Here is a 60,948-nt window from a genome sequence, read left to right as displayed (position 1 = left end):
TCTACAGTTCTAAATTGCCTACAAATTAGTTCTGTGTAGAATGCATCTAGACAGATCGTGACCACATTTGTTCTCAGAATAATAGATAAATATCCACAGATGTTAAGACATAACAGAGAAGGAGGAAAAAAATAAAAAAATAAATAAACAGCTCAAGGAAAATACATAAAGGACAGGAGGCATTTTTGGGACGGACTAAAAATTTTAAAAATCGGAAATGTTGAATCATATAGGCAATAGGTGTTTTTTCAATGAGAAATGCATATATTTGCTCAACTCAACAATGAGAAGGATACACACACAGAATCATTTGTTTTATCGTTTATCTCATTAGAGATACAGATGTTGGTGTTAGTCATAGCGATAGATACATTTCTCTACAGCTCAGTGTGTGTAACATATAAACGGAATAAATCAGAGATGTCTTCTTTAAGATACAAACGGGTTGTAAGTCATTTAATGGTATTCATTCTGTAAAGACTTTCCGATAGATTACATTACACATCGTGCGTATGTATATAGACCTTTGCCAAAAGACAAATCTAACCAAGAGCTTGATACAAACAAAGACAGATTTAATCTTAGCACCGTTTCCAACAGCACGGTTTAACACACACCATTGCTTCAAAAAACCTCAAATGGTTTCTTTCAACCCTAACTATCTCCAAACATTGAACTTGCCAAGGGTAAAAGCCTACTGATAACATACAGGTTTTATTCATAGTCCTTAAGTCAGTTCACAAATCTCTCCCATTGCTGGTTAAACAATGTCATTTTACATCAAAGGACTTTTTAATCTTTTCATTTTAAAAACACATTAACTTTAAAAAACGGGCCAGTGATGAATTAAATCTGAGGTTAAATGTTATTTGCTTTGTAGAAATGTAAACAGCCTTCCTGAGATCATGTTGCTGGATATGAGCAATCACATCCTGTCTCAATAGAGATGGGAACAGGATACGGAGCAGGCATCCCAAATAGTACCCCATTGCCTATACAGTGCACTACTTTTGACTAAGGCTCTGGTTAAAAGTAGTACACTATAGGAACAAGAGTGCCATTCGGGACCAAGAGACACGGCTTGAACTAAATACAATGCAGAATCAACTAGGTTTCAGTTTTACTGCTGAACAAATTCTAGACACTTTAAAATGTCACAGATAGTTTAAAAGGAGCTTGTAGTGGTGGAATGATCACAGTCTCAGCCTCAGCTCTGTTCAATACATTTCTACACTCACACACCTCAACTACAAACCGGATATTTGACTAATCACAATATTACACTTGAAATGACCCATAGGTTGACCCATGGAAAATCAAATATATAATTTACACAAAAGAAATATACAAGCCAGCCAAAACAAAAATCAGCTAATTCTGGAATGCCATATCAGATAAGAAGAATCATTGTGAGAGACAGTCGGCGGTAAAAATACGCTTTCTTCAAACCAAGCAGTCGTTAGCCAGCCGCAACGCCTGTCGTTACAGTGAGGCTACATCATCTGTGTATTTCTAATGCACGTCAGTAGTATTAGCACTGAAAACATGTTGCCGGTTATAAAAACACGCGTACATAGTTCCTCTGGAACAGGGTTGGGGGTCAATCCCTTCACAAATCAAGTCAATTCACTAGGTAAAAACTCATCGTTTTCTGAATTTCCATTAAAAAAATTCCACACTGAAGTTTGACTTCCTGAAATGGCTGACTGTAAATGGAATTTAGAAGAACCGCTGTAGAACTTAGAGCTGCAACCCACAAAGATACTACATTAGAAACATCTTCCCCAAAACAAGGCAGATTGAAATACTATAGGGAATTTGCAATAAATAAACAAAGGGGTAACACTTCCTGTATTAAACCTATTTTGTGCATTATAATGCATTATACATAGCTCATAAGGCATTATGGATGCACCTATAATAGCTTACAAAAGGGTATCCATAGGAAGTGTTTTCCGAATAAGGACATATCTGTACATCAGACAAGCATGGTTAGTATGCAGCATCGTCATACATACAGATAGACAGTGTGGTTACATTACACCCAGCGTGTCATTGTTCAGGAAGAAGACATCAGCGCTGGATTGTTTAATAATAAACTCAGCACTTCGGTTCAGATATACAGTTCGATATTCACATGACATGTCTCTTCAGTAACGGTCAGTTTCCCGGACACAGATGAAGGCAAGAATCTCCATTGAAATATATATATATATATTTTCTTTTATTCCAGGAAACCGATCCTAAAGAAACACACAACACGACCTGCCTCTTATTCATCCTATAGCAGTATTAGAGAATCTCCAGTTATGGCTCTGTTAAAGACTCTAGAGCTGTTCAAAATGTTTAAGACATATGAGTTCAAGTTATTCCAGCACAGGTGTAAAGAACACTAAATATTAAAGGCTGAAAAAGATGATTCACAACATGTCAGCTCTACAAAGGGATTCCCCCTACTATTCTAAATATCACAACGGATCTGGTTTGGAACAGGGTCGTGTTCATTAGGCACAAAATGGAACAAAACTAACTGAAACTGGGAGGGACTACCAGGGCTTGTCCAATAAGAAATTGCTTGTTTTGGCTGAGATGTGCCCTAATGAACATGAGCCAGGTGTGATAGGTAGATTAGAGAGAGAGCTAGGACTACTCATGGAAAGCAGCTCTGTGATTGGTGACTAGCTACGATGTTAAGTCAAAGAAGATTTCACATGTTAATTTACAGTATAAACAGTAGATAATGTACAATACATAGATTTGGTTAGAGAAAGGACCCAGTGACAATATTCAAGTATAAAACACAGATTAAAGTGGAAAGGTTTAAGTTAAATTAAATAAAAAAAATAAGGTTGACACTTGATGTACCCCATGTGATATGAAGGCCTATATTTAGGTGGGGAGGGGTATTTTACCCATATCAGTGCTCTACTAATGTAAGGAATGATAGATATTGATAGATATTATATTATTAATTTACTTTGTCTGTTACATAACTCCTGCCAGTAACCAACCATTGGTATAACCAAACAAGTGGTACTGTATATTTTAATATTAAAACGTTCCAGGTTTCAGACCCCTTGATTACTCCCTCCTATCTTAAAAGCTGGAAATACCTTTAGGAAACGCAGCAGGCAGCCTAGTGGTTTAAAGTGTTGGGTCTGTAAGCTAAAGGTTCGAATCCCAGAGCCGAATCAGTGAAGAAGCTGTGAATGTGCCGTTGAGCAAGATGCTCTGAGTGGCTCTGGAAAAGTCTGCTAAATTACTACAATGTCAATGTAATCTTGTTATTATTGCATTGGAAGACCCCATAATGCACACAGACATATTTAAGACTCAACGTTAAGGTACAAACTCAAAAAAAATTAAGTCACAATAAGTTAAGATGCATTAAGAAAACCCTACGGACACATGAGACCATGGTGACTTTTAAGACCTGGTGAAGTTTCACTTAGGTACAGATCTAGGATCAGCTTTCCATCCCCCAATCCTAACATTAACTATTAGTGTGGAAAAATACTAAACTGACAGAAGATCAGCATCTAGAGGCAACTTGACCCTACATCAGTGTAGGCGTTTCAGTTAGTTACATGACAGAAGGCTTGACGTGGCTGGGTTCCTGGAGCAGACTCTCCTCAGAAGACCATGAACCCAGGGAGGAGGGGAGATGATGTCTCTGGTGTCTAGAATACTTCAGCTGTAATACATCTCCTACCTCACTGATGGCCTCCAACGCCTGGGGAAGACAGGAGAGAAGATGTAACAACAAGTGGAATGATGAAAAGCTACTCAACATCAACAACAGTATGAGAGAGAGCTGGATGGATTCTATTTGGTCTCAGAAGCAGGATCCTCTACTGTGGAGAAATGAGAAGCTATACAAAATCAAGATCAACAGCAGCATGTTGAGCATTAGAACCAGGAGTACTTCCTGCTGATCCAGGAGATTGAGATGGGGGGGGTGTGTTTCTTACAGCATGGTGAGGGTTGCTGAACCCTGAAATTCACCTGATTAAATTGTTAAGTGAAGAGAAATGGGGGCCATTTGCATAAGGCTGAACAAAGAATACACAACCCGAGCTAAAACTACACCACTTACCTCAGGAGACTTTATCTGTCCTGTAATACCATCGGTCCGCAACCCACCTGGAAACAATCTCTCTCTACTTTCTTTTTTCCATACCTTCTCTGAACTTAGTAAAGAGAGAAAAAAATGTCTTCATACATTTCAACAAGTGAAGCGGACTATTAAAAACAACGTTGACCCACTCATCAAAAAGATGGACTGTTCTTGGACAGACAACACTCCTAAATAGAAGTGTCTGAGCTCTTGGACAGACAACACTCCTAAATAGAAGTGTCTGAGCTCTTGGACAGACAACACTCCTAAATAGAAGTGTCTGAGCTCTTGGACAGACAACACTCCTAAATAGAAGTGCCTGAGCTCTTGGACAGACAACACTCCTAAATAGAAGTGCCTGAGCTCTTGGACAGACAACACTCCTAAATAGAAGTGCCTGAGCTCTTGGACAGACAACACTCCTAAATAGAAGTGCCTGAGCTCGCTGCTCCACCATAGTAATGGCCTGTGTTGTCGTCCTTCCAAGTCACCCACACCTGGGTTCAAATAATAGCTGTTCTCCCAAAACATGTGGTACATATGACTGAAGCTGCCTGGGTGTACCAGACGGGTGGAGTTGGTAATTATGGGACGATTGTTGGTTCCATTGCGCCAGGTAAGCTCTATTGAGGCCAGTTGAAGTATTTGAAAGAAACATATATTCTGAACCCTCTCTAATAAATCACATATTTCCTGTCCTCCACACCTGCAGCACATCAGACAGGAAAGTCAGAAGCCAGGCTTGACTAACTCACTACTGGGAAAGTGTCAGTCAGTCAGTCCCACTGCTTTGAAGAGATGTGGATGGATTCTTTCAGCCATTAAAACGATGATGCTGTTGTCTCAAGGCAGAAATAGTCTTCACCGTACATTCTAACCATTGATATACAACTTACCAACCATAAACATTCCCATCAATTGAACTGGACCCAATTCTAGGACCACAGATACTTGAGGTGCATCTCAATACTCAAATGCAGTTTCTTCTCCTTCCATCCTATACTAACATCACAGAGAGTTGAATAGAATATAACTAGTGATGAACACAAACCCTATTGAGTGAGACAGACAGACAAAAGAACCAGCAAGATGCAGATAGAGATGACGCCATGGGGAGGGGGAGGATTCCTTTGACTCTAGTCCGTGATTGGTTGACTCACCGTGTCTAATATATCTCTGGTGTGGGCAGCAGACACACAGAACCTGGCCCTGGACTCGATGATGGGCGTGGCCGGAAAGCCAACCACCACCGTCCCAATGTTCCTCTTCAACATCTCCCTACCGAACGCCCTGAGAGAGAACCAATCAGAGAGTGGGGTTAGAGACCATGTGACCAATGTGTGAACAATCTGCTTATTCTGTGACTGACTGAGGAATGCTATGTTGATCGTGTCAGAGAAAAGTGAACAGAAACAATCATGTTCACAGTGGTTATTTACTCTAAAACTGTGTTGACCAAGACGTTACGCGGCGGACTGATAAAACCAACCCTATCTTGGCGTTTTGTTTGTGTTCTGGTAAACATCTCTAACAGGCTGTTACCAGACCTACCCTATCTTGGCATTTTGTTTGTGTTCTGGTAAAAATCTCTAACAGGCTGTTACCAGACCTACCCTATCTTGGCGGGCATGTAGAGCATCATGGGTACGACAGGAGAGTCATCGTTGCCATAGATGATGAAGCCCATCTCTCTGAGTTTCCTCCTGAAGTACGTAGTGTTCTCTGACAGCTGCCTCAGACGAACCTCACCTGGAAACACAATGAAACCATTCTCTATTTAATCCTTTATCCCGTAAACCCATTAGTAAACCTGTTAAACCATTAATAATTACAACCATTAACCAGTAATACAATTAAACAGGTAAACCACACCCCTTTAAAAGGACTGTTGCTCACACCCTCTATTCCAGACCCTCCCTTGTCGCCTGATGGGTTTTAGTTTGCTCCTACTCCATTGTCAATCCCATGAGGGGCTGGCAAGAGAGCAGAAAGAGGCTGGCTGGCACGCGACCTCTCTTAGGCCGTAGACCCTAGTTCCTGCCTGTTCACTAGGCCTGGGTACAGGCTTAGACCCTAGTTCCTGCCTGTTCACTAGGCCTGGGTACAGGCTTAGACCCTAGTTCCTGGCTGTTCACTAGGCCTGGGTACAGGCTTAGACCCTAGTTCCTGCCTGTTCACTAGGCCCGGGTAGTGGGTAAAGGCTTAGACCCTAGTTCCTGCCTGTTCACTAGGCCTGGGTACAGGCTTAGACCCTAGTTCCTGCCTGTTCACTAGGCCTGTGTCATGGGTACAGGCTTAGACCCTAGTTCCTGCCTGTTCACTAGGCCTGGGTCGTGGGTAAAAGCTTAGACCCTAGTTCCTGCCTGTTCACTAGGCCCGGGTAGTGGGTACAGGCTTAGACCCTAGTTCCTGCCTGTTCACTAGGCCCGGGTAGTGGGTACAGGATAGACCCTAGTTCCTGCCCGTTCACTAGACCCGGGTAGTGGGTACAGGCTTAGACCCTAGTTCCTGCCTGTTCAAGAGGCCGGGGTCGTGGGTACAGGCTTAGACCCTAGTTCCTGCCTGTTCACTAGGCCCGGGTAGTGGGTACAGGCTTAGACCCTAGTTCCTGCCTGTTCACTAGGCCTGGGTCGTGGGGACAGGTGTTGCTGTGACTTCAGCGACATGAGAAAGAGCTCCAGACCAGCATCTGACATTTCATTTTGAGAGACAGAAACAAACAGCTTTAAAGATATCCAAGACACAACAAGTCTGATATTCAATTCACACAGACATTATTTTCTTGAGCCCAGGAATTCAAAACCACTCTGCGAGAACTGAAGAGCGATGAAAAAAAAGGGGGGGGGATATTCTCAGGAGGGATGGCTTTCCACTTGTTTCACATTCCTTTTAAATTGATGTCCTGACTGTTCCCCGTCCCATCCAGATATGAAATATGCATTTTAGTTGTCTGTCCTATGCAGACATTTGATTTGAGCTACAAACCAGAGAAAGTCATTCTGGTTGTGTAATGGAGAGTATGATGGGTAACCTTGGCTGAGATCTGAAGACTCGTGTTAGTTCCCCGAGATGTGAAACCCAGTCAGTCATTCTGGCACTCAACACTATGGCCAAAACATTCAGCCTCACTACCCCTCCTAGCCTCACTACCCCTCCTAGCCTCACTACCCCTCCTAGCCTCACTACCCCTCCTAGCCTCACTACCCCTCCTAGCCTCACTACCCCTCCTAGCCTCACTACCCCTCCTAGCGACCTAGCCTCACTACCCCTCCTAGCGACCTAGCCTCACTACCCCTCCTAGCGACCTAGCCTCACTACCCCTCCTAGCGACCTAGCCTCACTACCCCTCCTAGCGACCTAGCCTCACTACCCCTCCTAGCAACCTAGCCTCACTACCTCTCCTAGCGACCTAGCCTCACTACCCCTCCTAGCCTCACTACCCCTCCTAGCCTCACTACCCCTCCTAGCCTCACTACCCCTCCTAGCGACCTAGCCTCACTACCCCTCCTAGCGACCTAGCCTCACTACCCCTCCTAGCGACCTAGCCTCACTACCCCTCCTAGCGACCTAGCCTCACTACCCCTCCTAGCGACCTAGCCTCACTACCCCTCCTAGCGACCTAGCCTCACTACCCCTCCTAGCGACCTAGCCTCACTACCCCTCCTAGCGACCTAGCCTCACTACCCCTCCTAGCGACCTAGCCTCACTACCTCTCCTAGCGACCTAGCCTCACTACCCCTCCTAGCGACCTAGCCTCACTACCCCTCCTAGCGACCTAGCCTCACTACCCCTCCTAGCGACCTAGCCATGGCAGTAACTTCAAAGGCTTGAATTTCAAACACATGAGGCTTTGAACAATAGAACTGCCAACGTTCCTCTTTCCTGAGAAAACTATCACCGTGGGATCAGCCATTTCCATGTCTTTGTGCCAGTCAGAGACTGGTCTGGACCATTGAGATAGTGGTGCAGAGATATCAGTTCTGTACTTTGTCCCTATCCACTGATACAGGATCAGATATGTTTTCATCCTCCAGTGGTTACTGTTAAGGTTGACTATAGGGTAATCTGATCTGAGATCTGTGGTTATTTGCAACTATCTAGGTAGGAACAGGAGGAACCTCCCTGTCAGAATAACATAATCCTGGAGTGACCCGGACCCTCGCTGGGTTTAGGCTGTGTGTGTGTGTGTGTGTGTGTGTGTGTGTGTGTCGAGCATAGTGAACTCCTGAGAGAACTCTAATCCACAGTGGCATGTCGCTTTGTACACAGCTGGAAGCCACACACACACACTGGAGCTCAGACAGACAGACATCTGAAAGCCATGAAGCCCATACTACCAGTTCACAGGCTTCAAATCACTCAGAGCCCTGAGGGAAGCAGGGGACCAACTGGATGTTTTAACCCAGCCTGGTGCTACCGGGAGGGGGATAGATACACTCTGGATGGGCTGAGCTGGTTCCAGATGTTTGCTGTACAGTGTGTGTAGGAGTGACCGTCAACTCCACTGCACCTGATGACAGCACTCAGGTTGAAGAGAGGAGATTGTGTTCTACAGATGGACCAGACAGGAGACCCAACTTTCACTCGTTTTTAAGTACAGTTCAACCAGGACTCAACAGCTATTGGATTTTATATTCGTGTGAAGTTTTAGTTTGGAAGAATCCACACACAGCTAATTGTATTTTAAGTGCATATTTTTGAATCAATGTAAACTGTTTTTCCTTCAGTTTTTCTGTGAGCAAGAATCAATGAATTTAGTCAGAAGTCAGTAATGCTTTCCAGGTCTGTACTTCCACCTTGTGGTTACTGGTGGTAATGACACTGTGCGGTACCAGGCACCGCCTAACGCAAGTGAAAACCTTTTGTATTGCCGTCATCATCAACCCTTTGGACCAGATTCAACTCCTGATGATTAAGTATTGATGATGGAATCAGGTTTTTCAGGTTTTACAGGGTCAGTGCCAATACCGTAGTTAATGTTCAGGAGTAGTTGAGGTTGATACAGTGCATTCGGAAAGTATTCAGACCCCTTGACTTTTTCCACATTTTGTTACGTTACAGCCTTGTTGTAAAATTGATTAAATTGCCCCCCTCCCCCATCAATCTACACACAATACCCCATAATGACAAAGCAAAAACAGATTGACATTTTTGCTAATTTATTATAAATAAAAAATTTAAATATCACATTTACAAGGGTATTCAGACTATTTACTCAGTACTTTGTTGAAGCACTATTGGCAGCGATTACAGCCTTGAGTCTTCCGGAGCACAGCTGTATTTGGGGAGTTTCTCCCATTCTTCTCTGTAGATCCTCTCAAGCTCTATCAGGTTGGATGGGGAGCGTCGCTGCACAGCTAGATTTCAGGTCTCTCCAGAGATGTTAGATCGGGTTCAAGTCTGGAATCTGGCTGGGCCACTCAAGGACATTGAGACTTGTCCCGAAGCCACTCCTGCATTGCCTTGCTGTGTGCTTAGGGTTGTTGTCCTGTTGGAAGGTGAACCTTCGCCCCAGTCTGAGGTCCTGAGCACTCTGGAGCAGGTTTTCATCAAGGATCTCTGTACTTTTCTCTGTTCATCTTTCCCTCGATCCTCGATCCTGACTGGTCTCCCAATCCCTGCCACTGAAAAATATCCCCACAGCAAGATGCTGCCACCACCATGCTTCACCGTAGGGATGGTGCCAGGTTTCCTCCAGTCGTGACGCTTGGCATTCAGTCCAAAGAGTTTAATCTTGGTTTCATCAGACCAGAGAATCTTGTTTCTTATAGTCTGAGAGTCTTTAGATCACAATTGGCAAACGGCAAGGGGGTGTCATGTGCCTTTTAGTGAAGAGTGGCTTCCCTCTGGCCATTCAACCATAAAGGCCTGATTGGTGCAGTGCTGCAGAGATGGTTGTCCTTCTGGAAGGTTCTCCCATCTCCACAGAGGAACTCTGGAGCTCTGTTAGAGTGACCACTGGGTTCTTGGTCACCTCCCAGACCAAGGCCCTTCTCCCGATTGCTCAGTTAGGCCGGGCAGCCAGCTCTAGGAAGAGCCTTGGTTGTTCATAAATTCTTCCATTTAAGAATGATGGAGGCCACTGTGTTCTTGGGGACCTTCAATGCTGCAGACATTTTTTGGTACCCTTCCGCAGAACTGTGCCTCAACACAATCATGGCTTGGATTTACTCTGACATGCGCTGTCAACTGTGGGACCTTATATAGACAGGTGTGTGCGGTGCCGTCTTTCGGATGGGACGTTAAACGGGTGTCCTGACTCTCTGAGGTCATTAAAGATCCCATGGCACTTATCGTAAGAGTAGGGGTGTTAACCCCGGTGTCCTGGCTAAATTCCCAATCTGGCCCTCAAACCATCATGGTCACCTAATAATCCCCAGTTTACAATTGGCTCATTCATCCCCCTCCTCTCCCCTGTAACTATTCCCCAGGTCGTTGCTGCAAATGAGAACGTGTTCTCAGTCAACTTACCTGGTAAAATAACGGTAAATAAATAAATAAAAATAAATTTTCAAATCATGGCCAATTAATTGAACTTACCACAGTTGGACTCCAATCAAGTTGTAGAAACGTCTCAAGGATGATCAATGGAAACAGGATTCACCTGAGCTCAATTGAGTTTCATAGCAAAGGGTCTGAATACTTGTGTAAATAAGGTATTTCTGTTGATTTTTAATAAACTGTTTTCGCTTTGTCATTTCAGGGGATTGTGTGTTGATTGATGAGGATATATATTTAATCCATTTTAGAATAAGGCTGTAATGTAACAAAATGTGGAAAAAGTCAAGGGGTCTGAATACTTTCCGAATGCACTGCATGTACAGTATACTGAACCAAAATATAAAGGCAACATTTTCAAATATTTTGCTGATTTAGAGATCATTTAAGGAAATCAGTGAATTGAAATACATTAATTTGGCCCTAATCTATGGATTTCACATGACTGGGCAGGGGCGCAGCCATGGGTGAGCCTGGGAGGGCATAGGCCCACCCACTTGGGAGCCATGCCCACCCACTGTGGAGCCAGGCCCAGCCAATCAGAATGAGTTTTTCCCCACAAAAGGGTTTTATTTCAGACAGAAATACTCCTCAGCACCCCTCCCTGACGATGCCTCAGGTGAAGAAGCCGGATGTTGAGGTCCTGGGCTGGCGTGATTACACGTGGTCTGCGGCTGTGAGGTCGGTTGTACGTACTGACAGATTCTCCAAAAATGAAGTTGGAGGAGGCTTATGGTGGAGAAATGAACATCAAATATCTGGAAACAGCTCTGGTGGACATTCCTGCAGTCAGCATGACAATTGCAAACTCCCTCAAAACATGAGACATCTGTGACATGTTGTTGTGTGACTAAACAGCACATTTTATAGTGGCCTTTTATTGTCCCCAGCACAAGGTGCACCTGTGTAATGATCATGCTGTTTAATCAGCTTCTTGATATGCCACACCTGTCAGGTGGATGGATTATCTTGGCAAAGGAGAAATACTCACTAACAGTGATGTAAACAAATGTGTCCACAAAATTTGAGCGAAATAAGCTTTTTGTGCGTATGGAACATTTCTGGGACCTTTTATTTCAACTCATGAAACATGGGACCAACACTTTACATGTTGCGTTTATATTTTTGTTCTGTATACATATAAAACAGGGGTAAAGTGTTACTGATTGCAGGATTTGGGATATTAACTAGTTCTATTTCAGCTACACAGTGTGTTTCCTCCCAGCTGAGGGAGGCTGGCTGTGTAAACTCACCCAGAGTGGTACCGTCCTCCCCCATGATAATCTTCATAGAAGTGATGATCTGTTGGGACACAGGAGGAGACATGGAGGTGGCGTAGATAGCACTGTGGGAGTGGGACCGCAGGTAGTCTATCAACTCCTATGGGGGAAGAGAAGAGACCATTGTCATTCTCATGTAGACAGTATGGGATCTATTCAGAAATGAAACGTGCTCCAACTGAGCCATGGAAGTCTGGCTTCACTGTGGGAAATGTCTCATTGGGCAATGATGAAACCGGCTTGTCCTGTGGATGACGAAACCACCACACCGAAACCTTTTTCAGTAAACTGTATCAGTAACCAGCCCTGAAAACAAAGGCTTCGACTCATGATATACATGTCATGACTCATGTCAGTGGTGATTATCTGTTTGAACACCCAAGGCAGTTTCAGTGTTAGAAGGGAGGGACCCCTGCACCTAGCTCCGTTGTAACTGAATGTTTTGGTGTTTCCAGCACTGAGTGCTGCTTCAGAGGTCTTGGCACCCCGCCAAGAACATTTCTCCTGATCGCAGATCTTTTGGCGTTGCTTAGCCATACTTCCTAGTCTAGTATTCATTCACTTAATGGAACGGGAACACGAGGAAAAAAGCTGGCACTCAAGTTTTTGCCTTTCGGAGAGAGCTGGCTATCCTCCAGCAGCGGCCTAGTCCTCCGATCTATCCTCCAGCAGCGGCCTAGTCCTCCAATCTATCCTCCAGCAGCGGCCTAGTCCTCCGATCTATCCTCCAGCAGCGGCCTAGTCCTCCGATCTATCCTCCAGCAGCGGCCTAGTCCTCCGATCTATCCTCCAGCAGCGGCCTAGTCCTCCAATCTATCCTCCAGCAGCGGCCTAGTCCTCCAATCTATCCTCCAGCAGCGGCCTAGTCCTCCAATCTATCCTCCAGCAGCGGCCTAGTCCTCCAATCTATCCTCCAGCAGCGGCCTAGTCCTCCAATCTATCCTCCAGCAGCGGCCTAGTCCTCCAATCTATCCTCCAGCAGCGGCCTAGTCCTCCAATCTATCCTCCAGCAGCGGCCTAGTCCTCCAATCTATCCTCCAGCAGCGGCCTAGTCCTCCGATCTATCCTCCAGCAGCGGCCTAGTCCTCCGATCTATCCTCCAGCAGCGGCCTAGTCCTCCGATCTATCCTCCAGCAGCGGCCTAGTCCTCCGATCTCTCCTCCAGCAGCGGCCTAGTCCTCCGATCTATCCTCCAGCAGCGGCCTAGTCCTCCGATCTATCCTCCAGCAGCGGCCTAGTCCTCCGATCTATCCTCCAGCAGCGGCCTAGTCCTCCGATCTATCCTCCAGCAGCGGCCTAGTCCTCCGATCTATCCTCCAGCAGCGGCCTAGTCCTCCGATCTATCCTCCAGCAGCGGCCTAGTCCTCCGATCTATCCTCCAGCAGCGGCCTAGTCCTCCGATCTATCCTCCAGCAGCGGCCTAGTCCTCCGATCTATCCTCCAGCAGCGGCCTAGTCCTCCGATCTATCCTCCAGCAGCGGCCTAGTCCTCCGATCTATCCTCCAGCAGCGGCCTAGTCCTCCAATCTATCCTCCAGCAGCGGCCTAGTCCTCCAATCTATCCTCCAGCAGCGGCCTAGTCCTCCAATCTATCCTCCAGCAGCGGCCTAGTCCTCCAATCTATCCTCCAGCAGCGGCCTAGTCCTCCAATCTATCCTCCAGCAGCGGCCTAGTCCTCCAATCTATCCTCCAGCAGCGGCCTAGTCCTCCGATCTATCCTCCAGCAGCGGCCTAGTCCTCCGATCTATCCTCCAGCAGCGGCCTAGTCCTCCAATCTATCCTCCAGCAGCGGCCTAGTCCTCCGATCTATCCTCCAGCAGCGGCCTAGTCCTCCGATCTCTCCTCCAGCAGCGGCCTAGTCCTCCGATCTATCCTCCAGCAGCGGCCTAGTCCTCCGACCTATCCTCCAGCAGCACTAAAGCTCTTGGTAAATACTCCCATTATGACCTCCCCTGACCTTTAACCTCTGTCAGACAGCCAACTCACCCTTTTTCCTCCGATATACCCTCCAGCAGCACCAAAGCTCTTAGTGAACGTTCCCATCATGATGTCAACATCTTTGGGGTCCAGACCAAAGTACTCGACCACCCCTCCACCGCGAGGTCCTAGTGCCCCGATGCTGTGGGCCTCGTCCAGGTAGAGAAAGGCCTTGTAGCGCTTCTTCAGGGCTATCACCTCAGGCAGACGCACGATGGATCCCTCCATACTGAAGATGGAGAGGAGAATGGTGAGATGTGGAGGGAGGAGAGACAGACACACACATACATTAACGTGTACGCACAGCACACACACACGACATTAACGTGTACGCACAGCACACACACACACAAACGTGTACGCACAGCACACACACACACACACAAACGTGTACGCACAGCACACACACACACAAACGTGTACGCACAGCACACACTATAAATATTCTGTGGATCAACTGTTGTGTCTGGAAAATGACCACACCGCCGTACTAAGACATGTGAACGTCTCCCTATGTGCAATCTAAAACAACGTAAGCAGTGTATGTTGCTTTTTGATCTTCATTTGCAGTGAGAAGTAAGTGACTGTGTGTTTCTCTAGATCACTCAGGGTGTGTCAGACCGTTTTAACGACACATTTAGTGAACTGATCAGGGACAGGCAGCTTCACCAAGATCCATACAGATCACAACGGATTGGTGGACCTTTACACAAAGTACATGACAAACAACTCAAGTCGCACTATATTTATGCCCACTTCTATGTAAAGAACGTGCCGAGCCTGCAGGGAGACTAGGCCGCGCCGAGCCTGCAGGGAGACTAGGCCGCGCCGAGCCTGCAGGGAGACTAGGCCGCGCCGAGCCTGCAGGGAGACTAGGCCGCGCCGAGCCTGCAGGGAGACTAGGCCGCGCCGAGCCTGCAGGGAGACTAGGCCGCGCCGAGCCTGCAGGGAGACTAGGCCGCGCCGAGCCTGCAGGGAGACTAGGCCGCGCCGAGCCTGCAGGGAGACTAGGCCGCGCCGAGCCTGCAGGGAGACTAGGCCGTGCCGAGTGCGTGCTGATTCTGCAGGGAGACTTTCTAAAATGTATTGTGAGCGTCTGATTCAGGTGGGGTTATTTCCATTATTTATTGAAATTCATTAATGAACGTTTAATAAGAAAACTCAGAATAGAAATGCAGATGATAGCTGTACATATGATACCTCTTAAAAAAAGGTACAGTACCTGTATATTCCTTCGACCAGAATGAGGATCTTCTTCCAGGGCCTGCGTGTTCTGGGCTGGCCGTGGACTATGGCATCTCTCAACAGCTTCTCTAGACTCACCATATCTAGAGAGACAGACACAGAACATAGAAAAGCGTCTGAATAATGCAGCGGAAGTACCTGAATGTTTAGACATTGTATCCCAAGCAAGACAACAACAAGATGGCTGGCTAACACTGAGTGGCAGCAAGTCTTCGAGTGAAGAAATGTGTTTATGCGTCACATCTCCCCTGTCTTGTCAGTCTAAAATAGAATGCCAGGAGGAGCAATGAGAGAAAACAAGACAAACACTGGCACGAAATATCCATATTATTATCTGACACCTAACTACAGAGTCACGTCTAACTGGATAGGGAGGAACAGTAGATGGTGTAGAGGTGGCTGGAGATGGACGGTGGCTTACATGTGCTCAGACGAATATAAAGACAAACAAACAGCTCGACAGAGACTAGAGCTTCTAATGAGAGACAGTTGGTCTTTAGTGTTGTGTTGATTGCACGGAGCAGGTTACGTCCCATTGTGATCTGTAAGTTTACTGTAGAGAGCTGCCTGAGGTAATAGGTAGATGGTGATCAAACAGGGTCGTCTTTGACAACACTAAATGACTCACTGTTGTGCTTGAAGACTCTGATGATGGATCCAGACAGCCGAGCGCCCAGCACCAGAGAGGCATGGTTTAACTCATCACTCAGGATCAAACAACCCTGGAATTACAGAAAAATACTATCATTTATTTACATCGCAATACAAAAACCCTAACACAGTAAAGTGGTATACAGGACAGTTTCCTTGAAGGGGGGGTCACAGACGCAGTCTCACAGTCAATGACACCTCAGACATCACACCACGACACCCCACAGCCATTGTATAGTTACCGCAAGACAAGTTACACAATTCCATCATCTAGTGATTGAACGATTGAGCAGAATTAGTGCATTAAGCAACGATGTAATTTCCAAGAAGAAGATACGAGGAAGTCTGTCAGGAACATGTGAATGGTCCTTCGCCTCTCCTCAATGTGTGCGTCTGTCGAGAGGAAGTGTGTTGACTACTTTCACGAGGACGACCACGCGCCAGCCAGTCAGAGACTTTTACTTCACTTTTTGTCAAAACAAAACTTAGAGGAGGAGAAGTAAAGGGTTATATGAGTCAGAGAGAGTAGGGGTGGAGAGAGAGGGGGGCGGAGAGAGGAGCGGAGAGAGAGAGAGGGGGCGGAGAGTGAGCTTCCTATCCTAATAACTCAAGGCCTTTCAGGCATCATGATGATTAACGACCTGTTTCTCAATGTTTTGAAAACACACTGAGGAAACTAGAGAATATGGGGGACTTTGAGCAGTTCTGGACTGATTCCGAATGACATGTTGGTGTCGAAAGCGCTCTGTGAACACCGTAGTGTCCCTTAACTTATAATGCCAAAAAGCCCCAGCTGTCTGCTCTCTGTTTCCAAGTGTCAGGTTTCAGACCCTACATTTGCATAAGGAGTGACGTGTCACATTTTCTGGCCTATCCAGACAAAGAATCAATTATCTCTTCCTCTGAGCGAGTGAGCTGAGCTTGGGAGAAGGAAAATGACGGTGACAGTCAAACGAATCCAGCCATAGTGGTTTCATCTCTGTGTGATATGCTCAGCCGGATTTACCTCTTCACTAAATCATTTCGTAGAATTGAAGCAAGACCACTTTGTCTGGGTCAGAGACGGACAAAATCACTTTGTGCTTAAAGCTGAAGTTGTAACGAGTCTGCAAACATTGAATGGAGTTTCTGCGCCGCTCAGAGGACGTTCAGGAGAAAATTCTCTGTCAACCGTTATATGAAATGGTGCCAATATTGTACTGTCACTAAGTATGTTCATATTGATTTTACAGTTAGAAGAAATGTGAAATTGTTTAGAATTTCATTGTTATAATATTTAAAGCATTTGTTATTTCAAGCCACACTTTTGTTGAATAGGAAAGAAATATGATTTTTCATATTTTCATAATACTAATACTATGTACTTGAGCTTGTGTCCTCAAGTGAGTAGACCTCAGCAATTTATATAAATGTTTACCAGAAAGGTGAGTTCCAGATCTTTCTAAAACTATGCAACATTACCAGTTATTGTTCATGGCCATCTCATGGAAAATTATTACGTTTGGGTAAGTCTATTAAGGTGGAAATCAAAATGTTGTCCTATCATTCAACTGGTTAACATCAATGAGAGGTTACTTCAGTTCATTGACTTACAGAACGTGAGAGAGAGAGCGAGATAAGAGAGATAAGAAAGAGAGAGAACAGAGATGAGACACAGAGGGTGAGAGAGAGGGTGAGATTCCTACCTAGCCAGCAAGAGCAGGAATGTTCATGGAGTGAGAAATACATGTAGTAAGATCAGGACCAGAAACCCTGGACCCACTCCAAGTCACATACCGCCCAAACAAATCCACAGATGATGCAATCTCTATTGAACTCCACACTGCCCTTTCCCACCTGGACAAAAGGAACACCTATGTGAGAATGCTATTCATTGACTACAGCTCAGCATTCAACACCATAGTGCCCTCAAAGCTTATCGCTAAGTTAAGGACGCTGGGACTGAACACTTCCTTCTGCAACTGGATTCCCAACTTCCTGATCGGCTGCCCCTAGGTGGTGGGGGTAGGCAACAAAACATCCGCCATGCGGAACCTCAACACGGAGCCCCTTAGGGGTCTGTAGTCCCTGCTCACCCATGGCCGCGCACGACTCCAACACCATCATTAAGTTTGCAGAAGACGGTGGTAGGCCTGATCACCAATGACGATGAGACAGCCTATAGGGAAGTCAGAGACAACAACCTCTCCCTCAACGTCAGTAATACAAATTCGCTGATCGTGGACGACAGGAAACGGAGGCCCGAGCACGCCCTCATTTAAATCAAAAAGGCTGCAGTGGAGCAGGTCGAGAGCTTCAAGTTCCTCAATGTCCACATCAATGAGGACATATTATGGTCCCCACACAGCAACCTAGTCGTGAAGAGGAAACAACTATGCTTTTTCCCCTCATGAGGCTGAAAAGATTCAGCATGGGCCCTCAGATCCTCACAAAGTTCTACAGCTGCACCAATGAGAGCGTCTTGACCGGCTGCATCACTGCTTAGTATGGCAACTGCCTGGCCTCCAACCACAAGCCACTACAGAGGATAGTGCATACTACAGGTTGACACGGGAGCCCAAAACCATTCCTGTCCAGTCTTTCCTGATCACACAACAGTTTCATAACCACGGAACTTTCCTGTCCCTTCCCAATAAAAAAATTAATAATCACTCCGGTCCCGTGCTCATTTTTGCACGCAGAAATATGTACACTATTGTGTTTGATTAGGAAGTATGAAAATGATTTCAGTAATGCAAAATGCGACTATGATATGTGGTTGTCTTACCTATATATATATATATATGTTAGTTAAATGCACTGACTTTAGGCCTAAAGTCTCTGTGGATGAGAGCGTATTCTAACTGACGTAAGCATGTGAGAAATATATATTTTTTTATCCCTACCTTTCCAGCCAGAGCCGGAATGTTCATGGAGTTGGTAGCAAAGCCCATCCCAAACGCCATAGATGACTCCACCCCCAGGAACCTAGCAACCAGCTGTTCCAACTCCTCATGGAGGTCCAGGTTACCTGGATACAGCAGGAAGAGGAACATGTAAATAAAAATGATGTCTTACTTCAACGAGTGTTCATGACACCATAAAGCGTGCACGACATCAATACAAAACGTACTAACATTCACTAGTATCCATATCAGTTACAGTGATGCTCTAAATCAACATCACTGTCCATTTTTAACTCAATACAACTGTCCAGGTCATACTACAATACAACAACACAAAGATGCACTACCTCAGAAGAACAGCTTCCTGCACATAACAAAGGCCTGACAAAAACAACGCATGGAGGACAACTTGACTAGAATGTTAATGTCCAACATGTCTTTCTATTCTGTGCTCTGTCATTGTGGGGTACATGACAACAGAGGACTTTTGTTTCCTCGTTTCCTTTCAAAAATGGCAAAACTACCAAAGTAGACGGCACAACCAAGCCCAACAACAGAATGAGTGAGCCAGTTTGTCCCCAGAAGGTTGTCTGCAGTTTTATATTTTACCAACGTTTTGTATCAGCGCTTCCTTTAAATAACATATGCCATTTAGAAGATACGTTTATCCAAGCGACTTAACAATCACGCGTGCATACATTTTTGGTACGGGTAGTACCGGGAATCGAACCCACTATCCTGGCGTTGTAAGCGCCATGCTCTACCTGCGGTCCACAGATATGAGTGTTTAAAAACAAAAACGGCCCTTGTCCCCAACAAGAAGGTGATTATAACCATGTCTTACCCATCTCATAGCGGGTGCTACCCACTCCAACGCCATAGTGGTGGGTCGACTCTGTGGCAGCGTCGGCACACCTCCCAGTGTTCTCAGCAAAGCCCAGGTAGTTATATGAACCCATGTTGATCACGTCTTTCACCACCTTACCTGTGTGTCTGGGTAGAAAGACAACTTATAGCAACTCTGTCGAGACAGAACTACAGTTGTGGTGGAGGAGGTCCGATCTTACACTGTGAAGTCCTGTATTTTAAAACCTGCTGATAACGCTAAACAACGCTACTTGATAACGCTAAATAACGCTACTTGTGAGTTTTGACAAGCAGCAAGAGTAGCTATCGTGTTGACAATAATATCAGGTTTTGTTTTGAACTTGTTCTTGACGGGTTCCCTAACACTTACATGCAGTTGTGACAGCAGCATATCCTGCCTAGCAAAGAGTGAATGAGGTTTTACCACACAACGATTCGTGACAGATATTGTCTGTTGGTTTCTACACATCACGTTCGTCCACAGATAGACTTCCCTCTCTTATCATTGTAAGTAGGACAATGACCTGTAGGTGATGGAGGGGGCAGGATAGACCCATGACATGGGTCGTTCTCACACAGACCCATCTACTCCCTGTAAAAGCCATGATAGTCCACGGGTAGGTCCAGAGTCTACAGTACCATATACAATAGTCTAGTAGCTACACATGTACACAAGCCCTGTTAGAGTTATTATGGTTAGGATGGGCCACTCACTGGAAGGTCCAGTTGTAGTCTTTGGAGGTCCTCTCCAACAGGTCCATCTTGGCTCCTGGAACACTGCAGATCGGCCTGTTCCAGTTGTCACGGATACGCATGTATAGATTCCTGGTGTAGAAGTTCTCAAAGTCCTGGTACAGTGGAACAAAGTCCTAGAAAACACACAGACAGAGACACAGAGAGACTTGTCAGTCATTGTTGGAATCAATAACACGGACTGAATTTATGCAAACACACAGGTATGTCTTTCTCCCAAGCTTTCAAAGAAATCGTTTGACCTAACTGTTCAATATTAAAGCATTTGGTGTGCACTAGCCAGAAAGAGTGTGTTTATAGACAAACGCAAATTCCTCACAGGCATAGGTGTGTCTCCTTCACAGCTTCAGGACAACTGGTTTGGCATAACGCATAACGGTTGCACTGAGCATTGTGGTTTACAAAAAACAGGTTTGGAAAACGCTAAAGCTGTAGTGGAATGTGTCTGGAGAAATCAGTTTCACACCTTCCCATGTTACACGTCTGTATAGTTCAGGCATGTTTCACACCCTATTCACACAGCACCAGAGTAAATATGAGCACTGTAATAGCCTACATCATCAAACCGTTTTAGAGTGGGGTTTTAGAGGGGCATTTTAAAGTAGAAGCAATGAATGAATGGCAAAGAAGGACTAGGTAGACAGAAGTTGCCCCTAACCAGTAACCACTGACAGGGTCAGTTATTTCTCCAAACCCTTAATGGTAAAAAAAAAAAAATCAGGGGTGGGGTAATCCGATTCAGGGGCGGGGTAATCCGATTCAGGGGCGGGGTAATCCGATTCAGGGGCGGGGTAATCCGATTCAGGGGCGGGGTAATCCGATTCAGGGGCGGGGTAATCCGATTCAGGGGCGGGGTAATCCGATTCAGGGTCGGGGTAATCCGATTCAGGGGCGGGGTAATCCGATTCAGGGGCGGGGTAATCCGATTCTAGATCTGTCAGCGAGAACAAACACGCATCCAAGACAGGAGCTAAACAGAAAAAAAGTGAATAGCCTCCAAGCAAAAACTCATCTGCATCTCTTACCTTCTGCTCTTCCCTCTCTCTGGCCACATGGCACTTCTCCATGCCCCAGTGCCGGAGGAAGTCCCGCAGGTACCCGAAGATGGTGAGGATCCCGTAGCCCACGTAGGTGAGAACAGCCACAAGCAGAGGAGTCTCCTCAAACTGCTCCACGAACGCTTTGTTGTACAGGCTGGCGTTACGAACAACATGGTTGTTCTGGAGAAGAAGAAAATACACAGACAAACAGAAGATGGTTGTGTTGCTGACTGGAAGGGATTCGGTGTCCATCTTTACGTGCAATTTTGGTCATGCAAAGCAGGTAGCATTTGAACCACCATTTATTGGGTAGCCTAGTCTGTTCTAATATTCTCCTGTTGTGTCTGCAGAAAAGTCTAATGGTGGTTGCACCATTGCCGTCTGTCCAATGGGACACACCCAAGTTGAGGAAAGATCAACAAATGGCATTTGAGTGAGTAAACTGAGCCATTGATCACAGAAGTGTGAAACTAATCTACATATACCACAGATGCAGAAGTGTTAAACCCAGACGACATACTGTATCTCTGACTCTCCTTACAAGGTCATGATTTACTTTTAGTCAGGCCTAATCTGTTTGCTCTATAGAAACATGCAGAATATGTGACAGTCGGAAGTTTACATACACCTTAGACAAATACATTTAAACTCAATTTAATCCCAGTAAAAAAATCCCTGTTTTAAGTCAGTTAGGATCACCACTTTATTTTAATAATGTGAAATGTCAGAATAATAGTAGAGCGGATTATTTATTTCAGCTTTTATTTCTTTCATCACATTCCCAATGGGTCAGAAGTTTACATACACTCAATTAGTATTTGGTAGCATTGCCTTTAAAATTGTTGAACTTGGGTCAAACGTTTCGGGTAGCCTCCACAAGCTTCCCACAATAAATTGGGTGAATTTTGGCCAATTCCTGCTGACAGAGCTGATGTAACTGAGTCAGGTTTGTAGGCCTCCTTGCTCACACACACATTTGCACACACATTTTCTATAGGATTGAGGGCAGGGCTTGTGATGGCAACTCCAATACCTTGACTTTGTTGTCCTTAAGTCATTTTGCCACAACTTTGGAAGTATGCTTGGGGTCATTGTCCATTTGGAAGACCCATTTGTAACCAAGCTTTAACTTCCTGACTGATGTCTTGAGATGTTGCTTCAATATATCCACATAATTTTCCTTTCTCATGATGCCATCTATTTTGTGAAGTGCACCAGTCCCTCCTGCAGCAAAGCACCCCACAACATGATGCTGCCACCCCCGTGTTTCACGGTTGGGATGGTGTTCATTGGCTTGCAAGCCTCCCCCTTTTTCCTCCAAACATAATGATGGTCATTATGGCCAAACAGTTCTATTTTTGTTTCATCAGACCAGAGGACATTTCTCAAAAAGTACAATCTTTGTCCCCACGTGCAGTTGTAAACCGTAGTCTGGCTTTTTAATGGTGGTTTTGGAGCAGTGGCTTCTTCCTTGCTGAGCAGCCTTTCATGTTATATTGATATAGGACTCGTTTTACTGTGGATAAAGATACTTTTGTACCTGTTTCCTCCAGCATCTTCACAAGGTCCTTTGCTGTTGTTCTGGGATTGATTTGCACTTTTCGCACCAAAGTACGTTCATCTCTAGGAGACAGAACGCATCTCCTTCCTGAGCGGTATGATGGCTGCTTGGTCCCATGGTGTTTATACTTGCGTACTATTGCTTGTACAGATGAACGTGGTACCTTCAGGCGTTTGGAAATTGCTCCCAACGATGAACCAGACTTGTAGAGATCTACCATTTTTTTCTGAGGTCTTGGCTGATTTCTTTTGATTTTCCCATGATGTCAAGAAAAGAGGCACTGAGTTTGAAGGTAGGCCTTGAAATACATCCACAGGTACACCTCCAAATGACTCAAATTATGTCAATTAGCCTATCAAAAGCATCTAAAGCAATGACATCATTTTCTGGAATTTTCCAAGCTGTTTAAAGGCACAGTCAACTTAGTGTATGTTAACTTCTGATCCACTGGAAATGTGATACAGTGACTTAAGTGAAATTATGTCTGTAAACAATTGTTGGAAAAATTACTTGTCATGCACAAAGTAGATGTCCTAACCAACTTGCCAAAAACAATAGTTTGTTATCAAGAAATTTGTGGAGTGGTTGAAATACGAATGTTAAATGACTCCATCCTAAGTGTATGTAAACTTCCAACTTCAACTGTATGCATGTATGCATATATGCATGTATATATGTATATATGTATATATGCCTACAGCTTAGATACTTTGAATAAAGATTGTTTGTTAAAAACAATAACAGACCCCTGAATAGTGACAGTGTTTTTGATCCCTCCTGCAAAACCAGATCACCTGGACCCTGGGCTCAGAGGGCTATCCAGAGGGCTATCCAGAGGATAGAGGGCTATCCAGAGGGCTCTCCAGAGGGCTCTCCAGAGGATAGAGGGCTATCCAGAGGATAGAGGGCTATCCGGGGGGCTATCCAGAGGATAGAGGGCTATCCAGAGGATAGAGGGCTATCCAGAGGATAGAGGGCTATCCAGAGGGCTATCCAGAGGATAGAGGGCTATCCAGAGGGCTATCCAGAGGATAGAGGGCTATGCAGAGGATAGAGGGCTATGCAGAGGGCTATCCAGAGGGCTATCCAGAGGATAGAGGGCTATCCAGAGGGCTATCCAGAGGGCTCTCCAGAGGGCTCTCCAGAGGGCTCTCCAGAGGGCTCTCCAGAGGATAGAGGGCTATCCAGAGGGCTCTCCAGAGGATAGAGGGCTATCCAGAGGGCTCTCCAGAGGATAGAGGGCTATCCAGAGGGCTCTCCAGAGGATAGAGGGCTATCCAGAGGGCTCTCCAGAGGATAGAGGGCTATCCAGAGGGCTCTCCAGAGGATAGAGGGCTATCCAGAGGGCTCTCCAGAGGATAGAGGGCTATCCAGAGGGCTCTCCAGAGGATAGAGGGCTATCCAGAGGGCTCTCCAGAGGATAGAGGGCTATCCAGAGGGCTCTCCAGAGGATAGAGGGCTATCCAGGGGGCTCTCCAGAGGATAGAGGGCTATCCAGGGGGCTCTCCAGAGGATAGAGGGCTATCCAGAGGGCTCTCCAGAGGATAGAGGGCTATCCAGAGGGCTCTCCAGAGGATAGAGGGCTATCCAGAGGGCTCTCCAGAGGATAGAGGGCTATCCAGAGGGCTCTCCAGAGGATAGAGGGCTATCCAGAGGGCTCTCCAGAGGATAGAGGGCTATCCAGAGGGCTCTCCAGAGGATAGAGGGCTATCCAGAGGGCTCTCCAGAGGATAGAGGGCTATCCAGAGGGCTCTCCAGAGGATAGAGGGCTATCCAGAGGGCTCTCCAGAGGATAGAGGGCTATCCAGAGGGCTCTCCAGAGGATAGAGGGCTATCCAGAGGGCTCTCCAGAGGATAGAGGGCTATCCAGAGGGCTCTCCAGAGGATAGAGGGCTATCCAGAGGGCTCTCCAGAGGGCTCTCCAGAGGGCTCTCCAGAGGGCTCTCCAGAGGGCTCTCCAGAGGGCTCTCCAGAGGGCTCTCCAGAGGGCTATCCAGAGGGCTATCCAGAGGGCTATCCAGAGGGCTATCCAGAGGGCTATCCAGAGGATAGAGGGCTATCCAGAGAGCTATCCAGAGGGCTATCCAGAGGATAGAGGGCTATCCAGAGGATAGAGGGCTATCCAGAGGATAGAGGGCTATCCAGAGGATAGAGGGCTATCCAGAGGATAGAGGGCTATCCAGAGGATAGAGGGCTATCCAGAGGATAGAGGGCTATCCAGAGGCTTTTCATTGAGGCTGAACTGTGGCTTATTGTGTTGAAAACTAAACTCTCAAATCAAATGACCTAAAGTCAGTCAGCCTGGTCACCCATTAAACCCTGCTTAGCAACCACATGTGACCAAGTCATGCCTCTCTCTACCTTTATGGTGTGTGTGCGCATGTGGCCTACGTGCTCAATGCAACTCAGAACTGATCCCAGTGTCATTGTCCCATAAGGTACGGACATGATGAAATAGCCCTCTAAACTACACCACTAACCCACATGCAGGTCTGACTGCTAACAACTAGACCTTCAAGCTAACTGAAACACAAAGAGAAATGTTTAAAGTCAAATATACCGCTCAGAGAGAGCAGTTAGTGGCCTAGGCCCTCCAGCCACTACCACAGACTAGTAAAAACCCGACAGATCATATCTGAACACATTTTATAGCTGTGCATTAGCAACCGTCCGAAGACCAACTCGTGTGAGGAACAGTAGTCTACAGTACAGGGATCTAATAGGGCGTTTCGTATTCCATGAAAAGAGACGAGTTCCACACATCCAGGACGTGTCACTGTCACATGAGCTGGATAAAGAGGTCTTATAGGAGGGCAATGTCAACAAAGTGAATGCCTAGGCTCTCAATTTTTGCCGCTGCTAAACCTAATCTTTATTAAAACTCTCGACGGTGATACAACACCAGGATTATCAGCCAAGAGTGGGTAGGATAAGGGTACTGTTGAATTATCTGCATCACTAGCTCAACAGAGATCACCTTCGGGTTGAGAGCAACAACCTGTTAAGAGGGGTCAACCGGTCAGTTACTTTGAATTCAAAATGCTCCAAATTACCGTGTTGTTTGGTTTCTATACAACCCTTTCATATCTACATTGCCTGAGGGGTATAGGAAAAAGGGTACAATTTAGAATTCCACGGTAGCCTCAAGTGTGTGTCCAACCGCCCCAAGCTCCCAACACATCAACGCCTAGCTGTCAGTGTCCCTTTTCCTCATCCTCTCGCCTTCTGTCCTCAGAGACATTCAGCCCTCCCAAGGACCACTTCCTATAGCCAGCAGTCATTATCCCCAGGGGAGGCTTGTGTTGTGTCATGTGTGTGCTGCCTGGGAGACAAAGTACCCCTCTGCAGTTACGTTGCACAAACAACTGCCCTGCCTCCCCGTTCTGACTGGTATTCTCCATGGTAGTGTCAGTAGAGCTTCTACACCACACAAACTACATGCTCATGTGTTTAAATGTTTAGTCTTTTAGGTTAGGGTGTTGGACTCCAGTAAGACTAGCTGTCACCATTGGCTTTGGCTAATGGGGATCCTAAAAAATCGAATCGTCATGTTATGCCATCTGGAAACCATATATCCTGAGGCTGCATGTATTGTGGCTGAGGATTATAAAAAAGCAAATTTGAGAAAAAGGCTGCAGAAGTTGTAACACAGACTGTAGTACTCGCAGTGCTAAAACACTCGACCACTGCTACTCCAACTTCCGGGATGCTTACAAGGCCCTCCACCGCCCCCCTTTCGGCAAATCTGACCGCGACTCCATTTTGCTCTCCCCTTCCTATAGGCAGAAACTCAAACAGGAAGTACCCGTGCTAAGGACTACTCAACACTGGTCTGACCAATCTGAATCCATGCTTCAAGACTGTTTGATCACGCGGACTGGGATATGTTCCGGTAGCTTCAACGAATAACATTGACGTATATATATACTGATACGGTGACTGAGTTTATCAGGAAGTGTATAGGAGATGTTGTACCCACTGTGACTATTAAAACCTACCCTAACCAGAAATCGTGGATAGATGGCAGCATTCGCGCAAAACTGAAAGCACGAACTACCACATTTAACCATGGAAAGGTGACTGGGAATATGGCAGAATACAAACAGTGTAGTTATTCCCTCCGCAAGGCAATCAAACAGGCAAAATGTCAGTACAGAGACAAAGAGGAGTCGCAATTCATCGGCTCAGACACAAGATGTATGTTCCACCTTCACCCCTCTGATCCTCAACACTGGGGTTCCACAAAGGCTTGATCACCAACAATGACGAGACGACCTACAGCAAGGAGGTGAGGGATCTGGAAGTGTGGTGTCAGGAAAACAACCTCTCACTCAACGTCAACAAAACTAAGGAGATGATTGTGGACTTCAGGAAACAGCAGAGGGAGCACCCCCCTATCCACATCGACGGGACCGCAGTGGAGAAGGTGAAAAGCTTCAAGTTCCTTGGCGTACACATCACTGACAAACTGAAATGGTCCACCCACTCAGACAGTGTGGTGAAGAAGACGCAACAAGCACCTCTCAAACCTCAGGAGGCTGAAGAAAATGTGGCTTGTCACCTAAGACCCTCACAAACTCTTAGACTCACAATTGAGAGCATCATGTCGGGCTGCATCACCGCCTGGTACGGCAACTGCACCACCCGCAACTGCAGGGATCTACAGAGGGTAGTGCGGTCTGTCCAACACATCACTGGGGGAAAACTACCTGCCCTCCAGGACACCTACAGCACCCGATGTCACAGGAAGGCCAAAAAGATAATCAAGTACAACAACCACCCGAGCCACTGCCTGTTCACCCCACTATCATCCAGAAGGTGAGGTCAGTACAGGTGCATCAAAGCTGGGACCGAGAGACTGAAAAACAGCTTCTATCAAGGCCATCAGACTGTAAAATAGCCATCACTAGCACATTAGAGGCTTCTTCCTAGACACAGACTTGGAATAACTGGCCACTTTAATAAATTGAACACTAGTCACTTTAATAATGTTCACATATCTTACATTACTCATAGCATATTTATATACTGTATTCTATTCTACTGAATCTTAGGCTATGCCGCTCTGACATTGCTCATCCATATATTTATATATTCTTAATTCATCATTCCTTTACTTAGATTTGTGTGTATTGAGTATATGTGCAATTGTTAGATATTACTCATTATATATTAGTGCACTGTCGGAGCTAGAAAGACAAGCATTTCGCTACACCCGCAATAACATCTGCTAAACACATGCGTGACCAATAACATTTTATTTGATCATTTAAAACCTGGATAGGAGTTTGGAGTTTATAAGAGTGACTTTATGTTGTAAATGATTAGTTTAAAAGTGAGTTATGGAGAAAACAATGGTGAAAATGAGTCTAGCATGTGGTTGATTGTTAATTGGTTAGTAAACTAAATAACCTACACAATGAAAGCATAGCAGCCTATGATTACGCTGTCTAACAACACCCATAGCCTATTCTTCAGTCTAATCGAGGGGTCCAGGATGACCACAGGACAGAAATAACACTCCACAGAATGGTGCAAAGAAAACAGACTCATTCTTAATGTAAAAATAAAACAAGGAAATTACAAACTTCAGAACCATAGAAGATGACACCAGGCCAATCCACATTGACTCAGAACAAATAGAATCAATTGAGCAATACAAATAAAAATCGACTCGAAACTCTCTCGGATTGCAAACACGCAACAGATATACAAAAAGGGACAACGACTGTATTTCATTCCAACTACACAAAATAGTAACGCTGTCAAGCAAAATCAGCGGAGTTAAACTCAAGAACATGGAAGCGCTGTTCTTGGAGAGAGTTGTGAGGGCAGGAGCGAGAATTCCCACAGACCTGACACACCCACTCAACCAGGAGTACCAGCTACCATCAACCCGCCGATAGAGTCCATCTTTACAAAACCACCTGAGCCCAGAAATCATTCATCCCCACCAGTATATGGCAATTGAATAAATAACTGCTCCCTCCCCCATACGAACTGTTAACTGTAACCACATGTGTTGCGGATGTAGTTGTTTGTTACTATATATATATATAATTGATGTACTTATGTGGTGATGCTTTGCTGTGTTGAGATGCAAGACACATTTTCACAAAACGGACACGATAAATAATTATTATAATTCAGTCAACACATTCTGAGGCTTAATCATTTCATCACAAAGCATCCACCCTTTCAAACTTGTTACAATGACTCAACTTCAATACTAGTTTAAAAAAGCGACAAATAAAAATAGTTGGAATAAGTAGCTACATTTTATTGGGCTATGTTTATTCAATCTATATTGTTGCCGGATATTCTAATGGTCATTCCCTATTCTCATCGAGCGGTAGTAGCAGTAGTGTTGACGGGTGGGCCTCACCTCACTCGGGCGCCGATTCTTCTGTTGCGGTTGTTGGAACAAGCAATGATTCTTCACGAAACCGTTCCTTCTCGATGATGTCTTACCGTTGGATGTCCGGTGGAAAACATCTCCATTTGTCAGTTTATTCGCCGAGCTCTTGGTCATACTTGGTGGCATTTATTCGCCTGAATATCCAGGTTTGTATACTTACGTGCCCGGGACCTCTCTTCTCTCTCTGAGACTGGGGAAACTGCAAATACACAATATGAGATTACCGGAAATGCACGCCCCTGTTAACTTTCAGCGACCAATGAGGAGTTTATGACGTCATGTAAAACTGAATAAATACGGAATTAGCCATGTAAATTACCATCGAAAGAGCCTGTAGTAACCTTTTGCATGGTTTTACGATTTTTCCAGTGAAGTATCACTTCACTTGTGTGTAAAGGACTTTGGTCATGTGCCATGGCCTACAGGAAAACAGTCTAAGGAGACGATTTTTCTTACACCCACCCACTGAGCCAGATGTCCCTGAATAGGATGTTTGTGAAAGTAGTATTTTTGGGAAACTGAATAGAATTACATTATTTCCAGCTTGTATGACTGTTTTAATGAATGATTCACATTATCTCCAGCGTTCATGACAACTTGTTTAAATGTTTACAGTTAATCGATTTACAATCCTCCAAGGTTACAGAATATGTTTCCTCACACACTCAGTCTACAAGATACCTAGTCTAAACCAATTATCTTGTATCCCAAATACACCCTACCCCCTATGTAGGGCACTACTTTTGACCAGGACCCAAAGGGCTCTGATGAAAAGTAGGTCACTATATAGGGACTAGGGTGCCATTTGGGACATACAGTCAATTGCACATGAAGGCTGTACCTTTTTTGATGAGTTACCCTAGTCATAGCCTACTGTTGAACACAAACACAGCAACATACTGCCACATAGTGAAATACTGCCGCAATGACTGGCCAGGGGCCTGAAACAGTAACCTTATCTGCTCCTCTTTCAGTGGGCCTTTCTTTACCTACACAATATCCCGCTCGGTAAAGCTTTAAATACTTTTAAAACAGCTATAATTTGTTGTTTAAAATTGTGTGATAGTCATTCATAAACACTTCATAATATAGGTAACCTTATAATAAAAGGTAACCTTATCACATAATACTATTTCATTTATCCACCAGTTATTTCCTCTTGTACCTACCAGTACAAGAAGTGGAAGATAACAAACACAGTAGTCACAGCCTGTGCTTTGCTTGGAATTGCCAGCTAAAACATTCCTGGAATAGAAGGAAATAACACTCCTGATCTTTGGAGTCAATACCATGGAGAACATAAAACAATAGTCCTTGTTATCCTGAGGTCAAGTGCAGCACCCCCCTCCCCCCAAAAATAAGTGTATATATTTTTTACTTATTTATTTAAATAGAGTGTTAAAGGTGCTGCATGGTCAATCTGACATCTGCATTGGCCGTGCAGCTTTTATGGTGATATGGCCTCTGCAGAAGAAAGGGCATTAATACTTTCACTTCCCCCGAGCAGTGCAGAGCTGTTGTCAGCGTTGTCATACTTGAGTAAAAATAAAGATACCTTAATAGAAAATGTATAATTTTTCCTGTCCTGCTAACAATTCAAAACGCAACAAGTACTTTTGGGTGTCTGGGAAAATGTATGGAATAAAAAGTACATTATTTTCTTTAGGAATGTAGTGAAGTAAAATAAAAAGTAAAAAAAATATATATAAATAGTAAAGTACAAATGCAGTAGAGTTAAAATAGTTATTCCATCAAACTTCAAATTATTAGAATAGTACACAACGCAGAACAGAACAACCAGGTTGAGGGTCAGTGGCCAAAACCCGCAACAGGAATACTCCAAGTTCAGACAGAAGGGGGGAGTCAGATCGCTATGATCGCCAGGAACTTTTGGTGTCTATTTTTAATTGTTACGCTACTGGTGCTGCCTGTTGATGTTAGGTAGGGAGCTACAGTAGCTGAATGATGTTAACATCTTTGGGTTTTGTTTCATTAAATGTATTTTATTTCATCCGGGTGCTTGTGTCACCTACTAACACCCTGGTACTACCCGTAGCTCCCGCTCTCCTCAGTCCGAGAAAACACAGAGAGAAATGGATGTGTTGCAGATTACTCCTTTGTAAAAGTCCATAACGTGAAATAAATAAAGCATCCCAAGGTTAATGCTGTAGATATTGTTATAAGGGAGTGTGATGCTATTGAAACATGTAACTTTCAGAGTTTTATTGTTATTAATATAGTTTACAGAGTGCTAAAGGTGCTGCTGTTGCTAGCTAGCATGCCTTTCTGTGATGCAGACGGTTAGCTGAGCTGCCGACTGGTGCTGGCGGTGCATCATGGGAGATGTAGTTTGGTCCTCTACGGTCTGAATGGAATAGAGGCGATTTCACATTGTAACTTGTTTATGTTGCAGTGTTTTTGTACATGAGTTGTTGTATTTTGGTACTGTCAACACTGAAAGCACCTAGCAATGTATTGGGGATGTGAGACAGGATATGTGTTTTACCTTTCTTCATGCTCCTGTGTAGAACAACTTGTCAGATGGTGCATTGGAGACTGATGTGTTCCTGTCCTGTCTTTTCACAATACTATTGCAGGTATGGTTCTATTGTCTAAGAATTAAGATGATACATTCTTTGTATTAAGGACTGGTTATTATTTTATAGTATACATTATGGCTTTATGTACGAGTGTGATTGTGTGAGTCCGAGTAAACACAGAGAGAAAGAACAACTTGTCAGATGGTGCATTGGAGACCGATGTGTTCCTGTCCTGTCTTTTCACAATACTATTGCAGATCAACATAAAAGCCTAAAAGACAGCCGTGGTGTCGCTCTTCATTTCTTGGTTCTCCTGTAGAACATAAGAAACCCGCTACACAAATACCCCCCAAAAACGACTTAAGTAGTACTTTAAAGTATTTTTACTTACTGTAAGTACGAAAAAAGTTGGCTGAATATCCTTTGGGTGGTGGACCATTCTTGATACACACTGGAAACTGTTGAGCGCGAAAAACCCAGCAGCGTTGCAGTTCTTGACACACTCAAACCTGTGCGCCTGGCACCTACTACCGTACCCCGTTCAAAGGCACTTAAATCTTTTGTCTAGCCCATTCACCCATTGAATGGCACACAATCCATGTATCAGTTGTCTCAAGGCTTAAAACTCCTTCTTTAACTTGTTTCCTCCCACAGCCGAGGGAAGTAGGGGTTCTGAGGATGCTGCAGCACCCCCTGAAAAATCTGAAGAAACAAACAAAACATTTATTTATTTTTTGCTACAAAACTAGTGCACTGGGCCTTGACTAGTCCTGTTTTAGCGGGCCGACATAGCCATCTGTAGCGTGGGCAAAATAACTTTTCAGCACCGCCGCCCACCCAACCCCCAAACTACTTCCCGCAGCTATGCTGTCTCCTGCCCATCGTCTACATTGATTGAAGCGGATTTAACAGGTGACATCAATAAGGGATCAGAACTTTCACCTGGTCCGTCTATGTCAATGGAAAGAGAAAGTGTTCCTAATGTTTTGTATACTCAGTGTAGAGCGACATGCGTCTTCACCCTGCTTTATTATTAACACGTTATAAACACACACTTGCTTTCTTGGCACAGGATACTCTCTCAAGTGGACTATGAGGTTTGCCAGAGGCTAAATAGAACACTCCAACACAACACTAACCCGTGGGAGCAATAGAACTAGTAACTGGGTTTGGAGAATATCACTACATACGGGTTTGATTGAACAGGGTTGTGTATAGGTGTTTCACTACTCCTCTCACCCTCCTAGATGGCGCTGTGGGACCATAGAAACAGTGGAGAAGGATCATATCGCCAAATATTAAGCTCTTTGGTTTAATACCACTGTTGGTTACACAATATACCTCAATGTACAACAGCAATGTTCTAACCTAACTCAATGTGAACTCTGAGATCAAGACATTTATATCCTGACAACATCAAACCAATTGATTCTCTGTCCAAACGATTTTCAACGGGAGACTTTTATGCTTTTTACCCTATTCAAGGTTATATACCTTCACTGTGTTACAATGAATTATCTCGACTAGCTCTGCCAACGTGCATAGAGGTTGTTAAGACGAATAGTAGGCGTCTCAAAATGGTACTACTTTTGACCAGGGCCCTATGAGCTGGCCCTGTTAAAAAAAAAGGAGTGCACTATAAAGGGAATAGGGTGCCATTTTGGGCAACAGCCTGAGATCTTTTCTTAATAGCAGATATGAGACTGTAAAGCTTTAATATGATCTAGGACAGGGTTAAGTGGGAGAAGGCAAGGGATCTAATGGATGACACACTGTATGTTTCCCCAAATAGATTTAGACCTGACCTGATTGGTTATTGAATCAAATCTGATTGAATGGATATTTTGTTTCTGAACAATATTATCTTCTCAGGGGCAGATTATTTATTAAGGGGGGGGGGGGGGGGGATGACATGAAATCACAACACATATCGTTCAATTACTTATTACTTTTTTTCACAGAGGTATGCATTTGCTGTAGGAGTTTTTTTGTGATCGGGTGTGCTGCAGACACAGCCAAAACAACCAATACTGTAACAGCATAGATGCATTTTTGCCTGTGGTAAAACACTTTCATGTATCTGTTATCTCTATCCAGGGAATACAGAGTCGCGTAGATTCGGATGATGTTGTTGCAGACGAGCCACTTAGGTAAGAACACCTTCCTAATATTGAGTTGCACCGGCATGCCTTTCCCCCTCAGAACAGAGCCTCAATTCATCGGGGCATCGACTCTACAAGGTGTCGAAAGCATTGCACAGGGATGCTTGGCCCATGTTGACTCCAATGCTTTCCGCGGATGTGTCAAGTTGTCTGGATGTCCTTTGGGTGGAGGACCATTCTCGATACACACGGGACACTTTTGAGCGTGAAATACCCAGCCGTGTTACAGTTCTTGACACAAACCGGTGCGACTGACACCTACTACCATACCCTGTTCTAAGGCACTTAAATGTCTTTCCCATTCACCCTCAATGGCACATACAGAAGCCATGTCTCAATTGCCTCAAGGCTTAAAAAGCCTTCTTTAACCTGTCTCCCCCCCTTCATCTACACTGATTGAAGTGGATTTAACAAGTGACATCAATAAGGGATCATAGCTTTCACCTGAATTCACCTGGTCAGTCTGAATTCAGAGCACATGTTCTTAATGTTTTGTTCACTCAGTGTACATCACAATCATTTCCTGCAAAGTTAAATCCCTGCAAACCAATCTCCACAATATGACATGGACAGATGTGTCTGTAATCGTGAAAAAGCATCAACTCATATTAAATACCCATATAGGAACAACTACTGAATTATTGTGTGTCTCCTCTGACAGGTAAACACATCATTGGAAAGGTATTGAATGGTGTTGCCTGTGAGTTACATTCAATTGATGGGTCCCCTTTCCTCCCCTTCTCCAGATGATGTATTCACAGCCTGTGTAGTTGTTTCCCTACTGTAGATGTGATCTAATGAAATCATCCAGGGGCATCAATCTCTCCCTATACACCCCAGACAGCCTGTTGGGAACCAGTGTTTTTAAACAACACACACAGTGGTGGAAAAAGTACCCAATTGTCATACTTGAGTAAAAGTACAGATGCCTTAATGGAAAGTTACTCAAGTAAAAGTGAAAGTCACCCAGTAAAATACTATTTAAGTAAAAGTCTGAAAGTACTTGGTTTTAAATATAGTTAAGTATCAAAAGTAAATGGAATTGCTAAAAAATATACTTCACTATCAAAAGTAAAAGTATAAATCATTTCAAATTCCTTATTTTAGGCAAAGCAGACGGCACCATTTTCTTGTTTTTGAAATGTACCGATAGTTAGGGGAGCACTCCGACACAAAGACATTCTTCACAAAAGATGTATTTGTGTTTAGTCCGCCAGACCAGAGGCAGTAGGGATGACCACGTGTTCTTTTGATAAGTGCGTGAATTTCACAATTGTCCTGTCCTGCTAAGCATTTAAAATGTAATGAGTACTTTTGGTTTGTCAGGGAAAATGTATGGAGTAAAAAGTACAATATTTTCTTTCGGAATGTAGTGAAGTAAAAGTTATCAAAAATATAAATAGTAAAGTACAGATACCCCCAAAAACTACTTAAGTAGTAGTAGAAAATATTTTTAATGGGGTTCTCCTTATTTTTATTTATTTATTACAAATTAATAAACTAAACATTTGCCATACTACAGACCAAGCCATGTCCTTAACACAGTATAATACAGTCTGATTAGTAATGAATGACTAGGTTTACCGTTTATCTATAATCCTAAACAGGGGCGCAAATTTGATTTTAGAAGTGGGGGGGACACACAACTTTTATTTTATCCAGTCGGATCTGCTCGGAGGCGTCCGCATGGTCCTAAAGCACACCATTGCCTCATTTTGTATCACATTCCAATGATAAAACTGGGGGGGACAAAAATGCAATTTCATGTCCCCCATCCCCGTCCCCAGTGAAAGTTGCGCCCTTGATCCTAAGTAACACCAATCACCCCGATGGCCAAGGTGGCTCTCAATAATGAGATAGATGCATAATATCTCAATGTTATAGTTTTAAAAGGTTGAGATAAAAAATTCCAGAGAAATCTCAGATCTTGGACAGAAAATACCTATTATTTAGCTCTAGCACAATATGACATCACAATATGTGCGTGGTAAGTGGTATAATGAAGACAGGTTACTGATGAGTCATAACCTATTATGATTGACCTCTCTGTGTGAATGTGTGTGTGTGTGTGTGAGAGAGAGAAAGTGAAAGAAAACAGAGGGAGGGAAAGCAAAGGGGAGAAAGAGCAGCGAGTGAAACATGGTAGAAATGATCAACCGAGACATCGCCACCATCAGAAAAGAACAGCAACAACTGCAGGAAACTGCTATGAGCCATTTGGCCCCACAGTAAGACACTTGGTCTTTTATTACATTAAGACTTTGTCCCAGCTGTCACTCAATCACACAGCACAACACATTCCACAGCTGTCAGTGTGCTAAACATTGAATTCCAGGAAGCCATGCCTCTCTCAGCAACTATGTGTGTGTGTGTGTGTGTGTGTGTGTGTGTGTGTGTGTGTGTGTGTGTGTGTGTGTGTGTGTGTGTGTGTGTGTGTGTGTGTGTGTGTGTGTGTGTGTGTGTGTGTGTGTGTGTGCGTGCGTGCGTGCGTCACTGCTAGGCGGTGGCCGGTCTCTGACTGACACAACCATTAGAGAGTTTTTACGCCTGTCTAAACCTAAACCTTATAATGGATTATACTCTGAGCTCTCTGTCATACTTGGGAAGGGGAGCCACGGCTGAGGAGAGAGGAGAGGGAAAGAACAGGAGAACAGCTCTCCAGGATTCAGAGGCTAGCCTCAGTGCAACAGACGTGGTTTAGGAACCATACTTGCGTGATGAGTAAACTTGTCTTGCATAATGATTAGGCTTTTCTTCAGTGGGAAAACACAGTGGGCCGCTGCTGAGGAGAGGAGACTACTGTGTGTCTGCAGCTCTCCAGGATTCAGAGGCTAACCTCAGCCTCTGCTACACACCCACTGACTGACTGCTCAGTCATCCAATGAGTACTCTCACGGGCCATAGACAAATCTCAAGCTATATGAATGTTGGTTTGGAATGACTACCAAATGAGTGTCAAGCTAAGACCCCCAGACTCCACTAGTCTGTTGTGATGAGGAGGGGGACGGAATCTCTGGCTTTCTCATACATTGGGGTTTGAGAAGGAGGCAAGGAGAGAGGACGCGAGGAGTATGCAATTGAGATTCTCACAGAGTATTTTGAATGGATGCCTAAATCAGGATTTGCCTGCGTCACTCACATCAGAATCAAATACTCAGACTGACTCATAAGAGTAGGCAGTTCTGTAAAAAGAAAGAGTGGCAGAGGTTTATAAGTTCAGCACGACCTTATAAGCAGTGGAACAACAAGCCATCAGTCTGCTGGGATCTTTGTCCAGAACGTTCAACAGGCAAAAGGGGCACAGAGCACACCCATTCATCATTGAGACTCATTGCTTTGTCTTTCCTGACAGGGAAGGAAAATATCACAAAAAACACATAGATAACAAATAACTAGAAAACCGCCCCATGAATTGAAAAGTGTGAAAGATAGATTTTCTGTACAACGCAATATTGTTTCTGTCTGAGGGTTGTTCCATTCTGGAACAGAGATAAACACCCATCAATCGTGTTCCGTCTGAACGCTGAAGATTCCATTATGGAAGAACACAATACTGTTTAGCTGTTTGTGTTCAAAGCCACACAAAAGCTGGCCAAAGAACCAATTTCCTTTTCTTAAGAAACTCATTCATCTTCCACTGTTCCACATTCACAGCCCGAACAACAGACTAGTGAAGAGCCATTATCAAGCTGTCTGAGAAAATTAAATACACCTCACGGTCTCAACAATAATGGTCAAAGCTCAACTGAGAACTGAAAGAATACATTGAGGGTGCCTGTGGTAGGGCTATGCTTCTGAAAGCTCAATTTAATTTGTAGACGACAGCATCATACAGAATGGGGTGCTCCTCAAAATGAAAAACATGTGTCTAATTAGGGCCAGGAGTCTTTCCCTACCGTATGGCCTGACCACAAAAAAAAAACTCTGGGCCCTCGCCCCGAAAGTCAGGTACTTGGTCAGTAAAGCTCTCGGTTCTATCAGTTCAAACAACAAAAACCTCCAAAGAGACCAAACCCGCAATATTACACACAACACACTGCAGACTACACACTGCAGACTACACAGAGTCCAAACCAGCAATATTACACACAACACACTGCAGACTACACACTGCAGACTACACAGAGACCATACCAGCAATATTACACACTACAGACTACACAGAGACCATACCAGCAATATTACACACAACACACTGCAGACTACACACTGCAGACTACACACACTGCAGACTACACAGAGACCATACCAGCAATACTACACACAACACACTGCAGACTACACAGAGACCATACCAGCAATACTACACACAACACACTACAGACTACAGACTACACAGAGACCATACCAGCAATACTACACACAACACACTACAGACAACACACTACATACTACAGATTACACACTACAGACTAGACTCCAGACTACAGAGACAACACTCTGAACGACTAAAAGATGCAGCCTTGCATCAGACCAGTAACAACAGATATTGATTCGTCATACTGTGGATTGATTCTCTCACGGCACTGCTCGTCTGACACCATTACAGCGAGTCTCCACCGGGGTCTGAAAAGCATCTCCTGCTGAGATGCTATTGGATTACAATCACCGGCTTCACTCCTCTCCACATGATAAAGGTCAATGCAAAATAAAACAGCATTTTCCTATGGAGCGAGTCAAGCTTTATTGTTCTCCGGTGCCCGAGGGGCTGTGGACAAGCTAACACACACACACATGCATGCACACAAACACACACACACACACACACACTGTTTGCTTGCAAGGCTTCATGGGTTGACAGAGAGTGTGTGTGTATGTGCTTCACATTTAGCCTGACCTCTCACTGTGGGAGGGGAATTAATTCTGATGGCAACATAACAGCTATGACTAGAGATAGGCAGTGAAGCCTTGAAGAGGCACAGGGTGGAGTGTGAAAACTGTCTATCAGAGAATCGGCATGGGGCCCATAATAAAGTGACTCCAGAAAAGAATAGTCGACCACTGAGGCAAGGCTAGTATACCTGGCATCCGGTCATTATTTCCTCTATCAGATGTTTCAATCTGTCGGAGTAGGAACTCTAGGGGCCAGATTGAAGTGTTTGTTTCTCTGTCGGAGTAGGAACTCTAGGGGCCAGATTGAAGTGTTTGTTTCTCTGTCGGAGCAGGAACTTGAGGGGCCAGATTGAAGTGTTTGTTTCTCTGTCGGAGTAGGAACTCTAGGGGCCAGATTGAAGTGTTTGTTTCTCTGTCGGAGTAGGAACTCTAGGGGCCAGATTGAAGTGTTTGTTTCTCTGTCGGAGCAGGAACTTGAGGGGCCAGATTGAAGTGTTTGTTTCTCTGTCGGAGTAGGAACTCTAGGGGCCAGATTGAAGTGTTTGTTTCTCGCTCTGTCGGAGTAGGAACTCTACGGGCCAGACTGAAGTGTTTGTTTCTCTGTCGGAGTTGGAACTCTAGGGGCCAGATTGAAGTGTTTGTTTCTCTCTCTGTCGGAGCAGGAACTCTACGGGCCAGATTGAAGTGTTTGTTTCTCTGTCGGAGCTGGAACTCTAGGGGCCAGATTGAAGTGTTTGTTTCTCTGTCATAGTAGGAACTCTAGGGGCCAGATTGAAGTGTTTGTTTCTCTCTCTGTCGGAGTAGGAACTCGAGGGGCCAGATTGAAGTGTTTGTTTCTCTGTCGGAGTAGGAACTCGAGGGGCCAGATTGAAGTGTTTGTTTCTCTGTCGGAGTAGGAACTCTAGGGGCCAGATTGAAGTGTTTGTTTCTCTCTCTGTCGGAGTAGGAACTCTACGGGCCAGACTGAAGTGTTTGTTTCTCTGTCGGAGTAGGAACTCGAGGGGCCAGATTGAAGTGTTTGTTTCTCTGTCGGAGTAGGAACTCTAGGGGCCAGATTGAAGTGTTTGTTTCTCTCTCTGTCGGAGTAGGAACTCAAGGGGCCAGATTGAAGTGTTTGTTTCTCTCTCTGTCGGAGTAGGAACTCAAGGGGCCAGATTGAAGTGTTTGTTTCTCTGTCGGAGTAGGAACTCTAGGGGCCAGATTTAAGTGTTTGTTTCTCTGTCGGAGCAGGAACTCGAGGAGCCAGATTGAAGTGTTTGTTTCTCTGTCGGAGCAGGAACTCTAGGGGCCAGATTGAAGTGTTTGTTTCTCTGTCGGAGTAGGAACTCTAGGGGCCAGATTGAAGTGTTTGTTTCTCTGTCGGAGTAGGAACTCTAGGGGCCAGATTGAAGTGTTTGTTTCTCTCTCTGTCGGAGTAGGAACTCAAGGGGCCAGATTGAAGTGTTTGTTTCTCTGTCGGAGTAGGAACTCTAGGGGCCAGATTGAAGTGTTTGTTTCTCTCTCTGTCGGAGTAGGAACTCAAGGGGCCAGATTGAAGTGTTTGTTTCTCTGTCGGAGTAGGAACTCTAGGGGCCAGATTGAAGTGTTTGTTTCTCTCTCTGTTGGAGTAGAAACTCGAGGGGCCAGATTTAAGTGTTTGTTTCTCTGTCGGAGCAGGAACTCGAGGGGCCAGATTGAAGTGTTTGTTTCTCTGTCGGAGCAGGAACTTGAGGGGCCAGATTGAAGTGTTTGTTTCTCTCTCTGTCGGAGTAGGAACTCGAGGGGCCAGATTTAAGTGTTTGTTTCTCTGTCGGAGCAGGAACTCGAGGAGCCAGATTGAAGTGTTTGTTTCTCTGTCGGAGCAGGAACTCTAGGGGCCAGATTGAAGTGTTTGTTTCTCTCTCTGTCGGGGTAGGAACTCGAGGGGCCAGATTGAAGTGTTTGTTTCTCTCTCTGTCGGAGTAGGAACTCTAGGGGCCAGATTGAAGTGTTTGTTTCTCTGTCGGAGCTGGAACTCTAGGGGCCAGATTGAAGTGTTTGTTTCTCTGTCGGAGCAGGAACTCTAGGGGCCAGATTGAAGTGTTTGTTTCTCTCTCTGTCGGAGTAGGAACTCTAGGGGCCAGATTGAAGTGATGGTAGTTCAACAATGTGTGTTTTGTTCCTAAGAGAATGACATTGCAGGTAGAAAACAAAAAGTGAAGCCTACCAAGGTTATGAGAAAGACATGTTGCAAAAGCTTGAGGTACATGTCCTTACAACCAACAACTGTCTTGGGGTACATGTCCTTACAACCAACAACTGTCTTGGGGTACATGTTCTTACAACCAACTACTGTCTTGGGGTACATGGCTCTACAAACAACAACTCTCTTGGGGTACACAGCCCTACAACCAACAACTGTCTTGGGGTACATGGCCCTACAACCAACAACTGTCTTGGGGTACATGGCCCTACAATCAACAACTGTCTTGGGGTACATGGCTCTACAACCCACAACTGTCTTGGGGTACATGGTCCTACAACCAAAGCTGTTTTGAGGTACATGGCCCTATAAATAACAACTGTCTTGGGATTCATGGCCCTACAATCAACAACTGTCTTGGGGTACATGGCTCTACAACCCACAACTGTCTTGGGGTACATGGTCCTACAACCAAAGCTGTTTGGGGGTACACAGTCCTACAAACAACAACTGTCTTGGGGTACACGGCCCTACAACCAACAACTATCTTGGGGTACACGGCCCTACAAACAACAACTGTCTTGGGGTACATGGCCCTACAAACAACAACTATCTTGGGGTACATGGCCCTACAAACAACAACTATCTTGGGGTACACGGTCCTACAAACAACAACTGTCTTTAGGTACATGGCCCTACAAACAACAACTGTCTTGGGGTACACGGTCCTACAAACAACAACTATCTTGGGGTACATGGCCCTACAACCAACAACTATCTTGGGGTACACGGCCCTACAAACAACAACTATCTTGGGGTACACGGTCCTACAAACAACAACTATCTTGGGGTACACGGTCCTACAAACAACAACTGTCTTGGGGTACATGGTCCTACAACCAAAGCTGTTTTGAGGTACATGGCCCTACAAATAACAACTGTCTTGGGATTCATCGCCCTACAACCAACAACTGTCTTGGGGTACATCGCCCTACAACCAACAACTGTCTTGAGGTACATGTCCCTACAAATAACAACTGTCTTGGGGTACACAGCCCTACAAACAATAACTGTCTTGAGGTACACGGTCCTACAACCAACAACTGTCTTGAGGTACACGGTCCTACAAACAACAACTGTCTTGGGGTACATGGTCCTACAAACAACAACTGTCATGGGGTACACGGCTCTACAACCAACAACTGTCTTGAGGTACATGGTCCTACAACCAAAGCTGTTTTGAGGTACATGTCCCTACAAATAACAACTGTCTTGGGATTCATTGCCCTACAAACAACAACTGTCTTGGGGTACACGGCCCTACAAACAACAACTATCTTGGGGTACACGGTCCTACAAACAACAACTGTCTTGGGGTACACGGTCCTACAACCAACAACTATCTTGGGGTACATGGCCCTACAAACAACAACTATCTTGGGGTACACAGCCCTACAACCAACAACTATCTTGGGGTACATGGCCTTACAACCAACAACTGTCTTGGGGTACACGGCCCTACAAACAACAACTATCTTGGGGTACACGGCCTTACAACCAACAACTGTCTTGGGGTACACAGCCCTACAACCAACAACTCTCTTGAGGTACATGGCCCTACAAATAACAACTGTCTTGGGATTCATCGCCCTACAATCAACAACTGTCATGGGGTACACGGCCTACAACCAACAACTGTCTTGAGGTACACGGTCCTACAAACAACAACTGTCTTGGGGTACACGGCCCTACAACCAACAACTGTCTTGAGGTACATGGTCCTACAACTAACAACAGTCTTGGGATTCATCGCCCTACAAACAACAACTGTCTTGGGGTAAACGGCCCTACAACCCACAACTGTCTTGGGGTACATGGTCCTACAACCAACAACTGTCTTGGGGTACATGGTCCTACAACCAACAACTGTTTTGAGGTACACGGCCCTACAAACAACAACTGTCTTGGGGTACATGGTCCTACAACCAACAACTGTTTTGAGGTACACGGCCCTACAAACAACAACTGTCTTGGGGTACATGGTCCTACAACCAACAACTGTCTTGGGGTACATGGCCCTACAAACAACAACTATCTTGAGGTACACGGTCCTACAAACAACAACTATCTTGGGGTACATGGCCCTACAACCAACAACTATCTTGGGGTACATGGCCCTACAACCAACAACTATCTTGGGGTACATGGCCCTACAACCAACAACTATCTTGGGGTACATGGCCCTACAACCAACAACTATAAATTATTGACACAGTAGCCTAAATAAATATTGAAATATATGTAAGTTACGGTATTAAGGCTAAACAGGATGCACTCTTAGGCCTACAGCTCAATGTTGGTTATACAAGACTGCTATACTAAGCCTGGTAATGATATACATTATTACAATGATGATAACAATAATAATAAGATGATCAAGAAAAAGGGTCATTATAAATATAATTTCTCTGACAATTTGTTACAGTGTAAACACTAAATGATAAATAATACTAGAGGGCTGGTCTATCGAGAGTGTAAAGCCTTATTTACACTCAAACAGGCAACAGAAGCAGAATGTCTTATTTCTGTAGATATATATGGATGATTTATAAAGCCAGGCACATTTAACAGTTAGGCTATTGATTATAGATTTCACTTTTCTTCGACTGTGTTCTCGTCTCCTAACTCCGCTGCTGCCTCCGCCGCATTGTTCTCAACACCAATATGCTGGTTAACTTTGCTATTATGCACATAGCAACATGGTCTAGGAAAAGCCACAATTCAACAGAGCACTGATGTGTTTCAGAACTGCGGACAGCAACCGCTACCCAATGCGGGAGAAAGCAAATATGTTATAAAATATAATTTGTATTAGTGTTGCACCATTGTTCCTACGTAATAGAACCATAAACAATTTCAGTAGCACGTCTTAGAGTGATGGACTGTGCCATCCCCACGGTCTCCACAACGGATCAGTCCACTCAGACAGGATCCAATCAGACAGGTGTTTTTTTGCTACTGCTCAACTAAAGAAATCTCGGTCGACCAACAGCCTATCGACCAAACAATCAACTAATTGGGGTCAGCCCTAAACTATTTTGAATCATCACATTCACTGCTGCTGGTTTATTATTTGAACTGTAGCCTAGTCACTTTACCCCTACCTATACGTACATACAGTGGCTTGCAAAAGTATTCACCCCCTTAACAAAATAGGAAAAATGCTGCCTTACAACCTGGAATTAAAATGTATTTTTGGGGTATTGTATCATTTGATTTACACAACATGTCTACCACTTTGACGATGCAAAACATTTTTTACCTTGAAACAGACAAGAAATAAGACAAAAAAACAGAAAACTTGAGCATGTGTAACTATTCACCCCCCAAAGTCAATACTGTGTAGAGCCACCTTTTGCAGCAATTACAGCTGCAAGTCTCTTGGGGTATGTCTCTATAAGCTTGGCACATCTAGCCACTAGGATTTTTGCCCATTCTTCAAGGCAAAACTACTCCAGCTCCTTCAAGATGGATGGGTTCCGCTGGTGTACAGCAATCTTTAAGTCATACTACATATTCTCAATTGGATTGAGGTCTGGGCTTTGACTAGGCCATTCCAAGACATTTAAATGTTTCCCCTTAAACCACTCGAGTTTTGCTTTAGCAGTATGCTTAGGGTCATTGTTCTGCTGGATGGTGAACCTCCGTCCCAGTCTCAAATCTCTGGAAGACTGAAACAGGTTTCCCTCAAGGATTTCCCTGTATTTAGCGCCATCCATCATTTCTTCAATTCTGACAAGTTTCCCAGGCCCTGCCGATGAAAAACATCCCCACAGCATGATGCTGCCACCACCATGATTCCCTGTGGGGATGATGTTCTCGGGGTGATGAGAGGTGTTGGGTTTGCACCAGATATAGCGTTTTCCTTGATGGCCAAAAAGCTCAGTTTTAGTCTCATCTGACCAGAGTACCTTCTTCCATATGTTTGGGGAGTCTCCCACATGCCTTTTGGTGAACACCAAACGGATTTGCAGAATTTTTTCTGTAAGCAATGGCTTTTTTCTGGACACTCTTCTGTAAAGCCCAGCTCTGTGGAGTGTACGGCTTAAAGTGGTCCTATGGACAGATACTCCAATCTCTGCTGTGGAGCTTTGCAGCTCCTTCAGGGTTATCTTAGGTCTCTTTTTTGCCTCTGATTAATATCCTCCTTGCACGAGTTTTGTTGGGCAGCCCTCTCTTGGCAGGTTTGTTGTGGTCCCATGTTCTTTCCATTTAATGATTTAATGGTGCTCCATGGGATTTTCAAAGTTTCTGATATTTTTTTAAACCCAACCCTGACACTGTTGAAGTCGGAAGTTTACATAAACAAGTTTTAATGACTCCAACCTAGTGTATCAACCACTCCACAAATTTCTTGTTAACAAACTATAGTTTTGGCAAGTCGGTTAGGACATCTACTTTGTGCATGACACAAGTAATTTTTCACTTATAACTCACTGTTTCACAATTCCAGTAGGTCAGAAGTTAACATACACTAAGTTGACTGCGCCTTTAAACAGCTTGGAAAATTCCAGAAAATGATGACAGGCTAATTTACATAATTTGAGTCAATTGGAGGTCTACCTGTGGATGTATACCTTTAAACTCAGTGCCTCTTTGCTTGACATCATGGGAAAATCAAAAGAAATCAGCCAAGACCTAAGTAAAAAAATTGTAGCCCTCCACAAGTCTGGTTCATTCCAAACGCCTGAATGTACCAACGTTCATCTGTACAAACAGTAGTACGCAAGTATAATCATCCTGGGACCACGCAGCCGTCATACCGCTCAGGAAGGAGACACGTTCTGTCTCCTAGAGATGAACGTTCTTTGGTGCGAAAAGCGCAAATCAATCCCAGAACAACAGCAAAGAACCTTGTGAAGATGCTGGAGGAAACAGGTAGTACTCTAAAACCACCATAAAAAGCCAGACTACGGTTCGCAACTGCACATGGGGACAAAGATCCTACTTTTTGGAGAAATGTCTCTGGTCTGATGAAACAAAAATAGAACTGTTTGGAGGAAAAAGGGGGAGGCTTGCAAGCCTGAGAACACCATCCCAACCGTGAAGCACTTGGGTGGCAGCATTATGTTGTGGGGGTGCTTTGCTGCAGGAGGGACTGGTGCACTTCACAAAATAGATGGCATCACGAGGCAAAAAAAAACAGCTTAAGGACAACAAAGTCAAGGTATTGGAGTGGCCATCACAAAGTGCTGACCTCAAATCTATAGAACATTTGTGGGCAGAACTCAAAAAGTGTGCGAGCAAGGAGGCCTACAAACCTGACTCAGATACAGCAGCTGTCAGGAGGAATGGGACAAAATTCACCCAACTTATTGTGGGAAGCTTGTGGAAGGCTACCCGAAACATTTGACCCAAGTTAAACAATTGAAAGGCAATGCTACCAAATACTGAGTGCATGTAAACTTCTGACCCACTTGGACTGTGATGAAAGAAATAAAAGCTGAAATAAATCATTCACTCTCCTATTAGTCTGACATTTCACATTTCACACGGAATTTTTACTAGGTTTAAATGTCAGGAATAGTGAAAAACAGAGTTTAAATGTATTTGGCTAAGGTGTATGTAAACTTCCGACTTCAACTGTAAGTACTTTACACTACTGCTAATAAGTCCCAGGCTTTGTGTGTTACCCTCCATTCAACTGTATGTACTTCACAACTCCGTCCCTGAGCTGTTTGGAGAGCTCCTTTGTCTTCATGGTGCCCCTTGCTTTGTGGTGTTGTAGACTCTGGGGCCTCTCAGAACAGGTGTATACTGAGATCATGTGACACTTAAATAAAATCCACATGTGTTCAATCTAACTAATTATGTGACTTCTGAAGGTAATTGGAGGCACCAGATCTTATTTAGGGGATTCATAGCAAAGGCTGTGAATACATATGCACACACCACTTCTCCATTTTTAAACAAGTAATTTTTTTCCTTTTACTTCAGCAATTTGGACTAATTTGTGTATGTTCATTACATTAAATCCAAATAAAAATCAATTTAAATGACAGGTTGTAATGCAACAAAATAGGAAAAACGCCAAGGGGGATGAATACTTTTGCAACGCACGGCTTCTACCTCCATTACCTCGTACCTCTGCACATTGACTCAGTACTGGTACACTGTGCATTTATTCATTGTGTTATTAATCTTTATATATTTTTCTCTACATTGTTGAGAAGGGTCTGTAAGTAAGCATTTCACTGTTAGTCTACACCTGTGGTTTACAAAGCATGTGACAAATAAAATTGGATATCACTGTAGAATCACACTGGTTTTATGTTTATTAGCACAAACCTAAAAATACGAGACACGTTCAATCCACTAGTTGAAGTGTATTTAGTGGTAACAGAGTAGGGTTACACTATCCCAGCCGTAACAGAGTTTGTGTAGTTATTATCAAGATACAATAGACTAGATCACTTAAGATCGGAATTCAAACTCAAATCACAGGAATGCTGCTAGATCAAAGATCATTTATCAAAACAAGTCATAATAACATTGCTTAATACAACTAGGGGGCTTTAGTTTAAAACACTTTACAGGCCAGACTCTGTTCCATGTCAAGTTTAAGGGATGGTGTAAAGAAAATAGAAAACAGGTAATCATCAACATAGATGTGAAGAACAATCACTGCTAGTTCCTTGGGGTTTCAGCCATACAACAGACGAGACAAACGGACATCTGTACTGTCCCAGTCAAGGCCCTGACCCAACTATTCCTCCCCCTCCAAAAAACCCTGGGTCGCATTCAGTGGGCACAAAAGCAGAACACTATGTTAAAACAAAAAAAAAGAAAATGAACTAAAACACGCTAAAAGTGGCAACTCCTACTTTTCAAAATGTTTTTGGAGATTGTGCCAAATGAACGCTACCCTTCCATCCCCGAATATCAGACTTGTCTTCTCAGGTGGAAACTTGTTTCAAAACATTCGCAGCCATTTTTGTGCCTACTGAACGCTACCCTCCCATCCCACCAGACTGGGTCTCTTGCTCCGTCCTCTCACTCCTTCCTGCGTTTCTTGTCGTGGTCGTAGTCCTTAGAGCCTCTACTGGTGGAGGGTCTCTTGGAGCCGCCATGTTGCTTCGCCTCCTCCAAAAACTTGTCCAGACCGAACGGATCCTCCTCAAACTGGACAGGGCCGTCACGACGAGGACCGTGGTCCGTACCAGAGAACTCACGGTCCGGAACAAACCTGGAAGGGGAGGAGGAATCAGTTGCATTAGTGCTGGGGAAAAAATGTGCACCCGTCGAGAAGGATTCTAAGTTCCTTTAGTTCCCTACAACCCTGGGGTGTAGAGGGGAGGGGACAGAGGTGAGGGAAGTTAAATCATTTGGAAATAGAGTGTTCACTCAAAAACATTCTTCAAACATGGTTGGATGTTGAATTCTGGTAGGTACAGAGGACAGACTTGGTATGACCCATATGAAGTGCAGTGCTGAGTAAATAAATGCATAAAACAATTCATCCTTTGAAGTGTTTTCCATTTAACTTTCAAGGTCTAATGTCTCCATATTTCAAACATAATAAGGGCAGGTTGAATTTACTACTGATAAACCCTATGGAACAGTCTAACCTATAGCTAGTATCACATTCCACCATCAGTCCCTGTTATCTGCAGCCCAGTAAAGAAACCAATCACATAAAGCAGCCAGTGAAACTAAGGTAGAGTGTCTGAGGAGACGTTGTGGACATCAGGAGATGGATGCTGCAGATGACGTAGAGATATTCTGCTCTGGTGTACACACTATACGGTCGACCCCTGCTAAGAGCTGCACACTCCACTTAGTGAAATATCACTATAGTACCTACAGACTGGAGCTTTCTGGCAGTGTTCATTTATCAGCAGTGGACTGTGTATCTCTCCCAGAGAGGAAACAGTAGACTGTGTATCTCTCCATACGTCTCTCCCAGAGAGGAAACAGTAGACCGTGTATCTCTCCCAGAGAGGAAACAGTAGACCGTGTATCTCTCCCAGAGAGGAAACAGTAGACCGTGTATCTCTCCCAGAGAGGAAACAGTAGACCGTGTATCTCTCCCAGAGAGGAAACAGTAGACCGTGTATCTCTCCCAGAGAGGAAACAGTAGACCGTGTATCTCTCCCAGAGAGGAAACAGTAGACCGTGTATCTCTCCCAGAGAGGAAACAGTAGACCGTGTATCTCTCCATACGTCTCCCCCAGAGAGGAAGTAGGTCAGTACCGACGTGCCGACCCACTGGTTGTGTGTACGTACTGACACGTATGTGGAACTGATAGATGCACAAACACACTACATGTTCATGTTTTTAAATGGATTTAAATTGTATTTAGTCTGTAATGTCTTTTATGTTATGGTGTTGGACTCCAGTAAGACCAGCTGTCACCACTGGTGTCGGCTAATGTGGATCCTAATAAAATCTAAATGTTAAACTTATCGTTCTATTTATCGTTACCGCATCAATTCAGGTAATTTACCCCGATACGGATTTTTGGCCATATCGCCCAGCTAGATATCCCAGTCATTTCAAGACATGTCCTTGTATGTGTGTGTGTGTGTATATATATATATATATATATATATATATATATATATATATATATATATATATCTATCTAACAGTATATCATAAATACAGAAGGGTAACATAACAGCTGGCTTTGCGTACTTGCTGCTCTGCATGAGTGTGTCCAGATCGTCCCCATACATGTCCTTGTCAGAGCTCTTGGTGGGCCTGTAGATGTTCTGGGCCATGTCGCTGCCTCTCCTGAACGGCTGGTCGTACACGTTGTACATCTCATCCTCCCCACCGGCAAAACCACTGTCCATACCCTGGGGGGAGGGGGCAAAAAAAACATGTAAGATTTTCTGTGCAAAATGTTCAAATTAAATCAAGCTTGAAGGGTGGTAAGGAAATAAAAACCAGTGAAAACAAGCCAACTTGTTTATGATAACATTCCAGTTCGGCTTGGATCCATATTTTATGTGCTTTAAATACTATAAGCTTTTATGATGCTGATAAAGATCAACTGTTATTGGTGTGTATTTGGCACAGTTTAGGATTACACACTGACGCCAGACAGACTAAAATAATGAAAGTAAAACCTCAAAGAAGCCTATAGATATAAATAGAATGATACATGAATGAATTTGTTACGGTTTGTTTTGTCTTTATTCTATCCTCTTTCAACCACACAATATTTCATGACCCTAACCCCACCCGCCTGTGGATATAACCGCGGGGACGGCAGGTTACGGGTCAACCTGCGCACCACTAGTGTGTGTGTGTGTGTGCTCCATCTCACCTTGCTCTGGTTAAACAGTCTCTGGTCGTACTGAGCCTCGCTGGAGGCTCTAGGGTTGGGCTGGCCCAGAGCGATGAGCTCACTGACATCTCTGTCCTGGTCTCTCTGCAGCTTCGACCTGACGATGGAAATACACCAGACAGTTGAGGAAGAAGGAGAGACAACAGGAGATATTCATTTAGGAGTACTACAATGGAAGGTAGCCTGCGAGCTAAACCTAGTGCACCTAACCTCTCTAGCTTTGTGTAGAATTAGTTTCTGCTCCAAACCACACACACTATAGCACATTACGGCCGCATAACTTTATCATCCCAATCTCTACAAATCTGCAGATAATCACATCCAGCAGAAGCAATGGCAAGGTTAAGTAGTCTCTGTGGTCTCTCTCCTCTCACTCCCTGCCTCGCCCCCCCCCACTGTCTCCCTGCAGTCGGAGCAGACAGACAGACAAGGGGTCAGGGCTGGGTGCTGCTGTGGTAAGCTGCATTTATTCTACGTTTCTTACGCACCATGAATGATTCCACAGGGTGTGTGTGTAAAGTGAGTGTGTCGGGTGTGTATGAGTGTGTGACTGGAGAACTTGTGTATGTTTGTCTGTTGCGTTGTTAAAAATGATTGTACCTCTTATCAGGGGCAGCTCTGGAGATGTTCCTGTCGTGCTGTCTCTCTTTTCTCCTGTCATGGCGGATCTCGTCACGCTCTCTGGCCTCACCGTCCTCTCCACCTGCCACAAGAGAGACGGAGGGAGGAGAGAAATACAGGGGAGGTATAGGAGAGGGAGTGATAGTAGTTGGAGGTATGAAAGAATAGAGATGGAGAAGAAACAGGGAATGAGAGAGTGGGACAGTGCAGGGGGAGAGAGGGAGAAGAAACAGGGGATGAGAGAGTGGGACAGTGCAGGGGGAGAAGAAACAGGGGATGAGAGAGTGGCACAGTGCAGGGGGAGAAGAAACAGGGGATGAGAGAGTGGCACAGTGCAGGGGGAGAAGAAACAGGGGATGAGAGAGTGGGACAGTGCAGGGGGAGAAGAAACAGGGGATGAGAGAGTGGGACAGTGCAGGGGGAGAGAGGGAGAAGAAACAGGGGATGAGAGAGTGGGACAGTGCAGGGGGAGAAGAAACAGGGGATGAGAGAGTGGCACAGTGCAGGGGGAGAAGAAACAGGGGATGAGAGAGTGGGACAGTGCAGGGGGAGAAGAAACAGGGGATGAGAGAGTGGGACAGTGCAGGGGGAGAAGAAACAGGGGATGAGAGAGTGGGACAGTGCAGGGGGAGAAGAAACAGGGGATGAGAGAGTGGGACAGTGCAGGGGGAGAAGAAACAGGGGATGAGAGAGTGGGACAGTGCAGGGGGAGAGAGAGCAAAGGGGTTACCAGGACACTCACAAACGACAGCTGAGTCTAGTCCTCCCTCTGCATGCACAGAGCTACTTGGACAAGACTCAGAAAGTGTTTCGAAATGCTGCGTTTGGTTCAACACTGTCAGTATATTTCATTTCAAATGTACTTATTAGGGATTTGTGACCATGCACACAGCTTTGATACTGTGCAACTCTTTACATTGGCGGTCCTTGTACAGGAAAACAGGAAATCATAAACAGATGATCTGATCCTAGATCTGTGGTTAGGTTAGAATTAAAGCAGGAAGAGGGTGGTGAACTGACCTTTGTCCCCTCCGTGACCTTTGATCCCTGCCCTGCGGTCTCGGGCCATCTGAGCCAGCTCTCTGAGCTTCTCCTCCTTCTTCTCCTTCTCTTTCTGGGCCATCTTCTTCTCCACCTGGGCTCTCATCTCCACAGCCTCTCTGGCCTAGACTCAACAACAAAGAGAGAACAATGAATAGTATTTTCATGGCGACAGAATCATTCGGAAATCCATATCACACAGAACTGTAGTTGGCTTTGAAATGGACAAAAACCATTCGCCACCAAAACATTATTTCAGAGAGGCTCTGAGAAGTTGCTACGGCACAGGACGAACACCGAGGCCCAAACCCACAGACTGTTTACCTTTCTGTCAGCAATGTAGAGCGCCTCGGCCAGTTTGGCAAAGTTCTCGTTGATGTGAACGGTCTGCAGTCCTCTACCGTCCGCAGCCAGACGCTTGTCCAGTGGGATGGTGTAACCCTAGGGAGACGAAACACAGAAAATGGGCTACTTCCAATGTCGTCGCTCTTGGCCTCAAACAAAGATAAATGTCTCATTGATTCACCAGTGCCTCCAGAGGGAGGAAGCAGAGTTAGAGTCAGTACCTTTGCGTTCTTCCAGTTGGAAATACAGGGGGGAATCTTCCACTCCTGTTGCTCCTTGACAGTCATCTGAAAGGACAGAGAGAAAACACGTCACATCTATGTTCAACATTTACACAGCGAGAGGGAGAAGGTTCCAGATGAACCCATTTACACAGCGAGAGGGAGAAGGTTCCAGATGAACCCATTTACACAGCGAGAGGGAGAAGGTTCCAGATGAACCCATTTACACAGCTAGAGAGAGACGGTTCCAGATTAACCCATTTACACAGCGAGAGGGAGAAGGTTCCAGATTAACCCATTTACACAGCGAGAGGGAGAAGGTTCCAGATTGATGTATTCAATTGACCCGATGCTTTTAAAACAAAATTAAAGTGCTCAAAACAGAACTGTAGTAACTCTGCCTAAACCGTGAGATGCATGTACCTGTCTGAACCCCTATGGTCTGAACAAGGGATGTGACAATATTTAAAATAGCCTTTTTTTCTCTCATTCAATTTATTTATTTTCTTCAAAAAATGATGTGAATTCACATTTCAGATATGGTCCGCCGTATAACCGCTAGGCAGTTACCCACTCAGTAACGATGGTATTAACTGCTGTCTACCACCCACTCATCAACGATGGTATTAACTGATGTTTCAGGTTCTCTGTTGTACTGAGAACATGGAGGAGAGGCACACATGGGACTTCACTCTCATCAATGTGATGGATCCTTGTGGCGATGTAGAACAGCGTGTTATTAACGCCACATCTGGTGTTTGAGAGTTAGCGCTTTGTACTTGCAGAGCAGTCATGGTTTTCCAAAATGGCATCTTGCTGCCAGCAACGGGTTGGGTTTCTGACTCCGTCCCTCATCGCCCTGCTGCCAGCAACGGGTTGGGTTTCTCACTCCGTCCCTCACCGCCCTGCTGCCAGCAACGGGTTGGGTTTCTGACTCCGTCCCTCATCGCCCTGCTGCCAGCAACGGGTTGGGTTTCTGACTCCGTCCCTCACCGCCCTGCTGCCAACAACGGGTTGGGTTTCTGACTCCGTCCCTCACCGCCCTGCTGCCAACAACGGGTTGGGTTTCTGACTCCGTCCCTCATCGCCCTGCTGCCAGCAACAGGTGGGGTTTCTGACTCCGTCCCTCACCGCCCTGCTGCCAACAACGGGTTGGGTTTCTGACTCCGTCCCTCATCGCCCTGCTGCCAGCAACAGGTGGGGTTTCTGACTCCGTCCCTCACCGCCCTGCTGCCAGCAACAGGTGGGGTTTCTGACTCCGTCCCTCATCGCCCTGCTGCCAGCAACGGGTTGGGTTTCTGACTCCGTCCCTCACCGCCCTGCTGCCAGCAACGGGTTGGGTCTCTGACTCCGTCCCTCACCTCCCTGCTGCCAGTAACGGGCTGGGTTTCTGACTCCGTCCCTCACCGCCCTGCTGCCAGCAACGGGTTGGGTCTCTCACTGCCTCCCTTTCAGCACCTGTACTGCCACTGTAGCTCAATTCCACCTCGCAAAGTTTGCATTTTATCACATTCTCCAAGTTTTGCCATACAGGTCTTCTCTTCTTTGTCTCACTATCTGCCATTTTTATAACTGTTAACGACGATGACTTGTGGAGCGCTTTAGAGTCGTGGCAAATCATTTGAAAGATGCATATCGCCTACCTACAGTATTTTTGCTTTATGTATTTGTTACATTTAAATGTTGTGTTCTTTATAATGACCAGGACCTGTTAGTGACAGTTTTGTGATACCCGCACTAGGATTTTAAATCAAAATAAATTAAAGTTTTCAGTTAGGGATTATTTTCCGAAACGTTAACGATTCCAAATTCGTTCAAACGTCACACCCCTTGTCTGACCCCCAACATTACCTTTCTGCTGGGAGAGTGCATGACTGGTGCAGGAGGGGAGGGAGGACCACGAGGAATCTTCTTGTTGATCCTGAAACAATCAACAACCAAACATTTCATTTAACACAGTAAGGGGGTGGGCTTCAAGTCTGCACCAATTTTGTTTAAGGATGTGTATGACTCGAGTTACCCCAGCAAGATAATAAAACTGACAAGCATGTCAGTTAACGAGTTTAGCAAGCATTTAGTCAGTGACCATGATGAAAATGTACTTACTTGAAGCGTGGGGGCTCCATGGGGTCCTTCTGCATCTCCACCATACGGATGACCCTCTGTTTGGCCCCGGAGTTGAAGGCCACACCCTGCTGGGAAGGAGTGTACCTGGGGGAATAACACACAAGGTATCAGCATCTACAGGCCCCTTTCAATAAGCCACAAAAACACTTTGAATAAATGATCTTCTGTAGAGCAGAAATACATACACATTTTACATCATTGTATTATATACACTTAGTGGCCAGTTTATTAGGTACACCACCCCAATCACAAAAATGTTTAGCTCTACATCCATTCTCTCAGAAAGGGCCGGCATCCTGGGCTTTTCATGCACGACAGTGTCCAGGGTTTACAGAGAACGGTGCAACAAACATCCAATCAGCAACAAAAAAACAGCTTGTTGATGAGAGGTCGAAGGAGAATGGCCAGAATCATGCAAGCTAACAGCCTGGCCACAAACAGACAAACGGCGGCGCAATACAACAGTAGAGAGCAGAACGGCATTTCAGAAAGCACAACTCATCGGTCCTTGTAACAGATGGACTATTGCAGCAGACGCCCACACCGGGTTCCACTCCGATCAGTTAAAAACAAGAAGAAGCGGCTCCAGTGGGCATGTGATCACCAACACTGTACAACTGAGGAGTGGAAAAACATTGCCTGGTTCGACGAATACCGTTCCTGTTGTGTCATGCTGATGGCAGAGTCAGGATTTGACATAAGCAGCATGAGTCCATGGCCCCATCCTGCCTGGTGTCAACGTTACATGCGGGTGTTTATTTATTTAACTAGGCAAGTCAGTTAAGAACAAAATCTTATTTTCAGTGATGACCTAGGAACAGTGGGTTAAATACCTTGCTCAGGGGCAGAACGACAGATTTGTACCTTGTCAGCTCGGGAATTCGATCGTGCAACCTTTCAGTTACTAGACCAGCGCTCTAACCACTTGGCTACCTGCCGCCCCAAGGTGTGGTGGTGTAATGGTGTGGGGAATGTTTTCCTGGCACTCGTTAGGTCCTTTGATCCCAATAGAGCAACGTTTGAACTCCACTCCTTGTAGAATCCATTGCCTGGAGAAATCAGGTTGTTCTGGACGCAAAGAGGTGTCCGACCCAATACATACCTAATAAACTGGCCACTAATAGTATATCACAGAGAACAACCATACCTGATGTACTGTGCAGGGGCCTGTTTGTCTGCTGCCCTCACAGGCATGGCTGCAGCGATCTTCTGAGAGACCTGCTTCATCAGAGCATCGCGGGTCTTCTCCGTCAGCTCCTTGACAGCCTCCTCGTCAGGCTTCTGCAGCTCAGGAGCATCATCGTTCAGCACTTCCTTAGGAAGCAGGTCTGTGTACTTACTGAAGATCACCTGCACAGGGAGAACAGAGGAGACAGCTGAATATACAGAAACGGAACTCTACACTGGTTCTCTATGGGCTCATTTATTCAAATGATGGCTCCTCGTTATATTTCATTTCACCAGGTAGGCCAGTTGAGAACAAGTTCTCATTTACAACTGCGACCTGGCCAAGATAAACCATCAAACAAACAAATTTTAACACACGATCTGGGCAAGAAACAGCTTTATTTACTTGGTAACTATAGGCTCACAACATAAATCCAAATAAAATGGACCTTACTTTATGTCGCAGACTCATCTGAGAATGTATTGTACGTCCAACTGCATTGTAGCTCTAGCTAGACCAAGCAGACCAGCTGGATATTAAATAATATTCTTACTTTGTCCTTGCCCTGTCCCTGTCTGGCGATGGCATCGTATTTGATCTTGCCTTCAGCATCCACCTGAACTGCCAGGGCATTGGATGTCTTTTTCTTCCTGCCCATCTCCAGAGGGAACTGGGCCACGTGGATCTCAGGGAAGGCACCGCCATCTCCAAAGTCCTACAACACAAAACAAGACAGAGAGTCAAACAAACTGAGACTAAGAAGCTATGTGGAGATGTACCTCCATCTCCAAAGTCCTACAACGCAGGGGAGCCAATCACAAACCAAGAAAAAGTCTCACATTACCTCTTTTTTCTGGACAGAGTACTATCTAACATATCTAACACAGCACCAAAAATAGCATACTTATGTAAGGCTTTGACTGTCCCTTCCACTTTACATGGAGTCCCTTCTAAGACAACTCATAGCTAACACAGAATCACAGCCTCATTGAATCCATTAAACTAGGTACGGCGTAAAATTCAGTACCTCCAGAGAGCGTGGCACCCAGCTCTTCCTGTAGCCGTAGGGAGGGGGTTCTTTGCGGGAGGAGACCAGGGCGGTGGAGTGGGACCTCTGTGCCCGGGCTCTCTCCTCTGACTCCAACTGGTCCTGGGACAGCTGGGTCGGCGCAGGTAGAAAGCTGCAGGCAGACAAACAAAATACAAAGTTGTCTATCTTCTTTCGCTATTAAATTGGATGTACGCAATTCAGATATCTCGACTGTAAACAAGGCTAGCTAGTTATCTAACGTTCGCGTACGTGGACGATGCATGTGCTAGTTTGAAAGTTGAGACACAACACAAGGTTGCATTTGCAACTAGTAACGCCAAGGTACATTTTCTAATAAACCTGACCCCGATAAACCAAATACCTAGTTAGCTAATCCCCAAGAAAATAAACCACCAGAGAGCAGTTAGCTAAAGTTAGCTTGCTAGCTAGCTAACTAGGCCAGGAGTTAGCCTAGCTAACAACCAAAACATCGATTTCATAAAAATAATATGGGGGTAAGACGTAAGTAACTTTACATAATGTCTTAACATGCGATTTTATTATTTAAAGGTGTTATAAATATAAATATAAAATATAAATAAGGCCTTGCCACACAACTCACCTCGTAAGCGACATTTTTTTTCTCCCCTTGATCGCAGAGACTGACGTCATACGTAGGTAACGCCACAATGTTCAGGATCTCGCGATATTAGATTGCAACTACATGTGACTTCCTCTCTAGCATGTGCGGTGATCAGTCGAGAATTCTCCCGCATATTTCACTTTATTACGATATATATAAAAATAATGACTTAGAAAAAAGAATGGCGAGTAAAAGACTATGAAAAAATATTGACATTCTTACATTTTAGTCATTTAGCAGACCCACTTATCTAGAGTGACAAAAAGCCAATTTGTGCTTGATCAGACCGTGTATTATGGGTGTGAATCAATTGCGGAGCCTCTGGAGTCTTGTGGAGGTTGAGCTGGGTACTGCATCACCGTGCACTTCCCAAAGTTTGTAACAATCTGGAGGTCTCCGTATTAGCTCCGCATTGACATGATGTTGACTGTAGGTGGGGATAGGAGGTCCTGTATAAACACAAAATCCAAATTTTAACAAGTACATTTTCCCCCAACAAAGTAGTTATCAACAAAGTCAGTGCAAGTGGGAAAAGTGCATATTAAAAAAATTGACGAACTGACGAACAGGACAACTGACATTAGGGGGAAGCTTGACAGAGAAGAGCTTTGACAGGGCTTTTGGGATATTTGTATTTATTATGGATCCCCATTAGTTCCTGCCAAAGCAGCAGCTACTCTTCCTGAGGTCCAGCAAAATTAAAGCAGTTTATAAAATTTAAAAAACATTACAATACATTCACAGAGTTCACAACACACTGTGTGCCCTCAGGCCCCTACTCCACCACTACCACATATCTACAGTACTAAATCCATGTGTATTTATAGTGCATATGTTATTGTATGTGTGTGTCTGTGCCAATGTTTGTGTTGCTTCACAGTCCCCGCTGTTCCATAAGGTGTTTTTTTAATCTGTTTTTTAAGTCTAATTTTACTGCTGGCATGAGTTACTTGATGTGGAATAGAGTTCCATGTAGTCATGGCTCTATATAGTACTGTGTGCCTCCCATAGTCTGTTCTGGATGGGTGGGAGGGAGGGAGGGAGGGAGGGAGGGAGGGAGGGAAGGCCAAGAGACCAGAGGTGGCAGAACAGTGTGCTCGGGTTGAGGTGTAGGGTTTGACCATAGCCTGAAGGTAGGGAGGGGAAGTTCCCCTTACTGCTAGATAGGCCAGCACCAAAGTCTTAAAGATGATGCCAGCTTCGACTGGAAGCCAGTGGAGTATGCGGAGGAGCGGGGTGATGTGGGAGAACTTGGGAAGGTTGAACATTAGGGATGCTGCGGCGTTCTGGATACGTTGCAGGGGTTTGATGGCGCAAGCAGGGAGCCCAGCCAACAGAGAGTTGCAGTAGTCTAGACGGGAGATGACCAAGTGCCTGGATTAGGACCTGTGCAGCTTCCTGTGTGATGAAAGGTAGTACCCTACAGATGTTATAGAGCATGAACCTGCAGGAGCGAGTCTCTGCTTTGACGTTTGCAGAGAATGACAGGGTGTTATTCAGGGTCACACCAAGGTTCTTTGCACTCTGGGAGGGGGACACCGTGGAGTTGTCAACCATGATGGAGAGGTCGTGAAGTGGGCAGGCCTTCCCCGAGAGGAAGAACAGCTCTGTCTTGTCGAGGTTTAGCTTGAGGTGGTGGGCCAACATCCAAGCTGAGATAGCTGCCAGGGACACAGAGATGCGTGTCTCCACCTGAGTGTGAGAAGAGGGGAAGGAGAAAAATAGTTGAGTGTCATCCGCATACCAATGATAGGAGACCATGTGAGGATATGACGGAGCAGAGTGACTTGGTGTAAAAAGAATAGAGGAGAGGGCCTAGAACCGAGCCCTGGGGACACCAGATGTGAGAGCACGTGGTGCAGATGTAACAGTATAACTTTAAACCGTCCCCTCGCCCCGACACGGGCGCGAACCAGGGACCCTCTGCACACATCGACAACAGTCACCCACGAAGCAGCGTTACCCATCGCTCCACAAAAGCCACGGCCCTTGCAAAGCAAGGGGCAACACTACTTAAGTCTCAGAGCAAGTGACGTAACTGATTGAAATGCTACTAGCGCGTACCCGCTAACTAGCTAGCCATTTCACATCCGTTACACTCACCCCCCTTTCAACCTCCTCCTTTTTCCGCAGCAACCAGTGATCCGGGTCAACAGCATCAATGTAACAGTATAACTTTAAACCGTCCCCTCGCCCCGACACAGGCGCGAACCAGGGACCCTCTGCACACATCAACAACGGTTGCCCACGAAGCACGGTCGTTACCCATCGCTCCACAAAGGCCGAGGCCCTTGCAAAGCAAGGGGCAACACTACTTAAGTCTCAGAGCAAGTGACGTAACTGATTGAAATGCTACTAGCGCGTACCCGCTAACTAGCTAGCCATTTCACATCCGTTACACAGACACAGATCCTCTCCACACCACCTGGTAGGAGTGGCCTGCCAGGTAGGATGCAATCCAGGAGTGTGTAGAGCCTGAGAATCCCAGCCCTGAGAGAGTAGAGAGGAGGATCTGATAGAGCCTGAGAATCCCAGCCCTGAGAGGGTGGCGAGGAGGATCTGATGGTTTACGGTGTCGAAGGCAGCGGATAGATCTAGGAGGATGAGTACAGAGGAGAGTCAGCTTTGGCAGAGTGGAAAGCCTCGGTGACAAAGAGGAGAGCCGTTTCATTTGAGTGAGCCACCTTGAAGCCTAGGGTTAGGGTCAAGATAGTTCTGAGAGAGATAATGAGAGAGTTGGTCATAGACAGCACACTCAAGTATTTTGGAAAGAAAGAAGGAAACTGGACTTTTTTAAGTCTGAGGGGTTGAGTGTTGGTTTCTTAAGGAGGGGAGCGACTCTGGGCATCTTTAAGTCAGAGAGGACGCATCCAGTGGTCAGGAATGAGTTGACGAGGGAAGTGAGGGATGGGAGAAGGTCTCCAGAGATGGTCTGGAGGAGGGAGGAGCGGAAGGGGTAAAGTGGGCAGATTGTCAGGCGGCTGGATATCATTAGTCTGGGGCCAACCACAATTAGTTGACTGGTTGATTGTTTGGTCATTAGGCTGTTGGTCGACCAATATTGTTTTAGTTGAGCAGTAACAAATATACAGCTCTGGAAAAAATTAAGAGACCACCGCAAAATTATCAGTTTCTCTGGTTTTACTATTTATAGGTATGTATTTGGGTAAAATGCAATTTTTTGTTATACTCTATAAACTACTGACAACATTTCTCACAAATTCCAAATAAAAAGGTTGTCATTTAGAGCATTTATTTGCAGAAAATGACAATTGGTCAAAATAACAAAAAAGATACGGTGTTGTCAGACCTCGAATGATGTCAAGAAAATATGTTCATATTCATTTTCAAACAACACAATACTAATGTTTTAACTTAGGAAGAGTTCAGAAATCAATATTTGGTGGAA

The 60,948-nt window shown here is 45.0% G+C and overlaps 2 protein-coding genes across 2 annotated transcripts; both read right to left on the bottom strand.

Moving 5' to 3' along the window:
• Positions 1 to 309: 309 nt before the first annotated feature.
• LOC129824865 (serine palmitoyltransferase 2-like) lies at positions 310 to 29,504 on the bottom strand. The gene is made up of 12 exons (XM_055884399.1): positions 29,259 to 29,504; positions 21,298 to 21,492; positions 20,234 to 20,388; positions 19,497 to 19,645; positions 18,653 to 18,777; positions 15,745 to 15,838; positions 15,094 to 15,199; positions 13,881 to 14,100; positions 11,869 to 11,995; positions 5,731 to 5,866; positions 5,278 to 5,407; positions 310 to 3,733 (listed from the first exon to the last, which is right to left on the bottom strand). The coding sequence occupies exons 1-12, from the start codon at positions 29,415 to 29,417 to the stop codon at positions 3,584 to 3,586; spliced, it is 1,746 nt and encodes a 581-aa protein (XP_055740374.1). The 5' UTR covers positions 29,418 to 29,504; the 3' UTR covers positions 310 to 3,583.
• A 17,795-nt stretch (positions 29,505 to 47,299) lies between these two features.
• LOC129824864 (SNW domain-containing protein 1-like) lies at positions 47,300 to 57,619 on the bottom strand. Its single transcript, XM_055884397.1, has 13 exons — positions 57,519 to 57,619; positions 56,894 to 57,047; positions 56,420 to 56,581; positions 55,846 to 56,048; positions 54,678 to 54,782; positions 54,423 to 54,492; positions 52,572 to 52,637; positions 52,330 to 52,446; positions 51,985 to 52,129; positions 50,944 to 51,046; positions 50,323 to 50,440; positions 49,686 to 49,849; positions 47,300 to 48,233 (listed from the first exon to the last, which is right to left on the bottom strand). The coding sequence occupies exons 1-13, from the start codon at positions 57,566 to 57,568 to the stop codon at positions 48,041 to 48,043; spliced, it is 1,650 nt and encodes a 549-aa protein (XP_055740372.1). The 5' UTR covers positions 57,569 to 57,619; the 3' UTR covers positions 47,300 to 48,040.
• Between the last annotated feature and the right edge of the window lie 3,329 nt (positions 57,620 to 60,948).

Source organism: Salvelinus fontinalis, chromosome 27 (assembly GCF_029448725.1).
Source record: "Salvelinus fontinalis isolate EN_2023a chromosome 27, ASM2944872v1, whole genome shotgun sequence".
In the NCBI taxonomy this organism is placed as follows: domain Eukaryota; kingdom Metazoa; phylum Chordata; class Actinopteri; order Salmoniformes; family Salmonidae; genus Salvelinus; species Salvelinus fontinalis.
Note: the sequence above shows the minus strand (reverse complement) of the source record. Positions and strands in the feature narration are given on the sequence as shown.

Coding starts and splice junctions, on each gene's coding strand:
- LOC129824865 (XM_055884399.1), bottom strand. CDS start 29,417: ATGCCACCAAGTATGACCAAGAGCTCGGCGAATAAACTGACAAATGGA. Junction 15,839..18,652: donor TTCCGGCTCTGGCTGGAAAG/GTAGGGATAAAA, acceptor CTGTAATTCCAG/GGTTGTTTGATCCTGAGTGA. Junction 3,734..5,277: donor CCAGAGATATATTAGACACG/GTGAGTCAACCA, acceptor TGTCTTCCCCAG/GCGTTGGAGGCCATCAGTGA.
- LOC129824864 (XM_055884397.1), bottom strand. CDS start 57,568: ATGACGTCAGTCTCTGCGATCAAGGGGAGAAAAAAAATGTCGCTTACG. Junction 56,582..56,893: donor GGGTGCCACGCTCTCTGGAG/GTACTGAATTTT, acceptor TTTGTGTTGTAG/GACTTTGGAGATGGCGGTGC. Junction 49,850..50,322: donor GACTGTTTAACCAGAGCAAG/GTGAGATGGAGC, acceptor CCCTCCCCCCAG/GGTATGGACAGTGGTTTTGC.